General features: G+C 44.0%; 2 protein-coding genes and 1 pseudogene across 2 annotated transcripts; all 3 read right to left on the bottom strand.

The window, feature by feature from the left end:
- Positions 1-19,138: 19,138 nt before the first annotated feature.
- Positions 19,139-20,847, bottom strand: LOC113009882 (uncharacterized; annotated as a pseudogene).
- Positions 20,759-51,156, bottom strand: LOC113011032 (kinesin-like protein KIF1C). The gene is given in 29 exon segments (XM_026150406.1): positions 20,759-20,862; positions 20,937-21,022; positions 21,102-21,300; positions 21,302-21,396; positions 22,488-22,649; positions 22,817-22,917; positions 22,986-23,062; positions 23,868-24,048; positions 24,280-24,339; positions 25,600-25,614; positions 26,289-26,383; positions 26,934-27,013; positions 28,055-28,130; positions 28,705-28,784; positions 29,156-29,283; positions 29,416-29,532; positions 30,331-30,479; positions 30,610-30,688; positions 35,249-35,327; positions 35,434-35,499; positions 35,607-35,684; positions 35,774-35,894; positions 36,247-36,425; positions 36,492-36,557; positions 36,665-36,765; positions 37,131-37,209; positions 37,332-37,408; positions 38,318-38,443; positions 51,107-51,156. Coding segments are annotated over 28 exon segments (2,745 nt in total). The 5' UTR covers positions 38,424-38,443; positions 51,107-51,156; the 3' UTR covers positions 20,759-20,849.
- Positions 51,157-52,416: 1,260 nt separating this feature from the next.
- On the bottom strand, positions 52,417-63,310 carry LOC113009881 (rab3 GTPase-activating protein catalytic subunit-like). Its single transcript, XM_026148453.1, has 8 exons — positions 63,293-63,310; positions 63,137-63,204; positions 62,311-62,384; positions 60,522-60,610; positions 60,172-60,344; positions 55,225-55,279; positions 54,587-54,915; positions 52,417-52,555 (listed from the first exon to the last, which is right to left on the bottom strand). The coding sequence occupies exons 1-8, from the start codon at positions 63,308-63,310 to the stop codon at positions 52,492-52,494; spliced, it is 870 nt and encodes a 289-aa protein (XP_026004238.1). The 3' UTR covers positions 52,417-52,491.
- Between the last annotated feature and the right edge of the window lie 8,779 nt (positions 63,311-72,089).

Raw genomic sequence — 72,089 nt, 5'->3', positions numbered from 1 at the left:
GTATTAGCAGATTCTGGAGACCAATGTCCAAGAATCAGTGACAAAGCTGAAGCTGCGCCTGGGCTGGATCTTTCACCAAGACAATGACCTGAAACACTGCTCAAAATCCACTAAGGCATTCATGCAGAGGAACAAGTACAATGTTCTGGAATGGTCATCTCAGTCCCCAGACCTGAATATTGTTGAAAATCTGTGGTGTGAGTTAAAGAGAGCTATCCATGCTCGGAAGCCATCAAACCTGAATGAACTAGAGATGTTTTGTAAAGAGGAATGGTCCAAAATACCTTCAACCACAATCCAGACTCTCATTGGAACCTACAGGAAGTGTTTAGAGGCTATAATTAAACGGTGGATCTACTAAATACACACACACACACACACACACACACACACACACACACATACATATCTATTAGGGCTGTCAGTCGATTAAAAATATTTAGTCGCGATTAATCGCATATTTATCAATAGTTAACTCAAGAGTAATCACAAATTAATCACAGATTTTCTTAAGATCTGTTCGAAAGAAACTAACAGGATACTCTTCGTGTTTCTAATACCCTTAACAGTATGGGAGTGAACAAATACACTTGCTTTATGCAAATATGTTTATTTTTATTGAAACAATTCAAAACAATGAAAAATCACGATGTAACTATTTAATTTACCATTAGACACTTAAGGCTTACAAAACATATTCTCATCTAAGTGGGATGAAAACAGGGAGACGCGATACACATTAAAAATAAAAATACAATAAATAAAATGCATATGTAACTGTGGGGAATGTAATACATAACCCTATAAAGTGCAGTTAGGCTATACCTTAATACTTCCAGTGTCTTTGAAAAAAAGAGTTTGGCTATACAGTGGGGCAAAAAAGTATTTAGTCAGCCACCGATTGTGCAAGTTCCCCCACTTAAAATGATGACAGAGGTCAGTAATTTGCACCAGAGGTACACTTCAACTGTGAGAGACAGAATGTGAAAAAAAAATCCATGAATTCACATGGTAGGATTTGTAAAGAATTTATCCGTAAATCAGGGTGGAAAATAAGTATTTGGTCACCTCAAACATGGAAGATCTCTGGCTCTCACAGACCTGTAACGTCTTCTGTAAGAAGCTTTTCTGTCCCCCACTCGTTACCTGTATGAATGGCACCTGTTTGAACTCATCATCTGTATAAAAGACACCTGTCCACAGCCTCAAACAGTCAGACTCCAAACTCTGCCATGGCCAAGACCAAAGAGCTCTCGAAGGACACCAGGAAAAGTATTGTAGACCTGCACCAGACTGGGAAGAGTGAATCTACAATAGGCAAGCAGCTTGGTGTGAAAAAATCAACTGTGGGAGCAATCATCAGAAAATGGAAGACATACAAGACCACTGATAATCTCCCTCGATCTGGGGCTCCACGCAAGATCTCATCCCGTGGGGTCAAAATGATCATGAGAACGGTGAGCAAAGATCCCAGAACCACACGGGGGGACCTGGTGAATGACCTGCAGAGAGCTGGGACCAAAGTAACAAAGGTCACCATCAGTAACACACTACAACGGCAGGGAATCAAATCCCGCAGTGCCAGACGTGTTCCGCTGCTGAAGCCAGTGCATGTCCAGGCCCGTCTGAAGTTTGCCAGAGAGCACATGGATGATACAGCAGAGGATTGGGAGAATGTCATGTGGTCAGATGAAACCAAAGTAGAACTTTTTGGTATAAACTCAACTCGTCGTGTTTGGAGGAAGAAGAATACTGAGTTGCATCCCAAGAACACCATACCTACTGTGAAGCATGGGGGTGGAAACATCATGCTATGGGACTGTTTTTCTGCCAAGGGGACAGGACGACTGATCCGTGTTAAGGACAGAATGAATGGGGCCATGTATCGTGAGATTTTGAGCCAAAACCTCCTTCCATCAGTGAGAACTTTGAAGATGAAACGAGGCTGGGTCTTCCAACATGACAATGATCCAAAACACACCGCCCGGGCAACAAAGGAGTGGCTCCGTAAGAAGCATTTGAAAGTCCTGGAGTGGCCTAGCCAGTCTCCAGACCTCAACCCCATAGAAAATCTGTGGCGGGAGTTGAAAGTCCGTGTTGCTCGGCGACAGCCCCAAAACATCACTGCTCTCGAGAAGATCTGCATGGAGGAATGGGCCAAAATACCAGCTACTGTGTGTGCAAACCTGGTAAAGACCTATAGTAAACGTTTGACCTCTGTTATTGCCAACAAAGGTTATGTTACAAAGTATTCTTTACAAATCCTACCATGTGAATTCATGGATTTTTTTTTCACATTCTGTCTCTCACATTTGACGTGTACCTCTGGTGCAAATTACTGACCTCTGTCATCATTTTAGGTGTGGGCACTTGCACAATCGGTGGCTGACTAAATACTTTTTTGCCCCACTGTACTTCTTGTTGCTCTCCAGTTGTATTTAGCAGAGGCTGAGCAACGCAACCTCCTTCCTTTGTCTGTTTTCTTAACAAAACATGAACATGGAAACACCACAAAGGAGAAAGGGGGAAAAAAAGAACTAAAAACATACAGAGCATGGGTTGTCCCTATTACTTTTGTTTCTTTGCACTGAACCAGTTGCTCAAACAGACAAGCATTTTGACATTTTCAGATTACAGGGCAGCTCGCTCCTTCTGAACAACATGCCCAGAAAGTGAAAATAACCTCTCACATGGTATGGATGTGTCAGGTGCTGCCAAGTACTTGCATGCAAGGTAGGCCATCTCAGTTTGTGCCTCTTATTGCTTGGACCACCATTTCTGGGGACAGTCCTCAATGTCAATAGTCGGCTCTGCCCTGTATCGCTCCACACATTTCTCATTACAGTCCTCCTCTTCATCAGATGACGAGTCTGAGGCAAGCATGAGAGCTGATCTTTTCTTAGATGGCTCATATGTTGCTAGTTGTTCAGGCTGTGAAGGCCTCTCCCTCTCCCTCAGCAACGCACTGATCAAGCGCCACACCTCAGCCCTGTCAGGTCTGCTCAGACACTTAAGATCCTTAAACCTAGGATCCAGTGCTGTTGCAACCCTGAGCCACACGATTTTAGTTTTTTCCTTTTGCTTCTCCATTTCTGCTTTCAAGGTCTCCTTGAACTTAACCATGTAAGCTGGGTCATCCTCGGAGACCTCCATCACTCGCGACTGGTGACACAAAGCTGGCAGCACCACTGAGCAGGAAACAAACTTCTCCCCTCAGAGAAATACACTTTATTAAGAATTTGTTACATTCACTCACATAAGGTTGAAATCCAGGGTACTGTTCCATCTTGTTGATACGTCCTGCATAAGTGACTCTTTCCTATGAAAATGTGCAATTTGCTGTTGTTCGCGCTCCAGTGCGTTTGGTGAGCTATGCTTGAAATGGCCTATGACCTTTCTGCATTTTGCCAATGCGCTGTTAAATGGACTGTTCTGTACAGAAACAGTGATGGCTCGATGGAGGCTGTATGGAGGCTGCAAGGCATGTGCTAAAATGGCAGCTGCCTGGCTGCTGCAACCATGTTGCGTGCACTGTCAGTGGTCAGCGTGCTGACTTTATGTTCAATTCCCCACTGTCTTACCTGCATAAAGTGCTCGGCGCACATGTCAGCGATCTGCCTCTCCTCCGTCTTCATAACTGTCAAAGCATGCGACTGAAGTTCCCACTCTGGTGAAAAATAATGCGCTTGTAACAGTCACAATGGTGTGGTGTCTCTTTAAGACAACTCAAGTCGAGGGTTAATGTTGTCATCAGTATGCGCCACTGCCCTCTCTCTGCTAAGCACTTCTGGATGGATGCAAACTGCATTTCGTTGCCCTGTACCTGTGCATGTGCAATGACAATAAAGTTGAATTCTAATTCTAATTCTAATTCTAATTCTGATTGTGTGGACATGTGCTTGCACGCTAGAGCATGAGGAGGGACGGATTTTATGTTTTACCTCCCCAGACACCTTTCCTTTGCAACGTTATGGGTTGTACAAACACTCTGCGCTATGTTTGTTAAGCTGCAGTCGTTCAACCGGGCTTATATGGTTGACAAAGAGAACGTGTATTAAAGAACACACTGTGGAATTTCCGATGCCAGCGTGAGTGTGTATTCTTTTGACTAGCCTGCTAAGTGTTTTGCCGCCTCCTCTCAACCACTAAACGCAACCCGACGTTACATGCTGTTACCCCAAGGTAACTGTGATTACTTAGAGAAGTCCAATAGTCTCCGGTGAGTGCAACTGTGTTGGTCTGCTCCAAAGCCTCGACTTTGGATTTCTCATATTCATACAAGTTGTGTATGTTGGTTACAGTGGTGACTCTCGAAGGCAATTCATATGTGCAGTTATTGGATGCTATGCGAATTATTTCAAGTAGCCCCTCATCCTCCACAATGTTAATTGCCATGCAAGCTGCAGCCACCCATTTTGCTATGGCTGTTGAAAGTTTGTTGGTTGTAGAATTGTCCAGACGTCTCTGTCACTACCCGATCCGTACCGGAAACCCGATCGGTACCCCACATGCGCGAACGGTGTCTACTTCCGGTCGAAGCGTTTTACGATAGTTACGGGTCAGAGTATCTGTTAAGATGTTAAGTATAATAAGTGTCTCTTAAAACGTTTCCGATAATGAAACATTTAATATAATGTAGAGAAAAATAAAAATAATAAAAAGATAGTTACGGATCAGGACTCCCCGATCCTTACTGCGCATGTGCAAAGTCAGACCGTACAAATCGGGTCTACCCGATCCGTACCGCGCATGTGCAGGGGTTTTCTTCTTCTTCTGTTCGTTTAATGGCAGTTTACTCCCCAGTGTACGAGGATACCGCCCCCTGCTGACCGAGCGAACGAACCGTATTGTAAACTGAATTAGCATCATTACAAACGTGTGTTAATTTTGATTTAGTGGTAGTCGAGTGTCTTTATGCTTGTCTGTGTGGAGAGGATTGATTGGAATAGTGATGATGATGTCCACTATCACTGTCAATTGTCAGTAAACACTTAATCTGGCTGATGAATCTTCACTTGACACATTGCTAAGTCAATATTATTAAGTCTGTAATTAGGCGCCATTCTTATTATTTTACGGAGCTTTTGTTCAATCGGGGGACGCTCTCTGTTGAGGAGAAAAGCATGAATTTGTTTGTATACGGATTATCCATTGTTTAAATGTCCCGGGCAGTCGAAAAGGAGGCAGAGCTGTTGAGAAATGCTAGGAGCTAACTGGGCGCTAACCGTATCATTCAAATATATTGAATGTCGCAATGTTGGCAAAGAGAGGAAGTGACGTAAGATTTGCACATGCGGGGTACCTATCGAGTTTCCGGTACGGATCGGGTAGTGACAGTCTCCTTTGAAAACTATCCAGCGTGAACTCCCTTTAGCGAGAGGGATGAGGGCTCTCTGCGTTAGCTGTGTGCTTGGCTAGCAAGTGGTATTTGAGACTGGACGTACTACAGTGATAACTCAGTTCACATTGACAGTAAATACAAATTACTTTGGCCTTGTCAAGAGAACCATCTGGCATTGCTTGGAACTTAAAACTTGCCGTTCAAAAGAACCTTTTTTTATCCATTTCTGCTCACATCTATAACTGCCGCGTTGCTTCCTATTTTCTGAAAAAACGGTGCGGGCCTAAGGTCACAGGCCGGTGTGTGTGAGTGCGTTAATTCTGCGTTAAAATATTTTTGTTGCATTAACGCATTATTGCGTTAACTTTGACAGCCCTAATATATATATGTACTACGGGTGCAACAATACACAAAATTCACCGTTCGGTTCGGTTCGATAGTTTGGTGTCACGGTTCGATATTTTTTCGATGCAAAAAAATGTTCGTGCCTTCTTAATTTGTCATTTATTAAGATTATAAATATATACAGTATTTTAACTCAAAAGTACAGTTTTTAAATTTAATGTTGCTGAAACAAGAAAATAATTTAAAAAAAAAAAATCTATCTGATCGAGAAATCACTCATCTTTGGAAAAGAGAGTTTATTACAGAGAAATGTCTCTTTCCAAAATAAAAGCTATACTATACGCTTCTTCTGGGCTGACTCGGGTAAGGAGAATCATGTGCTAACAGCTGTCTAAATGACTCGGGTAAAGTTTGCAGCATGCGTGCTTGTTGTTTTTGTCTGCTTCCACTTGTCTTTGCACTAGGATGATGTCGGCGTAAATGTGCAGTCATAATCGTTGTGTTCCCACTAGTGCTCTCAGCATTAATCTCGTTAAAATTACGTTAACGCCATAATGCGGTAAATCTCCCTTAACAAGTTACCGCGGATCGCCCCGTGCGTGGGGCTGGACGGCATCAACACGTTAACAAGCTAACTGCGCTAACGCACTAGTTCCCACAAATTGAGCATTGCGTGGCACATCCGACATACTGTTTTACTTTTGTCCATGATGCGCTTAATATCAGGGTCATGCTTCACATGAAAACCAAGATAGTTCCAAACGCCAGATCTGAATGAGGGTGGGGGAGGTTAAATTTTGTGTCACGTTGAGGCAGTTGCCATGTTGCAACGAGCTTAGCTTCTGTCTCGCTAGCCCCCCCCACACACACACACACACACACACACACAAGAGATAGCATCGTCAGAAGAAAAGTTGATAAAATAAATTAAAAATTTTGTAATGTTCGATACATATGCGTACCGAACCGAAAGCACTGTATCGAACGGTTCAATATCGATACGAATATTGTTGCACCCCTAATATATACATATACATACATACATACACACACACACACACACACGTATGTATGTATGTATGTATGTATGTATGTATGTATGTATGTATGTATGTATGTATGTATGTATGTATGTATGTATGTATGTAGGGTGAGGGAGGGCCTTCTCTCATCCCAACTGGCCAAAGAAGGAAAAACAAAAAGAACAAAAGACATGCTGTTGAAGAAAGCCAGAGATTAACAATAGCTAATGATTTTAAATGCAGAGAGCTGTATAAACACATAGACGAATACGATGACCTAGAAATAGTTTAGTTTTCCACATGACACTGATGAGAGAAACAAACTGAAAATATAAAAAGAGGTTTAAACTGATTACATATTTAGAAGTTTCTAATTGATGATAAGTTTGTAACAAAATAATAAACAGAAATTAAATCAAAACCTTCAAATGACAGAAACACTGGAAAACCTTGAGCAGGTATAAATGTAAATCTTTATTAACATAGATGAAGAAATTTGGATTTACAAAGATTCACTGGAGGAAATGTTAAATGAAAGGGGTTAGAAAGGTTCAGGATCAGAGAAGAAATATGAGTCTGTAACTACACAAATTTTTACTTTTACACAATTTTGCTCCGTAAGCTGTAAAATTCAACATTTTATACAAAAAGAGAATAATAAGTAATGTCAACCAAAGTGGTTGTAGCTGAACAATGAGCCAGATTATTAATAGTCTATAATTCACAGAACAACAATTATACTGTAACAGCTGATCTTTAGTTTTTCTTACAACCAGCCGCTGAACATGAAGCTAAAAAACAAAACATGCATATATTCTGAGATAATATCATATAAATTCATTTATGTTTGTAACACAGTTTGACTTTGTGTCAGTAAATCTCATGAACAACATGAAGATGAATAAACTGTAGTTCAGGTTCACTGACAGACAGCACAGACACACACTGTTGGTCTGAGTCTGAACATGATGATCATCAGAGAAATGAGAAAGAAATCCAAACTCTGAGTGTTTGACGTCTATGATGTTTATTGGTTGATGATCTTAAGTCTGAAGAGGTTGTCCGCTCTGTTGTTCAGCAGAACGCTCATTTGAACCTTGAGACTGTTTTCTTCTTGTTGCTGCTGTTGTTGGTGTTTCTTTTCAAAAACCAACAACAGTAGCAGCAACAAGAAGCACAGCAGGAACTACCAGACCAGCTTTCAGTCCACCAGATCCTCCTTTCTGAGCTGCAGGTGAGAAACAGGTGTGAGGTGTCAGGTAGGTGATGAGTGAAGAACAGAACAGAATCCATTTCCTCTTCAAACTGCTGTCAGACATTATCTACTGCACTCTGATCACATCACTCAGACCAGCTGCTTTCTACAAAGTCTCATCAACAACATCTTTAGAAACAAACATCAACAACCAGGAAGCAGCTTCACCTCTGATCACACACTCAACTCTACTCACTCACCTGGAGGAACAACACGTGGAGGGTCAATTTTAACAGGTTTATTGTCTTTGTGTGCTCCTGATGAGAAAAAGGCATGAAAAAAAATTATTTTCAATGATCCCAAGTAAGCCATCACAAGATTGGTTCAGATCTCTAGACTCGTATATTTCTAAATTCCTTTGGAAAGATAAACCCCCGCATATCAGCTTAAAAACCAAAAGGACCAAGGATAAAGGAGGACTAGATCGGACTAACTTTAATCACTACTTTTTAGCCAACAGGCTTCAGTTCATCTCTAGATGGTTAAAACACACCTACTTAGATGAACCCCGGATAGATGTACACGGTGGGCCATTTATATGGATACACCGTAATAACATGGGAATGGTTGGTGATATTAAAGTCCTGTTTGTGGCACATTAGTATATGTAAGGGGGCAAACTCCTCAAGATGGGTGGTGACCATGGTAGCCATTACGGTGTTTCCATATAAATAGCCCAGCCTGTAGAACAGGCACTATGTAATAATCTAGAAATTTCAGACCTAACATTTATCAGCTCAAACATCAAACGACATGAATGCTTTAAAAGCATCAACATCAGCTCTTCTCTAACAGCATGGTGGGAGTTTTTAAAAATAACAGTCTTGGCCCTTGCCCTGGTGGGTTCCAGAGTGTGGGGATGCCTACTGGGGTCAGCTGAGTCCCTCTTCCTGCTCCACCACACCCACACATACGCAGGGCTTGGGGTGCAGGTGTGTCACCAGGGTGCAGGGGAGGCACTCCCCCTCTGTCCCCTTCTGGCTGCCTGTGCCTCAATTTTATTCCGTAACCTAGACATCCACATTACTCATACTCTCATAACACATACAAATAGGGCCTTGGGGCATGGGTACGTTACACAGTGTCCAGAGGATGGTCTGTGTATTCAAACCCACCTCTGGTGCTGGTGCCCTACCCTCAATTTTAAATGCATATAGACACTGATGGAGGAGCCGTGCTGCTCTCTGGCAAGAAGCACCATGCCCTCCTGTGTTTTAAATGCACTTTAGAACAGCACGCAGCAACACTACATATGAACGGGCGGAGGAAGGTTTGGGGTCTTCACTCACCCCCGTTTTGTTCACCGTTGGGGCTGGGAGGAGGTGCTGGCCGTCAGATTGGGGTCTGGGATGCGGGGCCTCCCTGCTACTGCCGATAAGGAGGCGGTCTGCTTTCCTCCACCCCAGACAGAAGGGTTACATCTCCTGGGTCTGGGTACAGTTTGCCCCCCTGGGGCAAACTGTACCCGGACCTGGGATATAGGGTATGTTTGCGGAGTGTGAATGTGTGTAAAGTGTCTATTTGTGTCTGTCTCCATTGGGTGAGTGCCGAGTATTTGGTTTTGTATATTCGGGTGGGAATGCATGTTTGTGTCTCCGTGCACCTGTTCGTCTATGTCAGCTTGGGTCTTAGACTTCACTGGGAACATCTCAGGCTCTCCGAGGTATGGAGGCCTATCTTCCCTCACCACACTCCCTGCCAGTGGCTGATGCCCTCAGACGTTGGTGTGTTGGTGGTTCTTGGTGTCTGGGGCTGGGCACTCATGTATGTACCGACTCACTCCAGGTGACCGATTGGCTGTCCCTGGCGCCTGTGGCCCGTCTGAGCCCCTTCAGGGGGGTGGGGTGCCCTCAGGCCTCTGGGCCTGAGGCCCGGTCCTCTGGTAGAGCTGGCTGCTGGCAGAGCCCGCGGACACGTCACTGCAACCCCCTCTCGCCTCCTCTCCTTTGCATGCTGGGTGACGTCTCGTTTGGGGCTCTCCGCAGCTCTTCCCAGGAGGGTGGCACGGTTGCCACCCTGGTGGTCCTCCTTGGGTCCTCGTATTCTGGGGTCTCTGGATGTCCATGGCCTGGATCTCCTCCATAAGTGCTTCATGCCCTCAGGGGACGGGGCTATGGCTCCCCACACTCCCTAGCAGATCGGGGTGGCTGTAGCTCAGGTGGCAGAGCCACTAACCAGAGGGTCAGTGGTTCAATCCCAGGCTGCTCTAGTCTGCATGCCAAGATACTAACCCCATGTTGCTCTCCGATGCATCCATTGGAGTGTGAATGTGTATGGATGGTAGACTACTTAGCACTTAAAAACTCAGAAAAAAGTGCTTGTGTGATTGGGTGAATGAATTAGATGTATAAAGTGCTTTGAGTGCTCAGACAGAGTAGAAAAGCACTATATAAGAGCCAGTCATGGACATGGAGAAACCTTTTGAATACAAGCGTGCTGATCCACACAGGTGTGCACACGGGTGTTCACAGACACAAGCTACACCGTTTTTGGCTGCTACCTCAAAGCACATTGTGCGCTGTCGACCTCTGTCTATTGTGTACTGCATAATAACATGTAATATTTAGTATCTACTGTTATCTACTGTTAGGTAGTATATTGTGATGGTGTTGTATTTATTATCTTGCTCTTTTCTCTTCTTTTTTTTCTTATCCCCATACAGGTGATCTAAGTGTTTTGGGGGTTTTCTTTTTCTTTCTCTCCCTCTCTTTCTTTCATTCTTTCTCCCTGTTCTATCCCCCAGTCATGTCTGTCCCGTCTGTAACAACCGAAAATAAAATAAAATAAATACATAATTATAATAAAGGTCAATCAAATGGACCAATATGGCAAGGCCATGATGATCCACTTGGCAAAGTAAATCCGCTTGGCATCTTTCTTGGCCTTCAGACAACAATTCTGATGGCTATAGATCCAAACGGGACAAGCAAAAAAAAAAACAAACCCAAAAATCCAACAACAACAACAGGTGTGAGGTGTCAGCTGTCAGGTAGGTGATGAGTGAAGAACAGAACAGAATCCATTTCCTCTTCAAACTGCTGTCAGACATTATCTACTGCACTCTGATCACATCACTCAGACCAGCTGCTTTCTACAAAGTCTCATCAACAACATCTTTAGAAACAAACATCAACAACCAGGAAGCAGCTTCACCTCTGATCACACACACACTCAACTCTACTCACTCACCTGGAGGAACAACATGGAGGTAGAAGACACTGACGGGTTTAGCGTCCTTGCGGTTTTTTCCTTCCATGTTGACACGACACTCGTATGTTCCAGTGTCACCAATTGTCACATCCTTCAGAATCAAAGACGCGTCTCCATCCATCATCTGTCTGTTCTGCAGATCCGCCCGGTTCCTAACAGATGGATGCTGGTGATCTGGTTTGAATTGGCCATTCTGGTACAAATAGACATTCTTATCTCCCAGGTCAGGTTTGCTCCATTCTAAAGTATTGATGTTGTTGTCTGGAGCTCGACATGTCAGAGTGACGTCCTGTCCAGATTCAGCTGTGATCAATTTCAGGTCTGAAAGAGGAAACAACACAGAGCAGAGAGGTTAAAGGTTAAAGGTCAAAGTGTCGCGGTCAGTGGGGGCAGACTGTGTGGAGGGTGTTTGAAGTACCCAGGTGCGGACACAGACGAAGGAGGCAAAACTTTAACTAAACTCAAAGTGAGCCAAACATAAACTAAGGCAATGACCTAAACAAAGAGCCTAAACTGGGAAACAACTAAAGACTAAGACAAACTAAGACTCGGACTATAACTGTAACTATGAGCTATGAACATGACATGAAAAAGCTATGAAAACATGAAAGGATCTGATTATTATGAACATGACCAGTAAAAGAATCTGAAATCATGACGTGTAGCTAGAGTGACAGGAATGGTAACAGATGATGCAACACAGACTGAATGAAACACAGAGACTAAATACCCACAGGGATGAGCAGGGGAAGTGGAAACACATGAGCAAGAACAGCTGACACACATGAACCTAATGACAGGACAGGGGCAGTGAAACTAAATACAATGAACAAAGAACACCAGACTCTTTCGAAATAAAACAGGAAACATGGAGACATAGACATGACACAAACTTGACAATAAGGACCACACAGACATAGACGCATGGACCAGGGAGACAGTACAGGGGGAGATGACAGAAACAACTAAGAAAAAAAGGACTAAACTGCAACCTAGAAATTAACTAGATGAGCTAAACTAGAACACAAATGAATACAAAAGATACATAAAAACTCAAACACTGGGTCGCACGACCCAGTACCGTGACACAAAGTACAATTATGATCAGAATGATTTAGTTTAAATATTTTGTTTATTTCCTTTAACATTTGAGTTTTTAGTCATGTTGGATTTAATGAACCTCTGAACATCCACCAAGTTACCTGTGACCGACTGAGGGGGAATTTTAGCCTCATGATAAACATGCAAAGTGTCAGAAACTACAAGATGTTAGCTTCCACACAACAAAAACATGTGCTGATAATAAGTGAACATAATGTGTGAGAGAAAGAAGCCTCACGTCATGTTTACACACACTGAAACAATGTACAAGAAATTAATAATAATATTAATAATAATATTTTGGTTAGTAACATGTAAACCACCTTTTGTTTATTCGTCTTTATCTCAGAGACAGACAGATTTGTGCCTTACAATTAAAGCTTACAGCAAACACGAAGATGCTGACAAACATCAAAGTGGAGCAGAGTGACGCAGTTAGCAGAGATGCTGCTGATCTGACTCTTAAGCTATAGAAACCTCTTTTTTTTTTCATTTAAACTCGACTCAATTCATGGTTTAACTTGAGGTTTAAATAAAGGTGAAAATCACAGATTACGGTAACAGATATATCAACTGGCTCTGATCCCCCGACTTTGTCCTAAGGGACAGCAGGCTGATTAAAAAAAAGGGCGCAGCACCATAAAGAGACGATTAAAAGTGTTTCTACACGCTGCTGTTCTTTAACCAGCTGCACAGAATAAAATCACGTTCTGACAACTGAATGTAATATTCAGAAAATACAAGAGAAAGTCTCATTAGACTCTTAATGACTCCACCCAGTCTCTGCACACACGGACAAACTGAACCAGTATGAAAATAACTCTACTGAACACTGTTTATCTCACAGGAAAATATCGTTTAATTTATAACAATTTAAATTATAAAACCTCACCTGCAGATACAAACACAAAGACGCTGAAACACAGCAGAGTCCCGCAGAGTGTCGCAGAGTGTCGCAGTTACAGGAGACATGTCTGTGTTCTCGAGTTCTGCTGATCTGACTCTTTGTTTTTTCTAGATGTGTGAGTCTTCTGGAATTTTCACTGTATAAACGTGCTCATAAAAAAATTCAGTGAAAAATGATACTGATCTGAGAACCGTCATAAAGGCGGTCTCAACTACACTTTGAGCAGTGTTTCAAAATCACTGCACTTTAGAAGTGTTGAAACATCCTAACCCAGATCGCAAAATCACATTAAATTAATGTTGATTCTTTAACAGGATTATCATTATGGTCAAGATTTAAATCTCAGTCTTCAAATAAATGTTGATTCATTGTTAAAATACTTATTAAAGCTGACAGTGTAATGGTAATGACATTGTTAACATTAATTTAAAGTTATCCTGTTGTGAGTGAAGTAGCGGTTTTTGATACGGACGACACGGACGGGGGCGGCATCACGGGCATCAGCAAAAGATTTTTTTTTTTTTTACTGGTACTCATATTGGGAATGGCACAGGCGCCGATCGGTTTTCTATCGCCCAATTGCTGGGAGTAAGGGCGCCCTCCGTTTGCGAGGTGCGCAAGGGCTGGGCGGCGGAGGATTCACTGGCTGGCTGAAGCGGCATCTAATAACCAACTCGCTAAATTAAAAAACTTAAAACAAACCAACAAACACGAAAACAACAGACATTATGATACGGACTTATAATTTGCACCGATGCAAGGGCGTAGATTTGGTTTTGGCATTGGTGGGGACGGATGATTCAACCACTGAACCCTGCCCTGTTTCTTTTTTTTTCCCTTTTTGTCTTTGCTTCTTGATAAAAAAAAAAAAAGGGGGGGAGAAATATACTTGCTTACATAGCTGGACTGGCATACTGGGCTTTTTCCCGGTATGCCCGATACCGGCCCGATGGGCCGCTCGTGATTTTTCGTTTTTATGGGCCGATGGGGTTTTATTTCTTTTATTTTTTCAACGGTAAATGTCATTTGGCATTTTGTACAAATGTAGGCTGATAATAAATACATGATATCATTTCATTCATTTCAAAGGTTTATTTGCATGACGCACAAACAGACACAATTGAAAGGTACAAATGTGCATGACACGAATTCAAACGTGGTGCAGATGTGTCACAGGTTGATCTGGCTGTAGGCTGTGGCACTTGGCCAGAGGTGGCGCTGGTTGACTCGACTCCATGTTAGTGCACAAAGTAAACAGCACGCTGTAGTTGTGAAGCAAAAACGCTGAATTCGGAGAAATAAACCGTGCGAGGGGAACGATGACGACGACAAGAGTCTCCCGATCGTTTACTCTTGCTGTCCTGTGAACAACATCGGCGTGGTGTTACTTGTTTGCTGTTTTCGCGATCGCGTCGCGCATGAGGATATCACCAGGTGAACTCGCCACATTTGTAAACATTTTGTTGTTCAACAGCATCAAGACTGACTGAGTGTGTTTGAGATAACCTCACAAGTGTCACAGGTGACACATTTGGCGTTTTTTTGCTGGTTTGTCGGTAGCAGCTCCTGAAACGCAAGTCTGCCACACATCTGTTCGACCAACGCCAGTTGATCTAAACGCCAGTAGATCTGGAACACCGGCTCAGATATTTGAAGTTTACACAGCTACATTCTCGCCTGAAAATATGTTAAACGTCTATTTTGCGACCCAGAAACAGTAATGAGAGTAATATTAAAACTAAGTAGCTGCAGTAGTAGCAGCTATTGTTGGAAACTGGAATTGGCTGCGCCAATCTGAGATATGGGTTTTCAATTTTGTTGTCCGGGTGGAAAAACGGGGGAAATTGGGGAGAATGGTGGCTCCGGGAGATTTTCGGGAGCGGCACTGAAATTCGGGATTCTCCTGGAAAAATCGGGAGGGTTGGCATGTACGGCCTAGCATAGCCTGTAACGTTATTATGACGGACACATTTTATGAGTGAACTTGGCTTTAAGTGAGTTACAGGTTTCTTTGAAAAATACTTTGTTATATCCAGGTTCTTCCTTTGTGCTGCCATCCTCCTCTCCTCCTCACAGCGCAGGCTTGCCGCTGCTACAACTAAACAGAGCTCCCTGATAGGCACAGCCAATCACATTGGCCATATTTGTCACATGACGTAGGACTTCAGTAGAGAACGTAATTTAACTCTTTCTGCACCGCTGGGCGAATGAGACGTTGACAGATAGATTTTTTTTCTTTCTATTGGTTTTGTTTTTCTTTACTCGAAGAGATCAAATTATTGGTGGGGACATGTGCCTTCCGTCCATGCCAAATCTACGCCCTTGGCCAGCAGTTTATCTCAGCTAATGAGAGGAGAAGGCATGTGTTTGGCTCCTTCACATAGTGGACATTGAGTTGTTGTGTGGGGCACCAGTAGTCCATGTCTGTTGCTGTAACAGTAGTTCATGTTTAGAATAAAAAATCCCAGCTCACTGATTTGATCGGGGCTATAGTGCCTAAAATGTTGCATAGTTTTGCTGAGAGATCTTTTACTTTGTGGTGATCTTAGATGAGTAGTTTTATGGAAAAAAACCAGCAGGTCATTCAGTGTTCCCTTAGTGCTAATGTATCAGATATGTTGGTGTACTATAACTGAAGTAATGTTGTTAAGTCCTTAAAGTCATATTCTTTTATTCTCATGACTGTATTTGAAGCGGTTTTTATTTTTGTATGATACCTGATTTATATGGAATATGGCTGAAGTAAACTAAAGCCTAAAATACTTCGTCATTTGTTTAATAGTAATTTAACATTATATAATTCACATATAAAACTATGAATTGTAATTTTAAATGGTTTAAAAGCATGTAGAATAACATATGTAAGCAAGTATATTTCTCCCTTTTTTTTTTTTTATCAAGAAGCAAAGACAAAAAGGGGAAAAAAAGAAACAGGGCAGGGTTCAGTGGTTGAATCATCCGTCCCCACCAATGCCAAAACCAAATCTACGCCCTTGCGCACACACACACACACACACAAAATGCATAAATGAACAGCTCTTTTTGCTTGTGATCTTTGCAACGAAAAATACTTTCTGTTTTGTCCTTTCTATTCTATCTCAGTTATCATTATTCTATTCTTCTATTCTAGGACTCATTTAAAGCAACTCTTATATGGGGAAACTTGTTTGCACCCTGGAAAAACACATTGTTTTTAAATTAGACTTCTGGGTTATTACTTCACAATTTTCCGTTACTACCACAAACTAATACGAAAAGTTATTTTCTCAAACAGGCAGTGGATCTGGACCAGTAAACAGCAGGCTCATTTTAGTCATGGAAATCATTTAACAACCAGGAGATGCCCCCTGCTGGCCACTAGAAATTATGCAGTTTTAAGACAATGTTTGAGTGCCCTGACACCTCTCAGCTTCCATAGCCATCCTTTGTGGATGAAGACCCAATAAAAACACAAGAAGTGAGCCTTATTTTGAATCTTGGAGACAGTTTATTGCCATCATGTTGTCTGCAGGTAGAGCCTGAGATTGGTTCCTGATACAAACAAAACAACAACAAAAGACAACCCAACACATACAGAGAGAAAAAACAACAATAACAAAAAAGCAACTGAGGGGGTCTGGGCCAACAGGAAGAGGGCTACACTATGATGTCATCATATCCATATCCGTGTTTCGAGTTCTGAAGCGACACTGCGCCGTAATGTCACAGATTCTGAGGTCATGATTAGAGCAGAGGTGCAGGGAATGGGCACAGCCTGTCAGTGAGGGGAGTTCTACAATGTTCTGGAATTCTGCCGAGTCATGGCTGCCATGGCAACACCCCACCCCCTCTAAGTCCCTCCCCCATTCCACCTCAAAAAACAACAAAACTAACCAAAGAAAAAGAATAATGACTAAAATCAGCTTTATGAAGTAAAACAAACTTTACTGTTTGATTCTAAATTAACCCACAAACACACACAAACAGACGCTCAACACACACACACACACACACACACACACACACACACACACACACACCAACTCAACGGTTTGTGTGAGGGCAAAGAAACTCCCTTTAGCAGCATCCACAATAACCAAATATTAATGACACGTATAACTTTAGGATAATTATATTAATAAGTGAAGATGACTGATGACATCATAAACCAAAGGTCAAACATGGAGGTTGGTTAAAATACGCAGTACATGATGTAATACACAAAGGAAAAACAAACAGCCAATCAGAGGCCCAAGCTGGAAATGAAAAAAACAAATCTAAAAAAAAACAAAAAAAAAAACATATTTTCCCATCAGGCCCGGCAGTGGCAGCAGGATTAGCGATTGTCCTGTGATTGACCAATTCCAGAGATTCTGCTGACATCATGCTTCTCAGGCCAATTGCAATCACTTCTTTTGTTTTCATCACAATTATTGTCATCGTCATGGCGCTGACTCCCTCCTGCAGCGGGAAGGAGCACTGCCATTGGTTGGATCTAACCTTTTTATGAAAAAGCCTTAAAAGTCACAGAGCTCATAGTTGCTCCACTTGTTAACTCCCACAATCCTCTGCTTTGAGTGGGTGGAGTGTGCGCAGTATCGCCAACTCTCCCAGCTCCTCCTGGCAGTAAACTTGTCTTCATTAATTCAGTGCGAATAAAACGCACATAGGGTGCTGCGTTCGCTGGGACGCAGGAAGCTGGAAATTTGTTTCCTGTCTTACACATGTGAAGTGAACACAACACCAGCAAAAGTATGTGTGTGCAAATGTCATGTTTGAAAAACGAGAAGAAATTAAAAGCAACCTGAAACAGGTGGAGGCCACAATTTCCAGGATCCTGACGTGCCAGGAAGGCAGCAGTGAATTTTCCCATCCTTTTTGAATTGGACATAAAGTAAAAAGTGTCGCGTCCTTACAGCACGAATCTCGTATCACACCCGACATGCTGTAGTGTCTGTTACTTCTTCAAAAAAAAAAAAAAAAAAAAAGCTTACTGTATATCAGCTTCTTCTTCTCTTCCTCAAAACCTTCTGCTTCTCAATACATCTCCCAGAATTCCTTCCTTATCCAGCCCTACATAAACTAATCCATCCCTTCAGGATTCTGTCTCAAAGCTCCCACATTTCCCACCTTGGGGCATCATCATGTGTTACGCATCACTTGCATTTCCCACGATTGCCAGAGACGGTGAACTTACCGTCAGCACGTTTCATGTGTTTAAAATCAGATTTAACACTTCAAATATACACACACAGCTCTTAAAAACAAACATCTGACAGATAAGACAAGCGCACCACCTACTCCTCTTCCTCTCTGCACCTCCTCTTCCTCAGGGGGGCATCTGCACTCGCCTTTCTCACCTGCTTCTCCATTTTTGGAACTCTGCGTGTTTTAGCGTTTTTACAAAAGCCACATTGGCACTTATTGTTCCTGCACTGATGCTTTTACCCTGACTAGGAGGCGCCACACAGCCGCTTTCTTTGGTTTGTAGCACTCAGCGATGCTGCATTCAAATCACATGGGAGAAGATGTAAATACAAGTTTCAAGCTTCAATCAAAAACAGATCACAGGTGGTAAATATGACAGGAAAAAAAGGCAACATTATCAGTGTGTTTTTCAAAGAATTAAATATTGAGAAAATGTACTCACATGTAATATATATGTTTCTGCATATTTTTTTCTCAAATTTAAATCAATATTTAAGTTGTTGAACTGTATACATTTTTTTTTGGTTTGCAGCAGATGCTAAATACAAGCACAGTGGGCTCTATTGTATTTATGATTAAATAAACGAGTAAAAATAAACTTCATTTTAATATTAATCACCATTTGGGAACTGCTCCAGATTAAACTCTTAATCATCAGTTTGAGGGTTGAAGTGAGTTAAACAAGCTGTACAATCTGTAATTCCCATGGAACTTGAATGCAGCGTAGGCTAGGCTAAGCTCACAATTTCACCTACTCTTCACTTGCTAACACTAAAAAAAAAAAAAAACTCTTCTAACCCAGAAACACCACCCTACTAACAAACATACTTGATCTTTAAAAAGAAAATTAGCTTCACCAGCAGACACTTTGGCTTTAAGGCACCTTGTTAACACGATGATCGACACCCGAACACCAGCCATCGGTGAAATTTAAAAAATAAAAAAAGGCTAAATTACTACGTGATCAAAGTCTGACAGAACAACATAACAGATAAAATAAAATAAAACAAATTCAAAATCACTTTTTGCACGTCAGTGTCGCTAACAGCTCACCTTTGCTAATTCAAGCTTCACACACACACACACACAAGCACAAACACACGCAGCAGGACAGAGGATACAGGGTGTGTAAAAGTGCTCAATTGCACACACGCGCGCACACTCTCAGCCGATTCTCTACAGCATCAGGATCGCCCTGTGTCCCGCAGCCAATCAGGAGTCTCCGTATTCAGGAGGACAGAGGTCAGATCGGCGTCTCCTTGTTGTTGTTTTTGAGGTCCGGTGCGCTGAACTGCCGCCTCATCCTGGGCGGAGTGTTGAAGCTCCACGCCCCCGGCGGTGGCATAATGCCAAGTAGCATGTCAGCAGGAAGGGGTGGAGCCCCTGAGCGCGGCAGGCTGTGGTAATGGGGGTGAGGGTGAGGTCCAGGCTGGAATGGTGCATTGTAGGGGGGTTGTAGTAGGGATGGTGGTGGTGGAACTGATGGTGCTGGCGTTGATTATAATGGAAGCCTCCATCTCTGTCTCTGTCCCTGTCTCTGCTTCCTCCTCTGCCTCCTCCTCCTCTCTCCCCACCTGGCCCAGGTCGAAATCCCCTCCTCTGTCTTGGTCACCCCTGGTGGCCACCATTGCCACCACTGCTGAAGTGCTGGTCATTGTCGTAGCTCCCGTTCCCCTGTGGCGAGCTGTCCAGGGAGTTGCGGCGGTAACGACGCTGCTGGTTTTGGTTGTTGCCCTGGTTGTTGTAGTGATAGCCACCCTGGTTGCCCTGGTTACGCTGCTGCCAGGCGCGATGAGGACTTGGGGTGCGCATGCGAGGGGGCTGAGCTGGGAAGGGGAGGGGCAAGAGACCAGGCAGTTGACCTTGTGGGGGAGGTGGAGGTGAGGGAGAACCTTTAGCTTCTCCTCCTCCATTCTCCTTCTGCTCAACACCATCACCTCCTCCTCCCTCCCCCAGACCGAGAGCTTGCAGAGCGGCACTGGCGGGTCCCCATGACAGCCGATGGGCAGGGTTACTCTTAAAGGGAAACTTGAGCTTGCATTCCTGCGGAGGGATGAAGCGTTCTGACCTGGAGCTGGGGGAGGAGTAAAGTTAGGGACAGAGCACAGACTGTAAATTAAAGATGGTCACAGCATAAGCAACCGACTCGACTAAGTACAGATAAACAATCATTTGAAGGGTTTATTGATGACGATCGTTTGCAGTGACTTCTATTGGAACCCTCGCCATCACGGTATGGCCACACCCCCGAGCTCACCTTGGCTTTGGTTCTGTCCTCGCAGCTTCTTGGTGATGTTCTGCTGCTGCAGGTTCAGGAGGCGCTGCTGCTCCTTTTTCATCCAGCGGAGGCGTCCTCTCCTGAACGCCGGGTCCTCCTCCATCAGCCGCTGAACTCTGACCTCTGGGTGGCTAGGGCATTCATCATCCCCGTCCCTATCTCCATCTCTCTCTCTCTCTGAGGGGACTCGCCTCCCTCGCCGTTCAAGTCGTCGTCCTGGAAACAAGACAAACAACGGTTAACTCTGGTGGTGATGGGTTGAAGGGGCGGGACAGGAGGTGCGAACATACCTGAAGAGGTATGACGCTCTCTTGATCATTCTGTCTCTCAGAGCTTTGATCTCCTCGTCCTTCATGTTGTTCTGCAGCTTCACCCCCTGCAGGAGTCGCACACATTTGGCTCTGCTCCTCTAGCGCCTCTCAGGTCGTGAAGAAAACAAGATTAGCATAACTCACCTCCAAAATATCTGTCAGCTTATCGATGTGAGCCTTCAAGTCGTACACGCCTGCCTTTTCTCCACCTTCCCCTGTCTCTCCTCCTCCATTACCACCACTTCCTCCTCCTCCTCCCCCCTCTTCAGCGGGAGGGCTCCTCTCCTCTCCGATGCCCACAGTGTCGCAGACGTCCTGGGCCACAGCCCTCCCTCTCGTTGGTGTCCTTCTTGGCGTACATGCGGCACAGCTCCTTCATCTTGACAATGGAGAGCGCCTCGATCTCCTGACGGGAGTGACGGAAGTCTCCCAGAGCCACCTGAGGGGGGCGCCACATACAGAGGAACAGGTTTAAAAAAAGAAAAAAAAGCTCCTCCTCTAATGTCCTCTGGACTGTTTGTGCTGGTTAATTTTACTGTTCTCCAAATCTCTCCACAGACTGCTAAACAATCAGGAGTGGAGCAACCAAACTTGGCACGCAGGTACATATTAGGGTCCCGAGGTTCTTATCTACATCAGACACTATGACATAATCATGTGGCCTAGGAACCTCATATCGACTGGTTACAATAACCCATTTTTAGCATCTATGCACCTGTCCACTGTAAGGTTGCGTGACCACAACCTAGCAATGGACTTCAGTGGCATCTACACCGTAGAGCAGGGCCTGAGTGCACAGAACCCACAAAAATGGGCAAATCTGAACCCACTCAGGTTTATAATTTGCCTCTGTATGTTCTGGTGCGATATCTTAAGACGATCACATATTTTACCTCACACAGGCTGAACAGACCAATCAACACTGTGCCATGGGTACTAGCTCTACTACCAACCCTCCGAGAACTCTGTGCTCCAGTTTTAGTGAGTGGACTTATTTCTTTACACTTAATCGCAGGCACCAGTGTCAGTGTGACACTCCCGTACAGTCCACGGATGCATGTTTTTAACTCTTAAATGCTACAGTCCAGGCTTCAAAATTTGGAAAGGAAAAGGTAATGTGGCTTTACTATGACTACCTTTTTTAAAGAGTTTATGGTTACACAGCAAGGTCTGTAACAATCTAGTGATCCTGGTTTTATTGGAAAATGCATCATGTATGATTTTCACAATTTACCACTTATTTGTTGCGTTTGACTGGAGCTATGGAGTCTAACTAACAGAGTCTGTCTGACTTAGTCATGGACCAAATTGGTCCAACACTACAGACCAGTGTAAAGTGTCCACCTGGAGCCATCTCCAGGAGGGTTTGGGTTTTGAAAGGTCCAGTGTATTTTTCGAGGTAAAGTTTTAACCCTTTGCCCCTGAATGTAGAGATATAAGAGTATTTATGAGAATAACTTCTAAAATGTTTATCTGTCCCTCTGAAACCAGTCAGAGAACACTCTGATATCACGTGTGTGTTTGTGAGACCTCGTAGCAGATCTCTTTGACGGCCTGCATGCGGAGGTCCTCCATGGTCACCCGTTTGGGGTCTTTGCTGATCCTCCTCCTCTGAGGGATCTGATACACTCGCAGAGGCTCCCTCCTCTTCCCGCTGCTGGGCAGACCACAGCGTTTCACTATGGACTGCACCTGGACACAGACATACAGGTGAGACAGGTCAGCTCACAGGTACATTAATCTGCTCCAATGACTGTTCCTGTCAGCAGAAAAGCTTGCTTCACGATCCTATCAGGTCTCTATGGGATGTCACAGCTACATGAGGAGCTATGAACGAGGAGATTATGAGGAGCTGATACCTTGTTGGCTGGCAGCTTCTCTCTCAGGGAGGAGATGAGCCTCCAGCTCTCCTCACAGGATCGTTTGTCCGAGTCGTCCCCGCTGTCGCTGTCTGCGTAGGCTACTGCACACACAGAGAAGGTAAAACACCTGAAGCAGTCACCACACGAGCTCACCTGAAGGAGAAACTCACCAGTCTGTGCTGCTCCAGCAGCAGGTCAGCCTCCTCCTTCTCTTTACGGTACTGAGTCTCCACGTCCTGCAGTCTGCAGCACACACACGCACACACCAACCAACCAATCAGACGATCAATAATCAGGAAACAGCTCTGATATCTGACGTGGTTTCAAATCAAATCAAATCAAATCAAATCACTTTTATTGTCACATCACATGTGCAGGCACACTGGCACAGCACATGCGAGTGAAATTCTTGTGTGCGAGCCCCACAAGCAACAGAGATGTGCAAACACAACAACACAAACGAGCAAAATACAAGAATGGCCAACCTGAAACTAATAAATATATGTACAATATATAATAGTGTATGCATTTCTGGATGTGTATACTAAATATTTTCCTACGTGTGTGTGTGTGTGTGTATACACATTTTTACAAATTAAATAGTAAAAAAATAAAAAAGTAATAATAATAATAATAATAATAATAATAATAAAATATATAAAATATACAGAGTTGAATATGTGCAAAACAGTGGCATTACTGTACAGTGTGGAGTGCATAATGTTGAAGTTCCAGTAGTGAAGCTGAGGTGTCTATGACGTGTTCAGCAGTCTGATGGCCTGATGGAAAAAGCTGTCTCTCAGTCTGCTGGTACGGGACCGGATGCTGCAGAACCTCCTTCCTGATGGAAGCAGTCTGAACAGTTTATGGCTGGGGTGACTGGAGTCCTTGATGATCCTCCCCGCTTTCCTCAGGCACCGCTTCCTGTAGATGTCTTGGAGGGAGGGAAGCTCACCTCCAATTATCCAATTATCCAATTATGGTTTACAGTGTGTCTACAGATGCTATCTGAAAACCACACTTCAGGGTCTAGTAAAGGTGCATCTACCTCTTCTCCATCTCCAGCTTGATGTCGATGCCTTGTTTCTCCAGCAGCTCTTTCTGCGCGTAGTTCCAGTCCTCCGGCTCCCCCTGCTGCTCCATCGTGGCGCTGCGCTCCCTGTCCAGCCTCGCCTGCTCCGGGTGGTTGAACCGAAACACGTGGTTCTTCCCCATCACAATGCGGTTACCTAGAGACGGAAACAGACAGGAAACGGAGTCTGAGGTCTCCTGCAGGTTTTGGGTGGTGTGTTTACTCCATCGATCAAACCTGCTTTGTTTTTCATGTTCGTGTGTAATAAGCTGTAAACTAAAGTGAAACCTGATGTAACAGCTGCAGGAGCAGTGTAATGGCAGGTGCTTCCTGTTTGTTTAAAGCCGCAGTGAACTCGTAAGAAAAGCTGCCGGGTGTGTTTCTGTACCTTGTTTTAATACGACAGCATCGGTGATCTGCTTCCCGTTAACGTAGGTCTCTGCTCCAACTAACTAATGACACATGAGCATGAAACAGTCTGATGGGAGGACTCGCAGCAGTGACGGAGGCTTTATCATGGACCTTAATATCTGGGCTTGTATCCTGTAACATTACTAGAAAGGTTGATCCACAATCCAGAGACAGAGACCTGGATCTGAAAGGGGTATGTCCACAACTACAGAGGCCTCTCGGTCTCACATACAGACATGCACTGAAACCAGGGATCGTGCTACAGCGCACAGGGTAACAGCAGCAGACACACACACACAGATATACAGACAGAGGGTGAGGAAGGGGTGTCTGGGACAGGAGGAGGGAGGCGGGGAAGGCACAGGAAACATGGGTGTGAACATGAGGATGATGTCACCATGACGAGTAGCAATGACTAATACCTGACAGATTTCCTGGCAGCTTTCACAGAAAGAGAAGAAGAAAGAGTCACTCACTGAGCGCGCGCGCACACACACACACACACACACACACACACACACACACACACACACACACACACACACACACACACACACACACACACACCTGTTTATAACTTTTAATGAAAACAGGAAGAGAGCTGCAGCTTCAGACTCTACACACAGTCCGAGAACAAAGAACTACAGCCTGGACACAGACCAGACCTCTAAGGTGAGACGCTCATGGAAAAAAACAAAAAAAACAAAACAGGAATTTTTGCCCCATAATCTAGTGTACATTTATGCAAATTAGCACAGGTTTCATGACATATGTATATATAATACCACATTTGTATATTTAAAATGAAATTGCAATAGCAATCAAAACAATATTTTTAGTGTTAGTAACTAATTGAATCTATATATACATATATAAGTGCTCAAACTTTTCTTATCAGCATGTTCTGGCTGCAAAGTTTCGAATCCACACATCATGCGGAGCCATCATGTGGTACATAAAAGCACTGCAGGACCTTCTTTGTCCTTCTGGTCTCAAACTCTTCAGAAACCTTCTCAGAGAGGCTCGAGTGTGCTTTCAATATTTAAAGATGATTATAAGCCAGTGGAATCAGGAGGTGTAATGTGACAGAAGTCAAGAGCACATTTGTCTGCCACTGTGACTCATTCCAGACTTACACATGTTAATGATCAACTCAGCTGCCTGCAGGTCTGACTTTAACCCCGGCTGCTGCTGAAACATGTCAGAAACGTTACTTTGAGGAGTGATGCAAATCAAATCTGATTAAAAATGCATTTCCAGATCCATGTTTTTATTTCTGTTAGTCTCACACTGCCACAGCAGCTCAGCATGACTCCCAGTTTAAAATAATTTTTATTTATGTCACACTGGCCCCTCTGTCTGAAACAAGCTGCTGTAGCTCCTTTCTTTGACGGCAGACTCCCCCAAACAGACCGCAGGTGTGCTCACAGGTATACTATTGATATGACCTCTTTATGACATCATATAGATCCTATAATAGAAACAAAAAGTGTGCGCTGTGCTTTGTGTGTAGGGCAGACTGCTCACAAGGATTACTGACAGCTATGCTCACTACATCATTAGAAACTCACACCACGTTTAATAAAAAGAAAAACTTCCAGCACTGGAACAGGAGATCTATGGCAGCAGATTGTAGAAGAGGCCAACTATGATGCAGCAGGTGGTAACGATGATAAGTAAGTAATTTGTACAAATGTAGTTTGTATTTTTATTCTTTTATAACTTCAGATGTTAAACAGCTTCAGGTAACGTGTAGAACATGTTTCTCTGGTGTGTATAAAGTACTGAAGGACCCATGGTTCATAATGAGGTTATTGCACAGTGAACTACAGGAGCTGATCAAACCACAGGACTGAGGCTGCTTAAACTCCGCACAATGAAGCTGTGTGACCACAAAACAGCAGTGCAGCAGAGCAGAGACAGCCAATCAGGCATCAGAGTGTCAGACATGTGAGCAAAGGTTTATGCAAGGAGTAAAAATCTCACCTTCTCCCTGCTCGTTGGTCTCACTGACAAAAACGCAGTGAATCTCCTTTATGAACTGACCCGACAGTTTAATGTCCACGTCCTGCTGCCCGACCCTGGCGCGCGCACGCACACACACACACACACACACACACACAGACAGATGAAAAAACTAATGTAAACACCTGCCAAGCTAGTTATACAACTCCACCAGGAATAAAGATGAAGGTGCAACTTCTCCTGCAATAAAACTAACGGAGGAGCTTCTGATGTCCAAGATCATGAAGTAGTTGTTAGATAACAGCGAGTGTCGTGTCTGATAAGATACGTAATGAAACTCATTGTTCTCCACGATGACTCTGTGGATCATTATCGGTGTGGTAACCTCTGCACGAGCAGATTTCTGCATGCACTACATGTAAACAGTGTCATTACTTTTTCTACTAATGAAGTAAAGCAGCTAAACTAGTGATGGACTTGTGTCTGTGTGTAATTTGTTGCTTTCACATGGAGATGAGCTGAGACGTCTCTGACGTTTGGTCTCTGCACAGGATGGCTAAAACGTTTCACACTTTAGACTCAATTTATCAGATTTTCTGAGCAAAGACCAACAAAATGATCAAATAACTGATGAACTAAATGACCGATGATGAAATCACTGCTGACCTGGTCACTCCCTCCTTGATGTAATAGAGGAGGCACTCGGACATCAGAGGGTCTTCATTCAGGTTGACCAGGTGAGGCGTCTGTAACACACACAGACATTACATTAACTTTAGTTTTACATGATGGGGTCATCTTTTTCCCCCTTTAAAAGTGAGGCGGATCCACACAGTGAGAGTGGAAGATAGAAAACACTAAACACGATTGGATGCTGTTAACTTTTAACTAGTACTAAACATGTGACTGGAGCCAGGACTGCATTCAGTCAGATCCTTTTATAAGCACTTTTATAAACAGCATCATTTACCAAAGTGAACAACACACCATGAATGAAGACAACACTACTAAAGTGAATGTTGACACTGAGTCGAAGTTCACCTGAAGTCATTAAAGGTTGTCAGATGTCGTCTTTATGAGGGAAAGAGTTAAAGATGTTCGGTGTTGGTGAGGTGGTGGTACGGAGAGAAAAGCTGCTGCACGATTTATCGTCTCTGACTTTTAATCTGGATTTCAAACATCTGCTCAGCAGACTGCAGCGATTTTACTGCAAAGACCAGAGAGACTTAAAATCAAACAGTGACATCATCACTTCTAAAGCTGAGTGCGTGTCGACACAGGTGCTTATGAGCAGCAGACACTCGGCTCTGACTGGACGAACACTCCCAGGCATGAAGTAAATTACATCTGGCTCTGTATTTAGATTATGTAATCATCTTATATTTTATATATTTGTAATTTATATTTTATTGTGATTTTACTGGAAAGCACTTTGGTGTACTTCGGTCTTAAAAATGTGCTATATGATTGATTGATTGTAAAATCAATTTATCGGCTGTTCTAACAAAACACACCAACTCAAAGAGTAGCTTTAACCTGACATAAAGGTGAATCCAAAAATTAAATACACTGTTTTAAAATACCAGCAGGAGTTACAGCTCCTAACAAATACCTGCATATCGTGTGTCAGCAGCCAGGGATCACACAATCCTAAAGTTAAAGTATTACTAAACCAGTCCCACAGACTGTCAGAGCTTACATAATAACATTTTCTGCAAAGATGTCTGCAGACACAGAACAGACTGACAACAGTATATATAGAGAGAAAGGGTTAAATATACACTCACTCCTTTAGGAGAGAAGACGCCCAGCGTTCCTCCATCTTCCTTTATGGACACGCCCATCTCTGCCAGCAGGGGCTCTCTGAGGGAGCGAGCGAGAGACAGAGACATCAATCATCATCCATTTTTTTTCTCCCTCTGTGTTCGTGTTTCCAAATGTTTTCATCTGTGAGTTAGTGAACAAACACACTCAGCTTTTCCACCTGTGCTGTAAACACTACAGTTCCCATGAGCCTCGTCTGCCACAGTGGATAAAGGGTCGTTAAACCTTTTTTTGCCTTCATGAACAGTGGGAAACGCCAAAAGATGTGTCACTCTGCTGACACAAAACCTCGCATGGTAGCTGTTGCCGGGTCACAGACATGAGTTGTTGTTTTTTATCAGTGTCAGTGCAGAAGCGCCAAGATTTCAAGCTAATACAGAGGACGATCCAGCAGCTTGAAAAGATGAGACTTTTTCCACTTCTACACCTGCCCTGAGGTTTTGTCTGAGTGGCTCAGGAGAAAAAGAGCTGCCCTCAGCAGCGGTATAAATGCTGATGTTCATGATATCGTCGTTACGTTTAAGAAAGTAACAGGTGACACCAAAACATGTTCACTATATTAACTACGGACAGAGGCAAACATGTAAAAAGCTCAGATTCAAATAAAACTAACCTCTCCAAACGAATAGATTCTGTTTTTCTCAGTTTCTCCTCCCACGTCTCGTTCAGCTCAGCGATGATTTTCTCTGTTTCCTACATGCAAAAACACACACACATGTATTGTAAACATATACCAATAAAACTTCTTCATTCTCATTCAAAGAAGGTGAAATAGTGCTCAGCAACTCCTGTTTGCAGTGTAATCACAGATGTACAGAAAACTTTTGCTGAATTTCTCTTAAACTGAGAAAAACTAAAAATATGAGGATTCCCAGACACGTTCTGAAGTTTTAAGTCTGTTTTTTCTCATTCTTTTCAATCGATTTCCAGAAAACTATCAAAGAAGTAATAGATTTCTCTGACAGTGGAAGTCACACTGGATCTAAGAGTATATGTTTCTCAAATTTAGATATGATGGAATTATGACCCGGAAAAGTGCGAGGTGATAAAACGTCTCGCCCTACCATCAGTCTCTCAGCTGCTTCCTCTTTGCTGATGTTCTCTGTGGACTCTCCCTCCACCCTTTCCTCTCCATCCTCAATCAGCTGATCACGGTCAGCAGGCGTGTCACCTTCAGATGCCGGCTCAGCGCCTGCACAGGAAATAAAACATTTAATTATGAAAACATGATGAACCACTTCTGTATTTTTTAAATTTAAACTAGTAAAGACAAAGGCACAGTCTTTTTGGATTCCCAATAATCCACATAAACATATAGAGTGACCTGGAGGGGCGGAGCCATTCTCAGGCGTGATCCCATTGGATGTGAGAGCCAGCTGGAGAGGGGAGGGGGACGCACCTGCGACACCACCGGCGCCGTTGATGTTGTTGTTGTTGTTGACTTTAAGAGACACAGAAAGAGAGCAGAGAAGAAGAAGTGAAGAGGAGGAGATTTAATTTCTAACATGCTGGAATCTCAGCAATCCTGGTTATGTAACGACAGCTTGTAAATATCTTCTCACACACACACAGTTGCTGTTGTCTGTAAATAACCGTCTCTACAGCATACTGCACATAGACGTGCTGTTCATACCAGGTCCAAATGAAAGAACAACAGCATGTGATGTGTACAGTTTATTAGGCCGTAAACAGACTGCATTCCATGTTTATATGAAGCACAGTCTGAGTATCACATCCACAGCGTTTGCGTGTTTAGCAATGCATAAGGTTCACAATAGAAATGAACTCTGCTGTCTGAGAGGAGCTTCTCTGCTTCTCCAGCTTTTTATGAGCAGTGTTGATGCGCAGCACATTTCTAAGCTTTTTCTTATAAATAATCATGATGGATTCACAGCATCGCAGACACCAGATATTTAAATGCTTCAGAAAAGAATCAATGTGCATGTGACACTTAGGAACGGGACTTTTTCATACCAAGAAATCAAAACCACACAGCAGCAAGTTAATGATTAACCTCATGTTGTGGATGTATTTAGAGTATTTAGAAATACTTCAGTCAGAGCATCATCTCATTAATTGTTTTTTTCATGTTTGTTTTGACGTTAAACTTTATTGTAAGACCTGCAAGAACAGACGCACTGATCCTGTTTTTGAAGCTGAAAGAATCTGAAAGAGAATTTGAACCCGAACGTCAGACTGAACAAGCAGATAAGGTTCATTATTCTGTATGTGTGCATACCAGCATTGTCCAGCAGCTCCTGCAGGCCCTGAGAGAACAGCAGGTTTCTCAGTCGCTCCACTTCGGCCTTCAGCTCTCTGATCAGTTTGGCATTTGGATCTTCATTGATCACAGCGTTACAGCGAATCTGTTTGGCACGGTCAGCATATCTGGAACCGAACCGGACCGAATTAGATTATATTAATCTGACTATGCCAGCTTTGCAACATACCCGCTGCCTGAAAACACATTAACTGATCCATAAAAAGCCTCATAGACAGATTACACCAAATAACTGACCTCAGAGTGCTCAGTGTTTCTTCGTAGTTGATGTCAGCAGGACTTAGCGCAGCAATCATTGCTGTGCGAGAGTTTCCTCCTGAAAGAAGCACACATCAAACCTTTAAGGTACTTGAACTTTGCCTGATATTAACTCTGCAACTCTATACATGTCTGTGGGGTTAAAGTGTACTATTGGTCCTGACAGGTTAAAGTGTACTATTGGTCCTGATAGGTTAAAGTGTACTATTGGTCCTGATAGGTTAAGGTGTACTATTGGTCCTGATAGGTTAAGGTGTACTATTGGTCCTGATAGGTTAAAGTGTACTATTGGTCCTGATAGGTTAAGGTGTACTATTGGTCCTGATAGGTTAAGGTGTAGTTTTAGTCCTGACAGGTTAAAGTGTACTATTGGTCCTGACAGGTTAAAGTGTACTATTAGTCCTGACAGGTTAAAGTGTACTATTGGTCCTGACAGGTTAAAGTGTACTATTGGTCCTGATAGGTTAAAGTGTACTATTGGTCCTGATAGGTTAAGGTGTAGTTTTAGTCCTGACAGGTTAAAGTGTACTATTGGTCCTGATAGGTTAAGGTGTACTATTGGTCCTGATAGGTTAAGGTGTACTATTGGTCCTGATAGGTTAATGTGTACTATTGGTCCTGATAGGTTAAAGTGTACTATTGGTCCTGATAGGTTAATGTGTAGTTTTAGTTCTGATAGGTTAAAGTGTACTATTGGTCCTGATAGGTTAATGTGTAGTTTTAGTTCTGATAGGTTAAAGTGTACTATTGGTCCTGATAGGTTAATGTGTAGTTTTGGTCCTGATAGGTTAAAGTGTACTATTGGTCCTGATAGGTTAAAGTGTACTATTGGTCCTGATAGGTTAAGGTGTACTATTGGTCCTGATAGGTTAAGGTGTACTATTGGTCCTGATAGGTTAAGGTGTAGTTTTAGTTCTGACAGGTTAAAGTGTACTATTGGTCCTGATAGGTTAAAGTGTACTATTGGTCCTGATAGGTTAAGGTGTAGTTTTAGTTCTGACAGGTTAAAGTGTACTATTGGTCCTGATAGGTTAATGTGTACTATTGGTCCTGATAGGTTAAGGTGTAGTTTTGGTCCTGACAGGTTAAAGTGTAGTTTTAGTCCTGACAGGTTAAAGTGTACTATTGGTCCTGATAGGTTAAAGTGTACTATTGGTCCTGATAGGTTAAGGTGTAGTTTTGGTCCTGACAGGTTAAAGTGTAGTTTTAGTCCTGACAGGTTAAAGTGTACTATTGGTCCTGACAGGTTAAAGTGTACTATTGGTCCTGATAGGTTAAAGTGTAGTTTTAGTCCTGACAGGTTAAAGTGTAGTTTTAGTTCTGACAGGTTAAAGTGTACTATTGGTCCTGATAGGTTAAAGTGTAGTTTTGGTCCTGACAGGTTAAAGTGTAGTTTTAGTCCTGACAGGTTAAAGTGTAGTTTTGGTCCTGACAGGTTAAAGTGTAGTTTTAGTCCTGACAGGTTAAAGTGTAGTTTTAGTCCTGACAGGTTAAAGTGTACTATTGGTCCTGACAGGTTAAAGTGTACTATTGGTCCTGATAGGTTAAAGTGTAGTTTTGGTCCTGACAGGTTAAAGTGTAGTTTTAGTCCTGACAGGTTAAAGTGTACTATTGGTCCTGATAGGTTAAAGTGTAGTTTTGGTCCTGACAGGTTAAAGTGTAGTTTTAGTCCTGACAGGTTAAAGTGTAGTTTTGGTCCTGACAGGTTAAAGTGTAGTTTTAGTCCTGACAGGTTAAAGTGTAGTTTTGGTCCTGACAGGTTAAAGTGTAGTTTTAGTTCTGACAGGTTAAAGTGTACTATTGGTCCTGATAGGTTAAGGTGTAGTTTTAGTTCTGATAGGTTAAAGTGTACTATTGGTCCTGATAGGTTAATGTGTAGTTTTGGTCCTGACAGGTTAAAGTGTAGTTTTAGTCCTGACAGGTTAAAGTGTAGTTTTGGTCCTGACAGGTTAAAGTGTAGTTTTAGTCCTGACAGGTTAAAGTGTACTATTGGTCCTGATAGGTTAAGGTGTAGTTTTAGTTCTGACAGGTTAAAGTGTACTATTGGTCCTGATAGGTTAATGTGTAGTTTTAGTCCTGACAGGTTAAGGTGTACTATTGGTCCTGATAGGTTAAAGTGTACTATTGGTCCTGATAGGTTAAAGTGTACTATTGGTCCTAACAGGTTAAAGTGTACTATTGGTCCTGATAGGTTAAGGTGTACTATTGGTCCTGACAGGTTAAAGTGTACTATTGGTCCTGATAGGTTAAAGTGTACTATTAGTCCTGACAGGTTAAAGTGTACTATTGGTCCTGACAGGTTAAAGTGTACTATTGGTCCTGACAGGTTAAAGTGTAGTTTTAGTCCTGACAGGTTAAAGTGTACTATTGGTCCTGACAGGTTAAAGTGTACTATTGGTCCTGATAGGTTAAAGTGTAGTTTTGGTCCTGACAGGTTAAGGTGTAGTTTTAGTCCTGACAGGTTAAAGTGTACTATTAGTCCTGATAGGTTAAGGTGTAGTTTTGGTCCTGACAGGTTAAAGTGTAGTTTTAGTCCTGACAGGTTAAAGTGTACTATTAGTCCTGACAGGTTAAAGTGTACTATTGGTCCTGATAGGTTAAAGTGTAGTTTTAGTCCTGACAGGTTAAAGTGTACTATTAGTCCTGACAGGTTAAAGTGTACTATTAGTCCTGATAGGTTAAGGTGTAGTTTTGGTCCTGATAGGTTAAGGTGTAGTTTTGGTCCTGACAGGTTAAAGTGTAGTTTTAGTCCTGACAGGTTAAAGTGTACTATTAGTCCTGACAGGTTAAAGTGTACTATTGGTCCTGATAGGTTAAAGTGTAGTTTTAGTCCTGACAGGTTAAAGTGTACTATTAGTCCTGACAGGTTAAAGTGTACTATTGGTCCTGATAGGTTAAAGTGTACTATTAGTCCTGACAGGTTAAGGTGTACTATTAGTCCTGACAGGTTAAGGTGTAGTTTTAGTCCTGACAGGTTAAAGTGTACTATTAGTCCTGACAGGTTAAAGTGTACTATTGGTCCTGATAGGTTAAGGTGTAGTTTTAGTTCTGATAGGTTAAAGTGTACTATTGGTCCTGATAGGTTAATGTGTAGTTTTAGTTCTGATAGGTTAAAGTGTACTATTGGTCCTGATAGGTTAAGGTGTAGTTTTAGTTCTGATAGGTTAAAGTGTACTATTAGTCCTGACAGGTTAAAGTGTACTATTGGTCCTGATAGGTTAAAGTGTAGTTTTAGTCCTGACAGGTTAAAGTGTACTATTAGTCCTGACAGGTTAAAGTGTACTATTGGTCCTGATAGGTTAAAGTGTAGTTTTAGTCCTGACAGGTTAAAGTGTAGTTTTAGTCCTGACAGGTTAAGGTGTAGTTTTAGTCCTGACAGGTTAAAGTGTACTATTGGTCCTGACAGGTTAAAGTGTAGTTTTAGTCCTGACAGGTTAAGGTGTAGTTTTAGTCCTGACAGGTTAAGGTGTAGTTTTAGTCCTGACAGGTTAAAGTGTAGTTTTAGTCCTGACAGGTTAAGGTGTAGTTTTAGTCCTGACAGGTTAAAGTGTACTATTAGTCCTGACAGGTTAAGGTGTAGTTTTAGTCCTGACAGGTTAAAGTGTAGTTTTAGTCCTGACAGGTTAAGGTGTAGTTTTAGTCCTGACAGGTTAAAGTGTACTATTGGTCCTGACAGGTTAAAGTGTACTATTGGTCCTGATAGGTTAAGGTGTAGTTTTGGTCCTGACAGGTTAAGGTGTAGTTTTAGTCCTGACAGGTTAAAGTGTACTATTGGTCCTGATAGGTTAATGTGTAGTTTTAGTCCTGACAGGTTAAAGTGTACTATTGGTCCTGATAGGTTAAGGTGTAGTTTTAGTCCTGACAGGTTAAAGTGTACTATTGGTCCTGATAGGTTAAGGTGTACTATTAGTCCTGACAGGTTAAAGTGTACTATTAGTCCTGACAGGTTAAAGTGTACTATTGGTCCTGACAGGTTAAAGTGTACTATTGGTCCTGACAGGTTAAGGTGTAGTTTTAGTCCTGACAGGTTAAAGTGTAGTTTTAGTCCTGACAGGTTAAGGTGTAGTTTTAGTCCTGACAGGTTAAAGTGTAGTTTTAGTCCTGACAGGTTAAAGTGTACTATTGGTCCTGACAGGTTAAGGTGTACTATTGGTCCTGACAGGTTAAAGTGTACTATTGGTCCTGACAGGTTAAAGTGTACTATTAGTCCTGACAGGTTAAAGTGTACTATTGGTCCTGACAGGTTAAAGTGTAGTTTTAGTCCTGACAGGTTAAGGTGTACTATTAGTCCTGACAGGTTAAAGTGTACTATTGGTCCTGACAGGTTAAAGTGTACTATTAGTCCTGACAGGTTAAGGTGTACTATTGGTCCTGACAGGTTAAAGTGTACTATTAGTCCTGACAGGTTAAGGTGTACTATTGGTCCTGACAGGTTAAGGTGTATTGTAAGTGCAGACACAACAAGTCTTGTTAATTGTTTGATCAAAGAAACATGCTGTTAGTCCTAGTATTGACGTTATTACTAATAGCTGTTAGCCTTAAATGACTCCTTGTACTGTTTATTTATGCTCAATCTGACATTGTGAATACTCCTTTAACCTACCAATGCTCTACTTACCCAGGTTCTCCTTCAGTAGCCAGGTGAGAACAGAGTCTCTGTAGGGAATAAAATCACTTTTCCTCTTTTTACTGCTCTGCTGCAGATCAGAGACAAGAAGCAGTCAGTTTTCCCATGTACCAGAACCATCTCCCACATTGCACATGACTGTATTTGACTTGTAAATATGAAGAGTGTAGAATTACCATTTCAGCCAAAGCTGAAATCACTTTTCCTAATGTGGTCAGAGATTTGTTGATGTTTGCTCCTTCCTGCATGCAAACATACAATGAATACATGATGAATGTGGCAGTGGATGCATGACAATGAGCAGCACATGAGTAGATACATAATCTGATTGCGCCACATTATCTCTGACCTTGAGCCGTGTGCCCTTTGCCCCAGAGGAGTCTGATTGTTCACTTCCAGCCAGGTCGACCAGACTGATCTTACTGACCTGAAGAGAAAAGTGCGAGAATCAAAATAAAAACCTGACATTTGGGAAAAAAAAAAGTCCTTTGGGACAAAAAAGAGAAGCAGACACACTTTCTGGTTTCTGCTTTTGTCCAGGCTGGTCATCTGATCTCGTCGTTTTTGGGTGAAGACGATGGTGAAGACAGCGTGGGACCTGGACGACGTCTCATTCATGTTTGTAGCTGCGACCGTCCTGCAATCAGAAATAAACTTGATTAGTTTAATGTTACTGCAATTCATTCTTTACAATAATACAGATGTTACACATTTATAGCACAAGTGTAGAATAAGTAACATTGGCTAATGGGCGATTAATGAACTGATTGGGTATCAATCTGATCATGGCTCAAAAGATAGACAAGTCCATCTACTGTGCCGATCTACATAATTCTGCTGTATTATATGATGGATTGGTTACCAGTAGAATAAGATTTATGTTTTTCAAAAATTTAGATCATTTGCCTTCCAAACTTCCTCAGACAGCTGCAGCCTTTTACACTTTGTTTTAAACTTCAACCTCTGAAATTATCCGGAAGAAAACTGACCGAGCTTTGTTGCCGGCGTCCATCAGGTCCCGGATGTCCGTGAATCCAGTCACAGCCAGTTTGGACAGATCCTCCACGTAGGGCCCCAGGATGGGATGCTCCCGGACCCGCAGCGTGCCCTGGGATTTTGGGTTCAACAGGTCCCGAACCCGCTCACAGTAGATCTCCATGTAGGACACCTGTGATGGATGTTTAATCGGGTAAATCAGTTTAAATAAAACTGATCAGGTTAGATGAGGGCTCACCTCTACAGAGTAGGTCAGGTCAGGATCTGTGTTTTCTCCTGTTCTCTGAAACAAGTCTTCACATAGCTGAACACACAGACAGACAGACATTTATATAATTCTTCATCAGTTATGCCTTTGAATCAGTAAACATTAATGCAACAGCAGTAATGACGTGACATGACTGCGTTTACCTGTGGTATGATCCCTTCCTGTCCAGGCTCCTGTTTGCCCATCATAGTGTAGCTCTTTCCTGCACCCGTCTGTCCATACGCAAAAATACACACATTGTATCCTGGAAAACAACAACAACAACAACAATATTACAAGTTATTCTAAAATTATAAATAAAGTCCTCTTTAGCTTATTCCTGTATTAGACATTAAGACTATCAGCCTGCCTATGTAGAATATAATTGTGCTGTCATGATCAGCATCATCATCACCATCAACAGTCTCATTTTACACATCAGTATCACTATAGTAACAAGTATCAGCATTGTTACCGGTCACCATTAGTCTCATTAGCTACATAGTCGGAGTTGGACTATGGAGGACCGATACTGCCAAATTTAATTAGAGTTAAAAAAAATTTAAAATTGTATTTTAGCAGACAGAGGTCGGGCTATTCTTTGACATCTGAGAGGACGTTCAGACTCACCTTCGAAGGCGTGCAGCAGCATCTCCTCTCCGATGTCCTTATACACCTGCGTCTGAGAGGTGAAGCCGGGGTCATCGGGCTGCAGGGACACAAACACATGGCACTGTTATCACTGATTCTGGGTTATAATATTGATGTTTTCTGTGTGTGTGTGTGTGTGAGAGAGAGAGAGAGAGAGAGAGAGAGAGAGAGTGTTTTCACCGTTGTGTGTGACCAGTAGGAGTAGTCAAAGGTGAAGTTCTTGGCTCCATCTTTGGGCTGTTTGGGATTGGAGATGCCTGGAAAGAATCATAAAGAAACAACCTTCAGTGCATGACCAGAAGTGTGTGGACACACTCCAGTTTTATTTCTTTTCTCCTCACTTTCAAATATGGAGGCAACAAAATGTGACTGTTGAAGTGGGGACATCTGCATGTGACCACTCCCAGCATTCACAGCATATATGACGGGCTCTGCATATAAATATTAGTCAGATGGACACACAGCTGCCAATAACAGCCCTGCTGCAGTGAAGTCTATTAATAACCAGGCTGTGTGTGCCTGTCAGTTTATGCAGCAGTAGGATCAGACGTCACATGACAGCCCAGGAGGACGTTGGGATCGCTGAAGCCATAAAAACCCCTAACCCGCACAGGGACAGGAGAGTGTTAGCATTCTTTGTTAATTAAAATCAATAGTGACTGTTAGCCTAAAGCTAAATGCTGTTACAGTCCAGGGACTGTTATATTCTTCAGCCACATTAAAGTGATGCCACAGCTGCTTTCATGGCTAACTCTGCGACGAGCAGGTTCACAGCGTTTAAGCTGAAGGTCAGTTTTAACTTTATTAATGCTCGTGACAGAGGATTAACCTCCAAAACACCAACATGGCCGCAGCCACAATGCTACACCTGAGGCTTTAATATGCATAGAGGCTATATCCATGTTATACCCACAGTTTATGATTCAAGGTCACAATAAAAATCCTCCTTACATCATAATGAGATGGTGATCATAAAACTCTGTCATTATCTCATTATCTAAAAACCTTTGTAATCTGTTTCCATGGTTTCTCATTTATTTGTTCTCCTTTCTTTATCTTTGTCAGGACATCTGAATGTTTCAGATCCTGTGAGGACATCTTCAGGTTAGTGTCTCAGTAAGGGGCCCCATAAAGCCTAAAGGACAGAACATGTGTGTTGTTCTCACAGGTGGTGTTTCCCTGCATCTGGATCACACACTTGGCGTTGTGTCCGATCTCTCTGGAGTTGAATGGGCGGACTCGCACCGCCACCTTCACTGATGCACCCGCCATTTTTCAGCTCCGCCCACCACCTGAGCACAGCAAATGAGAAAGCACGGTTAAAAAAAGCAGTCATAAACATACAGAAAAAAATCCAAATCACACAGCACACAGAGGGTTTCTTCACTACTTTGGTCAATTTTAGTGTCTTTCTGTTGATCCTTTAGTCGTGTTTTTTTAATATCCATTTTTCCCTGTGCTTCCAGGCTGCTCAGACCACTTTTCCTCCTCTTTCCCAGCACTCCTCCCTTCATTTTACGAGCCGGGTTTTTCTCATTCCCGCTCTTTTCTTTCTCTCCTCCTCTTTTTCCAGTCCTCAGTTTTCCATCCCCCTATCATCCTTTTTTCCTTCACACATTTTCCTTTCCTCTTCTTCTCTCCTCTGTCCTCTTCCATAGTCTTCCTATAATCCTCAACTCTTATTTTTCCCCTCATCCTTAAGTTTTCCTCGACTCTCTAAACTGCCTTCTCCTTTCTTTCTTCATTTTTCCATCTTACCGTTTCTGCCTTTCGTTCTTATCCTCTCCCATTCATCTCATCTTTCCTTTTCTTCCTCCTCTTCTTGTTAATGCTTTTTCTTACTTCCTCTATTCATCTTTCTGCTTTCCTCCTCTTCCCTTTCTCATCATCTACATTTCTTATGCTTTTGTTTCCCAGCTTCTCTCGTGCTTTTATTCTCCTTTCTTACCTCCAACTCATCTGAAGCATTCAAACAATGTTTCCTCCTCTCTCCCCCTTTCATTAGCGTCTCCTGAGTTCCTCCCTTCATTCTTTCCTCCCTCTTGACATTCCCGTTCTTCCTCGTCTCAACGAGGCTCTTTTTCACCCCAGTTTCCCTACTTTTTTCCCTTTTATTGTTCCTCTCGTTCCCAAACCTTTCTCTCTTTGTGTGTCAGTCTATGCCGATCGCCCTCGCCTCGGGCCCATCTACACTCCAGTCGGTTCTCATGGGAAGGAACCTCGTCAGATACTGTTGCAGTCAGCGAGTGTGTGTGTGTGAGGTCTGTTAAACAGTGAGCAGGTTATTGATCTGACAGTCAATCATCTATCAGAGTGGGATGATCATCGGCCTGCTTGCGATCAGCTCAGTGGTGTTGATGTGTTAGCATGTCAGAATCAGAATCAGAATCAGAAAGGGGTTTATTGCCAAATGTTGAGCAGGTTTACAACATTAGGAAATTGCTGCGGTGCTTCAGTGCAAACATACTGTCATAGAAAATAAAAATAAGAATAAGAATTAAAAGTGCTAAGTAGATAGATATATACATGATATATACATGAGTGCAGGTGGTGATCAGTGCCAAACATGGAATGATGCAGTGAACACAGCGTAGGGTCATGTGTTAGTGGTGGGAACAGTCGTACGTTTATTGTTCATGTGTCCGACAGCAGAGGGGAAGAAACTGTTCTTATGGCGAGAGGTTCTGGTGCGAATGGACCGGAGCCTCCTGCCTGAGGGGAGCAGGTCAAACAGACTGTGTCCAGGGTGAGAAGGGTCAGCTGAGATCCGAGCTGCACGCCGCAGTGTCCTGGAGGTGTACAGGTCCTGCAGAGATGGGAGTCTGCAGCCAATCACCTTCTCAGCAGAGCGCACAACACGCTGCAGTCTCTGTTTGTCCCTGATAGTGGCTCCAGCGTACCACACGGTGATGGAGGAGGTGAGGATGGACTCGATGATTGCAGTGTAGAACTGCATCATCGTCCGTGTTGGCAGGTTGAATTTCTTCAGCTGCCTCAGGAAGTACATCCTCTGCTGGGCTTTCTTAATGACGGAGGTGATGGTGGGCTCCCACTTCAAGTCCTGGGTGATGGTGGTACCCAGGAAGCGGAATGAGTCCTCAGAGGTGATGGGGGTGTCAGACAGGATGATGGGGGGGGGGGGGGGGGGGAGTGGGGCTGTGTGCTTCCTGAAGTCCACAATAATCTCCACTGTCTTCTGGGCATTCAGCACCAGGTTGTTGTGGCTGCACCAGGACACCAGACGTTCAACCTCCCTCCTGTAGGCAGACTCATCCCCGTCCGAGATGAGTCCAATAATGGTGGTGTCATCTGCAAACTTGATTAGCTTGACAGACTGGTGGGTGGAGGTGCAGCAGTTGGTGTACAGGGAGAAGAGCAGAGGAGAAAGAACACAGCCCTGAGGGGAGCCGGTGCTGATGGTCCGGGAGTCCGAGACATTCTTTCCCAGCCTCACATGCTGCTTCCTGTCCGACAGGAAGTCAGTGATCCACCGGCAGATGGGATCAGGCATCATGTGTGTGCGGCTGCTCCATAATTTCGTCCTCGGCGGTCTGTAATCATCACATGACTGACATTCCAACAAAAGCTCACTAAGCGGTGGCTCGGGGAAGTCCTGAGTACTCCGTTTCCATCACTTCACTGTTTTATAGATAAAATGATCTGACGTGGATGAAAAGTATGCGATCCTCTGGTGGAGTCGTTGTCTCGCTCTGATTAACCACAGAAATGCGACAGGACTACACCGTGATGCTACAGCGTGGGCATCTCGCAAAAAACGACCTTGGATTCAGGTCAGAGTTCACACGAATCCACAGTGAGCACAGAGTTTGTTCTGAGGTTTAAGGAGAGTGTCAAAAGAAAAATGTTCGGTTTCTCTGAGTAAATGTTTTCTATAGTGCTTTCCAATCCAGCTAAGGATCTTGTAGTAACAAAGAACCTCGAGTGCTTATATGTAGTTGAAAAGCGCTCTATATAAACATCAGTCCATTTATTCCCCGTTTGGAGATTCTTGTGTGTAAACAAATCCCTGATTTCACTGAACAATTTATTCAAATAAAAAAACTAAACCACCTGCAGAGGCACACATAACTACAACTGAGTACAATCCTGACCTTATTAGTTAGTAAACCAAGCTGTGTTTGTATCTTCTTCCCTTTTTAATTCAATAAAATAATAAAACGTAACAATACGGCCTCTTTTACAGGTTTAAAAACCACAATTAATCCGCCACTAAAACTAGTCCCTGATTAATGCACCTTTCCCCTGCTCGTGCGTAAACTGCTCAACGTTAAATAATAAAACTATAAGACAGACATTAATGATAGTAAGATTCTGTGGGAGTGTGAATGTGTAGCGCAGGAAGAATCAGATGATAGATTAGCTTCCTGTAAGGTCTTTGTGACGTCCTGTCTCAGACCAGATTGGTTTGTTTCCTCTGTGATTGAGCTGGACAACAAGAAGAGAGACAGACATCACTATGGGACGCTCATGCAAAGAGAAACAAATGACGATGACAAATGATCTTGGGGGTGGGCACAATCACGGAGTCCAAGTTACCATCAGGGTGTACACCTCACCCCTGGCGTCGTTGCCCACCTCTCAATTTTAAATACACTTAGACATTGAGGGCTAACAGGAGGGACTATGCGCTTACCTGCTGCTCTCTGGCAGGTAGCTCCATGCCCTCCTGGGTTTTAAATGCACCTTAGAACACACATGCATCAACACTACAATGAGCGGGTGGAGGGAGGTTTGGAGTCTTCTCTCACCCCCGTTCTCTGCGGCCTGCTGGAGCGGGGGGGCTAGGAGGAGTTGGCCGTCCGACTGTGGTCTGGAGTGTGGGGCCTCCCTGCTGCTGCGGAGTCGGGGCGGTCTGCCTCCCCCCACCGCAGGGAAAAGGGTAACACCACCTGGGTCTGGGTGCAGTTCCCCCCTCCAGGGGCAATGGTACCTAGACCCGGTTTGTAGAGTACGCTTGGGGAGTGTGATCGTGTGTACAACGTCTCTTTATGTCTGTCTCCACGTTGGTTGAGTGTGGAGTGAGTGCATATGAGAGCATGAGGGTGGGAATGGATGTTTGTATCTGTGTGTGCCTGTATGTCTGTGTCTATATGTCAGGTTGGGTATCAGACACCACCTCTCTGGGGACATCTCAGGCCCTCCAAGGTTTGGAGGCCTATCTCCCCCCACCACCACTTCCCCTGCCAGTGGCGGACTCCCTCAGACAACGGTGCGTTGGTGGTTCTTTGTGTCTGGGGATGGGCGTCCAGGTACACACCGGCTCACTCCTTGGCGGCCGCTTATCGGGGCCTGGAGCCTGGGGCTCGCTCGGGCCACTTCGGAGGTGGGGTGTCCCCGGCCTCTCGGCCTGGGGCTCGGTCACTCAGGCACAGCGGGCTGCCGGCGGAGCTGACGGGCGCGTCACTGCAACTCCCCCTGGCTTCTGCTCCGCGGCTGCTGAGTGAGCCCTCATCTGGGACTCTCCTCAGCTCTTACTGGGACAGTGGCGCGGCTGCCCCTCTGTTGGTCTTCCTTGGTCTCTTGTGTTCTGGGGGCCTCTGGATGTCTGGAGTTTTGATCTCCTCCATACCTGCTTCATACCCTGGAGGACGGGGCTGTGGCCCCCCACACTCCCTAGCAGATCGTTACATGGAGAAACCTTTGGAATACAAGCGCGCTGATCCACACAGGTATGCACACAGGTGTTCACTGCTCGTAGACTTAAATTACACCTTTCTTGGCTGCTACTTGGAAGCACATCTGTCCTGCGTGCTGCACAACAACATTGAATATTTAGTATTTACTGCTGTTTACACTAAACTAGACTAATGCGATGGTGTTGTGTTTAGTATGTTGCTTTGTTTTTTTTGTTTTTTTGCTTGTCTTCTATTCTTCTCTCAACAGGTGATCCAGGAGATTTTTTTTTTCTCCCCCCCTTTCTCACTGTCCCTCTCCCCTTCTGTTTTTCCTTTCCTTCCTCTTCCTTTCTCCCTTTCCTACCCCTCACTCATGTCTGTCCCGTCTGTAACATCTGAAAATAAAATATAATAAATAATAAAAACAAAGATCGACCAAATGGACCAATACGGCAATGCCACGATGATCCATTTGGCTAAGTAAATCCATTGGGTATCCTTGTTGGTCTTCAGACAACAATTCTGATGGCTAAAGAACCAAATGGGACAGGCAGAAAAAAGAAAAAAAAGAAATACACCAGGTCATTATTTAAGCAAAGCGAAGCCAAACTGCTCCTGTGTGACAGATGAAGTCCACCTTTAAACAGCATTTAGATGCTGCTAATGAAACTCGATTAGTGGCAGCACTGGTCTGTGGGCTGGGGACACTGGTGCCACCAGTACAGCGTGCACTTTTCACAGCGCCACCATGTGGATCAAACTGTATTCTGGGTCAAACCTGATGTTTTATCGTTTACACTGAACAAAAATATAAACGCAACACTTTTGTTTTTGCTCCTGTTTTCCATGAGCTGAACTCAAAGATATGAAACATTTTCTACAAACACAAAAGACCCGACACTCGCAAGCAATGTTCCCTCTAAGCTGCGCGCGTGCACAATTGTGCACTGCTGGCACGGTCTCTGCACAGAAAATCTGCGTTGTGCACAAAAAAAAAGAAAAAAAAATCACCTGAATTGAAATTAAAATGAAAACTTTAACAATTGTTCTGCAGTGTTAGTCAGTGACTGGCTGCTCCCGTATGGGATCAGAACGAGGCCACCTTATCCCGTAGTCCAGCCAATCACGCGATTCACATTCGTATATACGCAGCTAATCAACGTGGTTGACAGGCTATGACAGCGTCCTTATGTGCCCACACCGGTGTTTTAGCAAAGCGGCTGATGTGGCGTGAAGCCACGTTAATGACAACGTGTACAACCATTGGAGATGTGAGCAGGACAGACGGAACAACTGACGGACAAAGTGTGGACTTTATACCAGTTTTTAAATTGTGTTGATCGGCCGTGTAAAACCAGAGTTATGATAAAATATCTGCAATGTTTTGTTTTCTTCCTGAATACTGTCGTTGTTTATATTTACTGCGGGAAGAAACGGTAAAAACGCCGTTTTATAAGGAAAACGCTCGAAAGCCTGTGAGCAAAAACAACACCAAAACAAACCCCCACCAGCCTTTCCTATTGGTGGAAAAATGCACCATGTCGACCAATCAAAAAATGATATGGCAACATGACATTTAGTTGTTTAGGAAGGGGGAAGTTTTAGGAGTGACGGCGGTGTTTGAGATGCGATTGCCAAGTTTAGCACAAATCTTGTGTAGTTAGTGTGTAGTCAGTGTGTAGTCAGTGTGTAGTCAGTGTGTAGTCAGTGTGTAGTGTAGTCAATAGTTTTGTTGTGTGTGTCAGAACAATGGTTTACAGGTGTTACAGCAGTGACACATCTGCTGCTGTCAGGCCTGCAGGTATCAGGCTGTTGTTCGCCTTCATCTCATAGTGGACAGAAATTATTTTTTGGAGCGACACAAATAATTTGTGTGGCATCAGATTTGATGCTGAACAGCTGATTGTTCTGTAAATAGTTTGAAATGTTTGTTTAAAAAACACCTTGGCTGCATTTTTAGGTAAACAGCTGCAAAAAACTTTGTTTGCAAAACTCAGTTACTTTTTTGAAGAAGTAACTATATAATTAACTGCCCAACATTGGTCATTATTTACTGTACTTTGCAGACAGAGTTACAGACTCTCTCCCAGACCACAGACTCATAATACAAGTCAGAGCTTTACAAAAAAAAAAGAAAGAAAGTTGTGTTTTCAAAATTGAAGTTCAAGTTATTTTTACTTCCAATACTGTTAACATGCTGCACAGGTCATGAACAAGATTGTTTTAATTTTCATTGTAAGTGGGCTAAAGCAGTTAATTAAAAGTAATCTAACATAAATGTAAATGCTGTAATTTGATTATTTTAATAAACATGTAACTTGGGTGCTGGCGTGACCACAGTGCACACGTCTGCTGTTGCTCACAGTGGTCCAAGGGACGCTCAGGGAGTTTGTGTGTTCGCTCAGACACGTGAAACATTAGAGGGAACATTGCTCGCAAACACTGTTCACAAATCTGTCTAAATGTGTGTTAGTGAGAACTTCTCGTTAGCTGAGATAATCCATCCCACCTCACAGGTGTGGCATGTCAAGGTGCTGATTAGACAGCATGAATATTGCACAGGTGTGTCTGAGACTGCCCACAATAAAAGGCCACTCTGAAATATGCCGTACATGTGTAGCACAATGACACACATGTCGCAAAACCAGTCAGGATCCGGTTCAGCTCATGGAAACAAAAGTGTTGTGTTTATATTTGTGTTCAGTGCAACAAATACTGAGACGTGTAATAATGTCGTGTGTCGTTCATCTGAGGACGCTGCAAAGAACCAGATTATTTTTATTATCCTGTTTGTCTGTTATGTGAACCTTTAGAGCAGGGGTGCTCACACTTTTTCCGCATGTGAGCTACTTATAAAATGACCAAGTCAAAATGATCTACCCACTACAAAAATCCAAAACATATACTTATTTATAAATATATTGAGGATTCTTTATATCTACAATGTATATACATGCATAACCGCAATATCCAATATTTCACAACACAATTAACTATGTAAATTTTTTGTCATTACCTGAGTTTACTCTGATGACTTGCACTGAATTGAATCAGCCAGGGATGCATAGTCTGGACAGTAGCTGCTGACGGCCAGGTTTAAGAGAAAAAACCGAGAGCTAAAAATTTGAGTTAACTCGCTGACTAGCTTGTCAGTTTTACTACACTTCGCGCCGCTGTTTGCGCATGCGCAGCGACCTAAGCGTCAGAAAAAATCTGATGTCATCTGACTGGCTTCCCTGTATCAATCAAGTGACGGGATGGATGATAGGCTGGCATCTATTTTTTTAATGCCATGCGATCTACCAATACTACCTTTGCGATCGACTGGTCGATCGCGATCGACGTATTGAGCACCCCTGCTTTAGAGGATGTACCTTATAATGACTGAGTGTGTTTATCGCACTATGTTAAATGTAACTGTGAGCGACACGAGGCTTACTGCTCATGGTTACCTCATCAGTGGTGAAGTCAGCCAGCTTGATGCAAGAAACAGGAAGAAGAAAAGGATGAAAGAGCAACACACAGATGAAAAACAAAAACAGACTTTCTAACCGACAGAGCTGAAATCTGAACATGTCACCAGCTGCAGGAGGCAACGCTCTGAACCACGTCGTTCCTCCTCCAGATGGAGCTTTCACTGTCTATAGTCTCTTGACATACAATGGTTGGATTCTCCTATGATACTGTATCAGCTGAGCCTCAAATTCTTATGATCTCGAGCTTCTTCAGTCTCAGTGAATCCTTAGTTGGCTCAGATGCATCATCTGGTGTTTGAGTGTAACAAGGTGGTTGTAACACAAAAGGAGTGTAAACAGGTGAGTGTGGTTTGTAGTGTAAACTAAAGCAGCGTGTCTAACCAACCACATCTCCATCGCTCCACAGCTGCTGAGGGAGCTACAACCCTCATTCAGCCTTTCACAGACATACGGCAATGAACTGTATGAACAATAAACTTTATTCATACACACAAATCCCTTTAAGGTTGTGTCAGCGAGGGCAAACGTGCCACATCAAATACATGGAGCTACAAGCTGTGGTGACCCACTGTCAGTAAGGGAGCTTTATTACACACACACAGCATCACAACAACAGTTACCTAAAGCTGCTTCTATGTTATAAGGCAAAGACCCTGCAGTTACACAGGAAACATTAGGTGACCGTCTGTGAGCGACAGTGGGAACCAAAGCCTCTAACAAACATCCATCGATAGATGAGGGGCAGACGGACTGAATGCAGAGAGGTCTACTAACACATGTTGAGTGAAGAAGAAACATCCAGTGCATTATGGGGAACTTAGACCTATAACTTAGACCTGTGCGCCTTAGCATATGCTACTTCCGGCGCATAGCGCTTAGTTTCCGGTGTGATATTCGCTCCTTGTTCACGGTCGGGTTTTTCAACCAAATTGCTTTCAACATGGCGGCGCGTGCACACGCAGCGGCTTCTCTCTCTCCCAAACAAACTACTTTTTCGTGTTTTTCGTCCTGTAAGTTGCAGTGTTTTTGTAAGTCTTTGTCGCGTCTATCTGTGTGCAAGCGAGGATATGCCCGAACACTTCTTCTCGACATCGGCAGAAACAAACTTTTTAAGTTAAACTCTGTGGACACCGAGAACCTGAAAGATCTGGGTCTGCTCCGAAGGCCTACTCAATCACCGACCCCCACTCCCGCACTTCGCCCACAATGGATGCGCCTCAAGCGGTGTGAGAGGAAGCAGAAGAGGGGTAAGCGCGGTGGCATCCGAGCTAGGCTAGCGGCTAGCCCACACAAACCCGCCATCCCCTCTATCGTTCTGGCCAACGTACGCTCGCTAGAAAATAAACTGGACGACATCCGACTGCTACGTTCATCTCAAAGGAATGTAAAGGACTGCTGTGCTTTTGTGTTCACGGAAACATGGCTCAGCGACAGTGTCCCGGACCGCGCCATTCAGCTCGACCAGCTAACATGCTACCGTGCTGACAGTCATCGTCGCGGGAGGTAAGACCCGCGGGGGAGGACTTTGTGTTTACATCAATGATGCCTGGTGTCGCGATGCTGTTGCGGTCTGCAAACACTGCTCACCAGTGCTGGAGTTAATGGTTATTAAGTGCCGGCCATTCTATCTACCGAGGGAATATACAGCCATACTCCTGTGCGCTGTGTACATCCCTCCCTCCTCCAATGTCAACAACAGGAATGAGGCACTGAATGAACTGTACCAGCACATCAGTGAGCAGCAGACAGCCCATCCTGATGCTTTTCTCATCCTGGCTGGGGATTTCAATCATGCAGACTTAAAGTGCGTGTTTCCAAAAATACAACAACACATAGACTTTCCAACAAGGGGAAATAACACACTGGACTTTGTTTACACCACCCAGAGAGGAGCTTACAAAGCTTTTCCCCTCTCCCACCTCGGCGCCTCAGACCATATCACTGTCATGCTAATGCCTGCTTACAGACCGCTCGTTAAAGTGACCAAACCGGTTCGTAAGCGGATACAAGTGTGGCCAGAGGGGTCTTCAGAGGCGCTACAGGACTGCTTTAATACTACAGACTGGAACATGTTTAAGCAGGCTGCCACCTATAACAACACCACTGACCTCCAGGAGTACGCAGAGACTGTTACTGCCTACATCAACAAGTGTATTGAGGATGTAACAGTCACGAAAACCATAACTGTCCGGGCCAATCAAAAACCATGGATGACAGGAGAGGTCTACAAGCTGCTGCCGTCGGGGAGGAGACTGCGGAGTCTCCAGGCCAGGACCAGCAGGCTGAAGGACAGCTTCATCCATCAGGCTGTCAGGAAGCTTAACTCCCTCCCGATTCTGCCCCCTCTCCCCTCTCTCCTCCACGGTCTCACTGAACTCTGTCACACACACACAAACACACACACTCTCTGACTCACTCACTGGCCTGCACCAGTTACCAGTCACTTTGTGGAGCATTGGACTGCCATTACCTCACAAGACTTTGTTGTTACACTTTCTCTTACCGTACACTACTAAATCTCCATTTGCACTATTTGCCTATTTGCACTACTCTGCCTGGTTTACACTCAATGTCACTTACCCATTATATTGTATATTGTATAGCTTTCTTGTTATATGTAAAATTGTATTTATTTAAATTTTTACTTTTTAATTATTTTTACTTGCATTTTTAATCACTTTTATATTTAAATATATTTAAATGTTCATTTGCTATTTATCTAGGGATTGAGAGTAACGCAATTTCTATTCTCTGTATGTCCTGTACATGTGGCAGAATCGACAAATAAAGTTGACTTTGACTTTTGACGAATCAAGTGGCGATTTACATTTCTCGAGATGTCGAATGTATCTGTAGATGATGTTGATCGACTTGTCGATATTTTTCCCCCCGCGCCTCAGAGAGAGAAAGGATTCAAATTTTATACTTCTCAGTATCTGTATACAGCGCTCCCTCGTTTATCGCGGGAGTTACGTTCTAAAAATAACCTGCGATTGGTGAAATCTGAAGTAGCCAACTTTATTTTTTACAATTATTATAGATGTTTTAAGGTAAAACCCGTCACTACACACTTTATACACTCAGACCGACATGAACATTTTCACACGTTTCTCTCCTGTTTAAGCTCTCAAAGCTCAAACCTTCGTAGACAAATAAGTCCAGTATTACAGAAACCAAAGATCAAACCGTGTTTTCAGGTCCAGCACATGAGAACAGAGCAGCTGAGAGATAATTCAACATCAATGAATCATTAATGAATCAATGAATCAGCGATTCTGTACTGTACAGGAGAGACGGCACGGAGGAGATCAACAATAGTCTGCAGCCAATCAGGACGCAGAACACAAAGCGCTGTGCGCATGAAAACTTGCACAAAAAAAATGTGCGAAACAGCGAGGCCGCGTTATAGCGAGGGACCGCTGTATATAATTATTGTGTGTAGAATAAAATAAAGAGTGGGTTTTATCTGATTTCTGATCATTACTGGAGAAAACTTGACTGAAAGAAATTCATGCTGGGGAAACTTTCCAAGCTCCTTTCACAGTGAGGGTTGGGTAGCTAGTTAGAGTAAACAAACTAAATCACATTTACCTGCATTTTAACACCAGGGTCATGTTCTACCCATCATGCCTACGCAGCCCTGAAAATATCACGTGTCCATCTCTGATACTTATAAGAGCTCAAAACTGGCCCAAACCCTGATGGAGTCCAAGGGCCTGCAGTGCAGAACACATCTTGAGCCCAAATCTTGGGGGGCTCAGGATTTGGGCTTTTTCTGCAGCTCATGGGCTGCATTCACTGAACCGACCACAAACTCATCTGTGCACCAAAGTACACAGTGAGACGTCCTTTACCCTCACATCACTGGACACTTCCAGGTTCTGGGTTTCAGTCACTCTATACCAGTGGTGCCCAAATCTTTTTGCATCACAGCTGTGATACAGAACGGCTGTGTGGGCAGAGCCTGTTTCGTTTCAGTGCCGAAAAAAAGGGGTTGTATTTTGATGTAATGACTGTGTCGATGCAATCAGTCATTACATCGCTCAGCTCAGGACTGAGCTGTCTAGACGCCAGCGTGTATCATACAGTGCGTCCACTTGCAGCCCTCCTCGTTTCCCAGCCGTCGCGCCCCCGTCTGCACATCCCCACACAGTCCTCACGTTTCACAGTCAGTGATTGTAAAGAGTTCCTCTGCAGTGGCTCTGCCAGGAGCCTGTCTGCAGAGAAGTCATTCCTTTGTCACTATCAGTGGCTTCATCCACCTGCAGAGGAAAGCAGCTACCATGCACCTTATCATTAAGCACTCGATAGGCAACTTGACAGGAGCAGAGCACAGATGCAGTTTTAGCAGAGACACTGTTGAGCACGACAGTTTAGAAGTGTGTGTCTGAAAAAGCCCTCTGACTTGTCTTTGTGCTCTGGATGTTTGGCGTCTTAGCTTGTTAAGCTTTAAACTGTCACAAACTTGCACTTTAAGACAGACTCGCTGCGGCCTCTCCTCATCACCCACCGCTGCGCAGGTATGCTTCATCTTATCTTCTTTGGTTTGGAAACATATTTGGTGATGCTTCATCCTCTGCTTTGTGTTTGTGTGCGAGCCCCGTCAAAAGCCTGTTCATTGTGCTGGCAGCGTCCAAGATTTCTACTTTTTTATTCATGCAGCTTCTGGGTTTTTTTCTCCATTAACAGCTCGGGTTGCATGTCATTTTCTTAGTACTTATTTTAATATCTTTAGTTTTTTGTATTTCGGTCTTACTGTAATTTACCTGCTGTGGGCTCAGAGTTATTTTCCCTGATTTTATTTCATATAAACGTGTTTCTCAACCAAACGGTGAGGACTTACCTTCTTCCTTCAACTTCAGAATAGTTGCATGAAGTATACAGGGCAGGAGGTGACGGGCCAGGTCTGCAGGTTTCTGCATCGCCATGTAGTGCAGAACCTAAAGACAAACCCCCAAAAAGTTTAGTTTGCCTGGCTTCTGTTTTCCTTTTGCTCTTTCAGATCAACAGAATATTTTTGCACAGCCAACAGGCTGCCTCTGAAGAAGACTCCAGATAAACGGTGACCTTTCTCTATGATGGTTATTCACAGAGGGACCAGTCATACCCAGATCTTTAAATCTGTCATAAGACTATCAGTGAGCATTATTTTTATCCATCCATCCACTGGCTTCCGCTTATCTTTTTCAGGGTCGCGGGGGGCGCTGGAGCCTATCCCAGCTGTCGAAAGGCGGGGTACACCCTGGACAGGTCGCCAGTCTGTCGCAGGGCTAACACATAGGGTCAGACAACCATTCACACTCACATTCACTCGCACATTCACACCTAGTGGCAATTTGGATTATCCAATTAACCTATCCCCACAAGCTGCATGTCTTTGGACGGTGGGAGGAAGCCGGAGTACCCGGAGAGAAACCACGCAGACACGGGGAGAACATGCAAACTCCACACAGAAAGACCTGATGGTGGAATTGAACTCAGGACCTTCTTGCTGTGCTGCAACAGCGCTAACCACCGTGCTGCATTATTTTTAACTTTCTCTTTTTGGATAAACAATGTCTTTAAAAGACAGGCAACATTTTCAGTGATGGTGCAAACTGGAGCGCCGAGCTCTGCTTTCATATGTGCAGGAAGAACATGCAAACGCTTGGCAGGGACCTGCCCGGGTCCAAATCCAGGACCCTCTTTGGGTGAGGAAACAACTAACCCCAGTTACTGTTTGTCCCTTTCCCATAAAGCCGACCGGATCATTAATAGAAGCTGGTTTAAAGTTGTTCTTCATTTAACACCATCACACCACAGAGAGCTGCTGTGTGTCAGTTAAACATCGTGTGTGACAGCATCAGATCCTTTTTCATCAACATGTGAAAATGCTTCAACATGTCTGTGAGCACAGATCTGTGTTAAACTGACTTCTCCAACATACATGAGCCAAAACGGCCCCATGGCACAAGCGGATCCTGAAAATCAGCAGAAACATTCATGAAAACACTTTGTGATCCACTTAGTAAACACGTTTGGCTTAAAAACACGCATGTGGCAAAACGAACGACCTGCTTCAGACCTTCTCGGCCTCCTTGGTGTCATCAAAAAGTCTTTTTTTGCGTCGTGCAGGTGTGACCCTGGCAGTCTCCCAAGCCTCCACCCACATGTTGCCTGGGATCTTCATCCTGGGACTGAGTGTCCCCGTCACCATCGTGTTGCCCTTCTCATCGACCACTTCCTCTTCTACGTAATCCCGAGGTGAATACCAGCGCACAAAATCCTCCAGGACACAGCCGGGGTTGACTGCCTGTGGACAGAGACACAAACTCGTACTTTAAATGAAGTAATGTGTAAATATATTCACTGACACCTCATGCTGGCACTGACGACTGTAACAGGGCCCACTCACGACACCACTGCATTCATGGACCCAAGCACACCAGGTTGTCACTGAACATAAAATGTCATTTAGGCATCAAAACGATTTCCTTCTGTTCAGGACTGGAAGTAAATACGTGTGATCTGGCAACAAATGTTTTACTTTTTTGTGTAAGAGTAAATCTGAAAATCTATGAATAACAAATCAATTGTATTTTAGTATTAAAACCAGTTCAGACTGAATAAAGAGCTCGTCCACACTGGATCAGAAACATGGTGGGAATAACCAACACTGTAGATTCAGGGCAGCTGCAGCATGACTTACACTGTGTGCTGGTCATTATCACTGCATTACTGCCTCAGGTCTGCAGGTCTCTGCAAAGACAAGGTTCAAATAACCTCTGAAGATGATTTATAAAACTGCAATGAGCTGTTTGAAAACTGATGACCACGTGATCGTCTGGTGATCAGAGGTTTCTGCACTCACGTAGCTTCTCCCAGCATGACTGCATCCATCATGCCACACGTGTCAGTGACAGAGTCACAGCTTTCCACAGCGTAGGCTGATCAACAGTCCTCTTATTTCACACTAGTTTACTTGTAAAAGCCTACATGACATTTATTATTAATTCATTAATATCCCATTCATTAACTGCACAGAGAAGACGTCTCTTCGAGGACTCTGGGAGGCAGCGAGGGAGTGTGGACCTTAAGGTGTGAAACAGCTGTGTACTGCCTTTTGTTCCTGAAGAAGGTTTTTAACTGAGAGCCATGCTAGGCTCAGGGAGACTCTGCTGACCGTCTGCCCCGCGGTCATGCAGGCTCTCCACCAAGCTTGGTTTTCTGTTCTTTGTTTTGATTAAAGAATGTTAGCTGCCGCTCGTCTGCAGGCTTTATTTAATGGAAAACTTCCACAACATGTGGCTAATGCTGAAGGCTAACGGGTGGCTGTAGCTCATTAGCAGGTCATCTACTGATCAGAAGGTCGTGGTTCAATCCCTGGTTCCTCCAGTCTGCAGGCCAAGTATCCTTAGCCAAGATACTAACCCCAAGCTGCTCTCCGATGTGTCCGCCTAAGTGTGGATGTTAGACAGGAAGCACTAAGAAACTTAGGAGACAGCTGACCCAGAGTGTGTCCGACTCACTTTGAAGGACTCCATGTCAGATATCCTGAAAATGAAACATGATGCACAGATATCAGACTCAGTCAGCTTCAGCTGAGGTTAATGACATTTCTGTGAACCACTTATATGAGATCTGCTTTCATGGTTTTGTCACACAAAGGTCGCCTCTGTACTGTTACAACCGCTTTCTTTTAGTTCTAATTATTAACTGCAGGTCTTTGAACATGGAGCGAGTGGGGTTGGGTTAACTCTGACTCTAAACTGCCCACAGGTGTGAATGAGAGCATAAATCAGAGGTGTCCAACTCCAGGCCTCGAGGGCCGGTGTCCTGCAGGTTTTAGATGCGTCCTTGATCCAACACAGCTGATTTAAATGGCTAAATTACCTCCTCAACGTGTCTTGGGTTAGGGCTATCCTTTGTTGCTAGTTAGCCTGACCTGTATCCCCAATGTTAAGTTTGTACATTGTATGTATGGTCGATTAGGTCATCTCAGTTGCAGGCAACCAACAAATAAAGCTTATCCTTATCGTGGAAGTTCTCCAGAGGCTGAACTAACCATCTGATTCAGGTGTGTTGACACAGGGTGAGATCTGCAGGACGCCGGCCCTCGAGGCCTGGAGTTGCCCACCCCTGGGTTAAATGTTTGTCTGTCTCTCTGTGTTCGCCCTGCGACTGGCGACCTGTCCAGGGTGAACCCCGCCTCTCGCCCTATGGTATGGGATAGGCTCCACCCCGTGTGACCCCGACTATTATTTTCAACATGCTGTATTTGGAATAAATAACAGCATATGATGTGTTTGCACAGTGAGGCAGTGACTCTGACCTGTGTGGTGACCTGTGAACATAGAGAGGCTCTGCAGAGTTGAGCTGAGTCATGTTGTTGTAGGGGTGCAGGCTGCCCTCAGCTCTGCCCTCAGCTTGTGTCGCCTCAGTCTCGCCCTGGTCACTCAGGCACTCGAAGAATTCCTCCTCGCTGTCACTCCACGAGTCCCAGGATTTTCCTTGAGACATCTCTCTTGTTGAACTGGAAGCACTGGTTGCACACTCTGGTCCTTGGCGGCTCTTCTGGCAGGCACCTGAGACCCTGTGTTCCTTTTCTTTCCCCTCGGGTACCTTGTGAGATTCATCTCTGGCCTTCTTCCTTTCGATACAACAATTCAGCATCTGTCCAGGAACAAAAACTCTTTTCACACATGGAAACATAACACTGCTACTTGTGTTCAACAGACAACACAACATAAACAGGTGTTTGGGAGTTTGAAGATGCTGTATCACACTGAGCATCAGCTCTCAGAATTCATTTTTCTCTTTATCACCTAAACATCGTTCCAATTATCAAAGTTAACACAACACTTTTGATAAACCACTGGAATTAAAGCTGCAAGTCTACAAATGTGCATGATGTTGTTTTTTGTCTTTTAAATCGTTCGATTAGTCCTTGCACTTTGTGCACTTTGTGCACTGTGTGGCTACCTGGAACTTCTGATGCAAAAGACAACAGCGAAGATCAGGAGCTCCACCTGCCAGCCTGCAGATTAGGAAGCACAGAGATGGATATGAGTGAACACCAGTGTGTTAACAGAGAAACAAATACTGCTTAAACAATTTCAAGCAAAGTTTTAGTTAGAGCACGGCACAAACACTGCAGGGGCTTTTGTGCCTGGTATTATGTACTTGGATTTTTACATTTTGGTCATTTGTCTGTTATTAGAGACGGACGGAGATCCAACATGACTGACAACAACACCAAAGCCTGATTCTAAAGTGTCGGCTCAGCTGGACAGCTGAAGCTGGACAAAGTACAGACATCCAGCATTTGACTTTATTTATATGGCACAGGATAAGAACCACAGAGTGCTTCACAATAATATAAAACAGCACAAATCTAGTTCAAAGCCAGGCTAAATAAATGAGTCTCAAGCTGCTGTTTATAAAAATAAATGCAATCAAGGCAACATAATGATGGAGGCAAAGCACTCCACAGCCTGGGGGCCCCCGCTCTGACAGATCCATCTCCTCTGGTCTCAAAATGTGTTTCTGTCTTCTGTCTGTGTCCAAGTCAACAGTCTAACGAGGTCCCACAAATGTCTGCAAATAGGTTCTGCTCTTCCACGAAGTCCTTTGAGATCCCGACTGAAATCGGCTGGTGCCAATATCTGCTGAGTGTTGGCCACGAATAAAGCAGCAATAACAGAGTTCAACGAGAACAACAACTTTTCATTATCACTTATTCTTCACTCTCTCCACAGCTGACGGACCAACAGCAGCACACAGAGGACAGTGGTACCAGATACTTTGTATGCCGTCACCATCTGACAGAGGAGCTGCAGGGCTGAAAATATATCCTCAACCTCAGGTTCAACTAACGAACTGACCCAGTCACAGACTTCCAGGGAGGCTTTGGAGTATCATTCCCAAGTTCAAGCACAGCCCCTAGTCCCACTTCTTAGAAAGGGAAACCGCTACTGTAGTCTGCTTATCCCGAGGTGGGAAACCAGGACAGTCCAACAACATCCACAGACTCAGTGGGACTCGCACCTCCAGCCCAGGAGTCCTGCCACCAAAGAGTCATGTAACTCGTCACAGACCTCGCCAATTAATATCAAATCAAATATCAGCTGGTTCAGTCCCAACTGATGGTCTCATTATTCAGGTTTCACACAAGAAACGTCTCATGACGGGTAAAAACAACGAGCTCTCTCAAGACTTTTGCAAAACATGCTGGTGGCAGTGGTCACAGTAGAACTACTGAAGGTTCCAGCGCACTTTTGGTAAAGTGGAAAGAATATTATTTCACCATAAATGGGCCACGACCAGGTGCTTCCCACAAGATTTCACACAGACCAGTGAAAAGAATTATCAGAAGAGTCAAGGCCCAGTTATGAAGAGCCACAGAAAGGCCTGGAATCAGCAGGTACGACTGTTTCAAAGAAAACAATATGTGCGCAAGAGCCACAGAAAAAAAGAGAAGCGTGAAGTGTGTTTAAAGTTTGCTGAACAAGTCTGTGAAACGCTGGCAGAATATTATCATCTGCATTCATAAAGTATCCACAGGCGTCTTTGCCTGCTCTCCTGTACACTCATGAGTTCACACCTACCTGCCCCTCTAACACCATCGTTACATTTGCTGATGATGCGACAATCATCAGTGGAGAAGACGGCGAACAGGCAGGAGGTTAAAAACCTGACAGGCTGCTGCAATGAACACAAGCGTCTGCTCAGCGCCATCAAAACTAAGGAGATGTGACCTCAGCAGAGGGAAACACGTTCCTCTCCACATCAAGCAGACTGTGTTCAGCGAGTGTCCTCGTTCCTGGGGACTCACGTAGCTGAGGACCTCTCATGGTCCAAAGTCAAAGACTCCACCTCAGGATGCTGAGGAGGAGGAGGAACCATCTGGAGAAGAAAGTCTTGGTGGCTTTTTTACCACAGCACCATAGTGTGTCCCCACCTACTGCTAACAGCTTGGTATGCTAACTGCTCAGTGGGTCATTAAGACAGCACAGAAGAATAGTGCCTGTCCCTTTCCTTCCCTGGAGGACATGGTCAGCACTCGCTGTCTCAGGAGAGCCAATCAAATCTCATCTCATCCTGGACAGCACCTGTTCAAGAAACAGGACAGCCAGGCTAAGAAAACAGCTTTTCCCCTGGACCATCGATCACTGAACACTAAGCTCAGTGAACGGACCAAGTGAGCCTCCCTCCTACCTGAGACACTCCTGTGTAACATTCAGTATAATGTTCACTAATGCTGCCAAATGTAAGCTTACATCTAATACAAAACACCAGCATAACACGGGACAATTACACCCTCCCTCCATGGCTGCTGCCATCCAACCAGTGCAATACTCCTCTGGTTAAATGGTAAATGGACTGGTTCTTATAAAGCGCTTTTCTACTCTTCTGAGCACTAAAAGCGCTTTACACAACTTGTGCATTCACCCATTCGCACAAGCACATTTTTCTAGGTGCTTTCTAAGTAACATTCTCTCTCTCTCACACACACACACACACACACACGCCGATGAACGCATCGGAGAGCAATTTGGGGTTAGTATCTTGCCCAAGGATATTTGGCATGCAGCCTGGGGGAAGCCAGGAATTGAACCACCAACCTTCCGATCAGTAGACGACCCGCTCTAACGCCTGAGCTGCAGCCACCCTATTTTATTGCTATTTTATTCAGTTTGACGAATGAATGATGAGTGTAAGCAGGTAAGAATGTATGTAAGCTCTGCTCCAGTGTAATGCATAGGTACAACAATACGCTTTAACTTTATAGTTTGGTCACTTAATTCAATTCAATAAAACTTTATTGATCCTGAAGGCTGACCCCGATGGAAATTGGGTTAAGGCTGCCGACCTTTGCCAGCGCCATCTTACCCTTCTGACCATACATACATGACACAAACATCACATGGGGAAGACAGGTCAGAGAGGCATAACAATGGAAAATGCACCACATGAGGAAAGATAAGGAGAAAAAAAATAACTCCCCCCAGACTGAGCTCCAACAGGGAGATCAGTTTGAGAACAGAAAAAAAACACCTCTGCACATGAAAAAACTGTTAATACACGAAAGAAACACATGACAAGCAACAGGGGTGGGTAAAGGGTGAGAGACAGCCAGTGTAGACAGCATATCCGGGCCTGCGTGCGCTGGTCTCCTTGATCGACCGTCAGCATCGGAGGGGAATAAGCGTCGAAGGCGTTTGGAGGGGGGAGGAGTGTACATCTGCATGTGTATATATGTCTGTGTCTGTATGTGTGTGTGTGTCCAGAGTTCAGCTGAGACAGTGTCCTCCTCCCTGCCAGGCTAAGTAAACAGTCTTCCAGCCAACCCAGGTGACCTTGCATGGAACGGGAAGAACAGTCTAAACACAGTCGTTATCAGGGAGTTGTTGTTCGGCCCCAGCCTTGAGCCCACGGCTGGGGCCGAAGGGGTATCCGCGTAAGTGATGGAGGTTTTTACTTTAGTGCGAACAGCTCATATGAATTTCAAAGCTGTTCTAACACTCCGACACTGGTCTCTCAATCTCCCATTGGAGAGCCGTGAGCTTCTCCATGATGTTATCAAACTTGCGCTCCGTGATGTTGTCATTCTTGTGCTCAGAGAGCCGATTCTGAGAACTCAAAGACACGACGTCGTAGTCTCACTCCAAGCGCTTTATTTGTTACGCCATTTTTCTCCACACCAACAACAACCCTTCGCGGGCAACAGTACTCTCGCAGTATAACAGAAAATAACAAGTTAACAACGACCGCAGTGAGCTTCTCCAAGATCTTATCCATGCTGCGTTCAATGAGCCCATTTTGAGAAACTCACGCCTCTTCCCATCGTTTGAATCCCAGCGGGCAGCCTTGTGGGGGTTTGAACAGCCGGTTCCGCTTTCTTAATTCTTCGATAAGTCAGGGCCAAGCCAGCTCCAATCAGCCAGAACCCTGTTATCATGGCTCCAAATAGGTAGATATCTTCAGCACTCAGGCTCACCCGAGCCCAGACTTCTCGTTGAGAAAGGGGTGTCAATTGCATTCAGGGAGCAGTTGATCCAACCCATAATTCCTCTTTTAGGTTTTAGAGAACAGACTGTGAGAGAGTGTTCCAGGGAAAAATAATACAAAAAACACGAGACAAGACAAGGACACAAGAGGCTAAGCAGGGAAGCTAAGGGGGAGGAGAAAAGTGCGACTGCCTTTGTTAAGAGCAAAACTCTCTGAATGCTGTAAACACACCGTGTTTGGGTGGCTGCATCCCAAAAACACCACAGCAACACTGAAGTCTGGAGGTGGGAGCATTATGATTTTGATGTTCCCAAAAAAATGTGTGATTGCTTAGAAAAGTTATGCATAAAAACTTTATAACAAGCTGCAAAAGGGACTGAGCCATTAAATCTAACTCCAGGAAGGATGAATGGAGACATTGTTGATTAAAATCTGCTGCCATCTACCAGGATGATGAAGATGAAACAAGGATGGATGTTTCAGCAAGACCATGATCTCAAACACAGCCAATGGAAACTGTTGGTTTCAGAGGAATCAAGTAAAGCTGCTGGAACGGCCCAGCCAATCACCTGAGCTGAATCTGTGGGAAGGATCCACGGAGCATTCGGGATTTATAGACTGTTTGTGTGGTGAGTGGGTCAAAGTCATGAGCAATGATGGGACTGGTTTCTCCATACAGACGCTGCCATGAACTGTCATCACCAACATTTGTATAAAGTAATAAATAAATGTCTGTGTGTTTAATGTCCCTGTGTTACCGACATCTGGTGATAATTTCACATCAAAGCACCTTTAGAAATATATTTGCTTAGAGAACTGCTGACGTGTTCAATACTTATTTTACCTGCTATAAAATGAAAATGTTAATATGTGTGACATCTTTAAAATCAAAGCAGCACGAGCCTGTGAGGTACCCACCCACAAATGAGATGGTTATTTTCCCACCTGTAACGCAACTCAAGGACAAACTCCTGCCAGAGGTGTCCAACAGCCCGCAGCCCACCGTAGTAATAGTTGACCAGACACACACACAGAGCCAGACGGTAGGTCAGACTGTCACTGGGGGCTGACTTCAGCTGGTGGAAAAGCTTCTACAACGAGGGAAAAGACCAGCATGAAATCAAACAGCAGGACACCAAATTTAATACATTCTAATAAAAATCCTGACAAAGTACTGACAGCACTGAGCCCGTCTTCACTCTGAAACTTATGTTGGACCTGACCTGAGTGTAACCTTGAGTGTGCGAGTGGTGAAGAGGCAAACATACATAATCAGAGGTTTCCTCTTGCTCCGATGTCCCACTGGAGTTGGACAGCTGAGTGTTATTCTTACAGTCAGACTTCTCCACAGCAGCATCTGGAAACAGAGACACAAACACAAATAAATAAGTCTGTCATTTAGAAACTCTGTTGTTTTATAGATGTTAGAAGAATTAAACAAGTGCAGCTCACGTAGTCAGCACTTCATGATAAAACACAGGATGCTGATCGCTCAGTGGCAAAAGCAGGATGTGACCAGAAGTAGACAATAAAAATAAGAACGCTGCCTGATATCCTGTTTAAGACGACGCTCTTGTGCTTTACTGAGCTGCTGTCAGATGGGATCAATATCTGTGGCAGCACTCTAAGACATAAATGCAATTACGGCTGTAGTTTTAAGATTCAAGGCTGTCTTAGCTCGAGCTGCTGAGTGTGACGGGCTCAACAGTGACCAGGAAGGAAAAACTGTTTGTGAAAAGAAGCAGAGGAGCCACATCAGTACGAGTCAAACTACCACACGCTGCGAGGTCTCTGCTGCTCTGAATATCACGCTCACCGTCTCCTAACACGGGATCCACACCTCTTCTGTCAGAATCTGTTTCCTCATAAAATGAGCTGAAACCATTAAAACTCAGTCAAGTATCAGTCAAGTCCGACTAGTTAATGCCTTTTAAACAGGTTACATGATTAACTCTTACCAGAAGGACAGAATTGAGTATCTCGGTGTTAAGGGGCGACTCATCGATGCGTCGATGGCGGCGAATGTGCTTCCGGGCACTGTGCACCATGTTGGAGACAGACAGTTTGGAAATGGGCACAGTTGCTGCTGGCTCGGTCAGCTTGGACAAAGCAGAGCTGATATCACTGTTTTCTACAGACGACAAAAACATCCAAGAGTTTCTGTTCAATTGCTGAGGCCCGGGTCAGCACAGATGCCCAGATCTCCCAGTAAGCTACGCACGTTTCCAGAATGCAGTATGGTCACTCAACAAGTAAAGCCAGGAACCTGACCTTTGCCCTCATCTTCAGCGTCTCCTCTTCAGGAATCTCCTCTGTAGACTCAGTCCTACAGCAGAGTTTAAAGAGCTCTGTCACAGCCTCACCTACAGGGAACAAAAACAGTTACTGACCTGATATTTTCTTATTCAAACTTTCCATGAAGCACACGCTTCAGCACAGCGAAGCAGGACAACATCTGTGTAACATTTTCTAAATCATGGACGTGGCAACAAAAGAAAAGTCCACTTTACATCACATGTAAAGTGCTTGGGGCTGTCATGAGAGGCGGGGCACACCCTGGACAGGTCGCCAGTCTGTCGCAGGGCAAACAGAGACAGACATTCACACCGTGGGAAATTTAGAGCCCCAATGAACCTGTCCCCACTAACTGCATGACTTTGGACTGTGGGAGGAAGTAGGAGGCCCACACAGAGAACAATGAGGAAAAAAGACACTTTATTTGTCCTTTACTATGTTCTTTCTATCGGAAGCTTGATTACATCCGTCTTATCTGCTGCGCATCATTTGATGCATGAATTTTAGCCTCTTGGCTTAGAAATAGTTTCCTCTGTGCTGTTTGGACAAAAAACAAAGCCATAAAAAGTCTTCACACATCACACAACAATGTGTATGTTTGTAATGGATCCAAGTGTATTAGCAACCAGAAAAATACAACTGACCTTAATGTAGTATGTAGCGGTGTGTTTGAAATCTGTACTGACTGGTAAAACCTCTGTGGTCTGCCCCAAAGCATCATGGTCTCTGTCCCTGAGTGTCCCACTGATCAGTTCAACTTACCCAGTAAACACTGAGGATTTTCAGCCGTCCTGACTCGAACTGAGCAGTGAGGAGCTTGAAGAGGGTCGAGGTCACTGTTGGGTGATAAACAGAGTAAACAGTAGAGGAGAGTTTCTGATACACTTTTAGTTAAAGGGTTTTTATAAGTAATGAGTCATGTTTGATTACATGTGACGTAGTCCTTCACCAGTAATCAAGATAATTACACATGTAAGCATTTCCTTATGTCACACTCAGTTTGTCCCTTCATGCTTGTTAGACCTGTGCCAGCTCTGTTTGGGCCGTACAATCAAACCCATGTACGTTTACCCTTTTAATAAACTGCTCCACCCATTTCCTACTTTACGAGTGAAATATGAAGCAATGCAGTGTGTACACGGATGCAACACTCAGTGCTCAGCGCAGCGTTTTGTGTGCTATAGTGCAAGTGAACAGCTCACTCCCATCAAAGCTTTTCCATTGGATCGTTAACACAAACACCAAATGTCAGGAGGACATGCGCCTCAAACTGGAGTTGTCGTTCTAGCCCGGGTACTGTGTTATCCTTGTCTGTATACCGAGCTTCTTATTAATAAGCAGCTCTGCACAGGAGCAGAAGCAGAGTCCAGCCTGTTGCTCTTACAGTATAATACTCATAATAAAAGCACAGTAACCGTGGTTAGTCACTGAGCAGCCCGGTGCGTTTCTCTTGATTTCTTTAGTCAGGGTAAATTCATTCACCTGCACGGGTTAGCTAAACGAACTTTACAAAACAAGTTTCCCCTACAGCCAAGTGCTCACCTAAGGACCTAAGTTACGGATTAGCTTACACACACATTTAACTTACCGAAAATAATACGCTGGGGCCTCAGGTCCTCCTGTCTGGTAGTCCAATTTACTGAAGAACACCTCAGGCTGTCACTTTGAAATAGTCGGTAATGTAAACGCTGGACCTCTCAGCATCTGCCATTCCCGAACAGACACATGCAAGTTTGTCCGTGACCGCAGCCGCGCTGTACATTTATTTCAGTTTCAATATTTTTTTCAGTTTCAATATTTTTTTCAGTTTCATTTCAAGGTGGCATCGTTCTGATCCCATACACACACACAAATCCTGATTTACAAGTACACAATATTTATGACCACAATTTGAGCCCATATCCTCTCTCTACCACAGCTGCCTTTGAACTTGCCTGGGCCAGGTCTGAGTCCAGCTTTGCTACTCCTGCCAGGTCACATGACACAGGGGTGTGCTGTGATGTCAGCAGGCAGGTCAGTGGAGCCCTCTGGTGGTGGATATATGGCAGTGAAACAGGAGGAGGCCTGAGAACAGACAGCAGGCTTAACTAGCAGGACAAAGTAGCATGTAGTACTTGAAGGAGTCGTCACAGCCAATCAGCTCTCAGGAAAATGGAACATCACATAAATATTTCTCTTCTTTGATTTTCATCAATGTATTTCCTTTGATAGATTTTCCGTCAACACTTCTGGTTGATTAGAAGCTCATAGGCAGTTCCTGTCACTCTACAATAACACAATGTAAAGGCTGCGCTCTCTGCCCTCCATAATTTGACATATTTTGTTGTTTTGTGTGTGTGTTTGTCTGTGTGAAGTTTTGATGTGTATGTGAAAAACACAATTTTGAAAACACTGGAAAAAGACCTCAAGACATGTTTTCCTTTACTTTCTATGAAACAACAATTCCCACCAAGGCTTTTCAGGGTGAAATTTTGTGTATAGAAAATACCTGTGCCAGGTTGTCTCCATCTAGTGGTGAACATGGCCTCACCACTACATCAGGTGAGCTTTTCACTGTGCACAGTGACACAAAAGTCATTTAACAATTTTAAAAAAAAGCAATGTTACAGATTCAGTAAGAACTGAAGTTTATCATAATCCTTCAAGTTTCACTCAGTAACAGCAGCTTTTTAATATTATTGGCTATATTTTAGAGTCACATTTATATGAAATGTCAAACAATCACAGAGTGACACTGAACTAAACAATCAATGCCATGTGAGTTGCTCTTGTTTGTTCTTTATCTCGGATTTATTGTAAGCAGCGGGAGTAGAAGCTAAAGAAAAATAGTAAAGATATGAATGAATCTCTGCTCTTACAGCTTTTATTGTGCCATAATGTCTGCTTTGAAACCGTCCTCTTGCTCGTCTCTTGGATGCTCACCTCTTCTTCACCTGTTCCTTTCACCAAACTGCTGCACTCTCGTTCTCTGCTCTCGCCTCCTCTTCTGATTATAATTAGAATGCAGTCAGCATGTGCCAAACAAACTCCCCCCAAATCGATCATGTTTGATATGATGATGATGTTTTTAACATCTTATTTATGCACTTGTTGGGTGGGAAAGAGTAAACAAAGATGGGGCATAGAAGCAGAACTGATACGTGTGGAGGGACAGTAACTGTGTGTGTGTGTGTATGTGTGTAAGCATTTAAACACTGCAGAGAGTCAAATTAACAGTAACACTATTTTGTCTAAGTCCGCCATTGTAGAAATTCATTTCACCGAAACAATAACATGGCGCACAATGTGACAATAAACGTATAAAACACAAATTCTTACCTAGCAGGAGAATAAATAATCAGTATTTTAAGGCTACTGCATGTATAGATGTCACTGCTGGCTCACATAAGCTAGCTCTGAGACCCGCCAGAGTTTACGCCACAGTTGACTGTCGCGAAAGAGTCGTAAATCACCGGCATTGTAAAACTTAAAATGATTCCAGGGCATGTTATAAAACACCCAATAGATGTACTGGATATTAAACGGTATCAAACGACTAAATGAACACAGGGTTACAATTACATGCTCACATCGTCACATCGAGAGTTTATTCATTAATCATCAGAGTTCAACAATGTTACATCCAGTTGAAAACAGCTTCACTAACGCCAGCAAAACAGGCTAACAGTATATAAGAGCACAAAACCAGCCGTGCTCATCAACAGCTCGACATATCCTCAACAACTCACCTCAGTATGTGTAACCCGTTCATGTGTTACGCCTGTTGTTCTTGCGTTGTGTTCTGGCGTGAAAGTAAGAGGCAGGAGACAGTACTGGGTCTTTGGCTCTTTACTGCACATCTGCAACACAGAAATATGTGTCTGATCTGTGTGTGTCACGCGACTGCCAGTACACCTCTCCTCCGGCCATGCTGAAAGCAGCTGTGTCTGCAGCTTCATTAACACTACAATAATATAATGAATCAAATACAACAAATTGTTTTAAAACATTAACTTAAGCTCTCAAAAACAAAAAGCACAAAATAAATAATATGTCACTGAAAAAACATCAAAAACAACTTATAAGAACAATAAACAAAATAATTCAAAAACAAATAAACAGTCAGATAAATACAATTCAATAACCAGGACCCAATATTCTGGTACTTATAGTTCAAACATTATACTTCAGTACAATTATATTAATAACCGCCATCTAACAGGCAGTACAACACTGTACTTATAAAAACAATGAATGAAAGACTGCATCTCCAAAACATAAGAACATCTCCATACCTGCAACACAGAAATATGTGTCTGATCTGTGTGTGTCACGCGACTGCCAGTACACCTCTCCTGACGAAGGAAAAAAGAGTGCATGCTGTTAAAAAAAGACTGCCGCGAGTAGCCGCTAGCAATCAGGCTAACTTAGCATGCTAGCATTTTAGCTGCGTTCTCGGCTAAAACTCATAAGCGTATATTAGTGAACTCCGCCCTCCACAAAACTTATCCCGAATGAGTCTCTTAATGACAAACAAAAACGCGGCGGTTTGGCTGTATTCACATTGCAGCTTGGGATCTGAACAAACTTTAATTAGCTGCGAGCAAAGTGGCAGTGAGTTACCTCCGGCCATGCTGAAAGGAGCTGTGACAGGGGCACACATGCACGCGCCTACGTTACCACGCAGCGCACACACACACATGAACGCAATATACACATATGCAGCATATTTATTTTACTTGGTTTTAGAGTTGGAGTATTTACATATTGATCTGAAATATTTTGCTGCTGAGCAGCAGAGCTCCAAAGCGTCCCCCTGTAACCATGGTTATGCAGATGCGTTCCGACTGTCACGTCACCGAGGAGAACCTGTTTCAAATGTATACCTGGATCAACCTGCAATCAGTTTGAAAAGTTTTCTGCTGAGATCCGCGGCTCGACTTCCTGGCACCCCGGGATAAGATGATTTGCTGTGTTTTTCACGGAGAAAAAATAATTAACATGGAATAACGTCAGTGTTAGATGAAAAAAAAAGATGCAAGCAGAAAAGGACAGCAGATTGAGGAGAGATTTCTTCAAACGGTATCCTTACCGTTTAAAGAAATCTCTTTTTTTTATGTTTATTTTATTCTATTTGATCTCAAAAAGCTCCTAAAACAGTCAGTGATCACTGTTGACCTCCCTCGGCTTTTATTACCGCTAATCATTTATTTAAGCTCAGTTTTTAAAACCTTAGGATGTAACTACAGCCCAGCCCATGCAGCAGTATATGAATGACTAACCTCGTATTGTGGATGGATTATCTCAGTTGTTCTCCTGGCTGAAGTTTGGTCCTTTTACAGCATCCTGCCATGCGATTACATTTGTTCCTGACCACCGAGAACACTCACATTAACTTGTATCTAGTGGGAAAAAAGTTAGCTTGTTTATATTATGCTAACATAGCTGTGACGCTAGCGGTCACGTAGCACATCATTATATACCAGCTAGCCCAACTTCAGTAACCCTACAAACGTCACTGCTGTTTAGTTTTCTGTCTTCATTTATGCTGGAAGTGATAGCAGAGCTGTACATTTGAATTTGTTTCCAAAACCCCGCAGTCAGGACATGCTATATTGTATTTAGATAGAAGCTAGCGAGCTAACTCCCTGCTAACTTCTAACTCCGTTAAATGTCATAAATTCCGTTTTCATGGATGCCTGGATGTTAAACTCAATTGTTACACCTGGTAGAGCAGAACGCTGATCATTTTATTAAAGATGAAAGACTTTAGACAGTTTTTCAACTCTCAATAATGCCATAGTGATCGTTTGATATATGGACCTGCAGCGGAGTTTAGACCCAGACACGGCTAGTGACGTCAGACTGAACAACCGGATAGTGATATGAATTAATTTAGAACTCACTGGAGAGAAAATGCCACGAGCAAATCAACAAAAAGCTGGGGATTGCACAGAACTCGATATCCGCTAGTCTCACCACTGCAATCCATGCCTGGCGTCTTTGTTTGGTGATATCGGATACATGGGATCCCTCACGTTGCCGCCAGGATGGAAAACGATGAAAAGATAGCCCATTATCCAGGTTCTTGCCTTCACGATCATGAGCTCTAACGTTGCAACCAACTACAAAACAAGTACGAACCATAGCTGAAGCTGTATCCTTTGTCTGGCCTACTGTCATGGCGGCGGGGGGCGTGGCCCGCCTCCTGTGACATCACGCTCCAAAGCCCTATTCGGCTTACAGAATGATGATGTCACATATATTTAGAATCTCACAACAAATTTGGTCCTATGATGCTTTAATCCGTTGATCCGCAAAAGTCTATAAATAGGGGTGAAGAGCACTGACTTTTAGTTCATTAATTGCAGCATTTATGTTAGCAGAATTGAAACGTTCACCAAAGAGGTATTTTGAAACACCTGGATCCTTTTTGGAGTAGCTGTTTACAGATTCGAACATGTCTCGGAGGAAACAACCCTACAGATTTCTAAGGTAAGTTTGGTGCCGGTGCCGGTGTTGTGCCAAAAAGTGATTGTCTGCCAAAAACTGATTTCCAGTGTTTCTGTGTATTTTTTATGTGTAATATCTTTACGTATGTTCGTAAATAGACTTCAGTGAACAGGGGATACAAAGGGGTTACATAAAGAATTAAAAAATTATCTGTTTTTTAAGTATCTTTACAACTTGTACTTACATTATAACCAATCCGGTCCTTTATCCCCGCTTAAAATATTTTTACAGAACTATTGTAATATTTGCTGCCGTTTCTGAGAGGATAATGCCTGAGTGGACACACACAACTCACAAGTTCATGGCTGAGTCAGCTCCTCTGCAGAGGGTTTCCCTAAGAAGGTGGACCTAGCAGGGTCACCGGGGGAACGGGGAGCTGTGCCTCATGGCCCTCACTTCGTCGGAGAAACCTCATCAGCAGAGTTCAGAAACTTGTGTGTTGAGTTGTCGCTGTGAGCCTCCACCATTTACTGGTGGGTGCAGCCTGAACTGTCTAGAGACAGACCAGACCAGCTGCACAACACAGACACTTCAAACCTGAGGACAAAAACTAGGAGAACAGAAAAAGGAAAGGAACTTAGCTTAGAACCATGCAGCGCTACAGGAGACGAGCACTGCAGAGGTGAGGACCGGCACCTGTTTGAAAGAGACAAATACACACAAAACACACACAACAACACGACGAGAAACAACACAGAGAGAGGAAAAAGTGGTTATACAAGAACTTGAGGACATTACTACATGTAATATATAATAATTATAAATTGTGTTGGGTTTCTTTAACAATGTCAGAAGGAGAGAGGCACTGAGGCACCGTCTTCCGCCCCCGACGCTCCTGCTGTGCCTCCTCCTTCTGACAGGAACTGCCTACAGAACAAGTATGAATGATGCCCGAGTGGACACACAGCAACTCACAAGTTCCTGGCTCTGTCAGCTCCTCTGCAGAGGGTTTCCCCTAAAGAAGGTGGACCTAGCAGGGTCACCGGGGGGACGGGGAGCTGTGCCTCACGGCCCTCACTTCGTCGGAGAAACCCCTCATGCAGAGTTCAGAACTTGTGTGTTGAGTATGTCGCTGTGAGCCTCCACCATTTACTGGTGGGTGAGCCTGAACTGTCTAGAGACAGACAGCACCAGCTGCAAACACCAGACACTTCAAACCTGAGGAAAACTCAGGAGAACACGAAAGGAGGAAACTTAGCTTGAACACCCAGCGCTACAGGGACGGCAGCACTGCAGAGGTGAGGACCGGCACTGTTTGAAAGAGACAAATACACACAAACACACACAACAGACGAGAAAACAACACAGAGAGAGGAAAAAGTGGTTATACAGAACTTGAGGACATTACCTACATGTAAATATATAAATACTGTAATTATACATTTGTTGGGTTTTCTTTAACAATGTCAGAAGGAGAGAGGCACTGAGGCACCGTCTTCCGCCCCCCGACGCTCCTGCTGTGCCTCCTCCTTCTGACAGGAACTGCCTACAGAACAAGTATGAATGATGCCTGAGTGGACACACACAACTCACAAGTTCCTGGCTGTGTCAGCTCCTCTGCAGAGGGTTTCCCTAAGAAGGTGGACCTAGCAGGGTCTCACGGCCCTCACTTCGTCGGAGAAACCCTCATGCAGAGTTCAGAAACTTGTGTGTTGAGTAGTTCGCTGTGAGCCTCCACCATTACTGGTGGGTGCAGCCTGAACTGTCTAGAGACAGACCAGACCAGCTGCACAACACAGACACTTCAAACCTGAGGACAAAACTAGGAGAACAGAAAAAGGAAAGGAAACTTAGCTTAGAACCACTGCAGCGCTACAGGAGACGGCAGCACTGCAGAGGTGAGGACCGGCACCCTGTTTGAAAGAGACAAATACACACAAACACACACAACAACAGACGAGAAACAAACACAGAGAGAGGAAAGAGTGGTTATACAGAACTTGAGGACATTACCTACATGTAAATATATAAATAATTATACATTTGTTGGGTTTTCTTTAACAATGTCAGAAGGAGAGAGGCACTGAGGCACCGTCTTCCGCCCCCCGACGCTCCTGCTGTGCCTCCTCCTTCTGACAGGAACTGCCTACAGAACAAGTATGAATGATGCCTGAGTGGACAAACACAACTCACAAGTTCCTGGCTCTGTCAGCTCCTCTGCAGAGGGTTTCCCTAAGAAGGTGGACCTAGCAGGGTCACCGGGGGACGGGGAGCTGTGCCTCACGGCCCTCACTTCGTCGGAGAAACCCTCATGCAGAGTTCAGAAACTTGTGTGTTGAGTATGTCGCTGTGAGCCTCCACCATTTACTGGTGGGTGCAGCCTGAACTGTCTAGAGACAGACCAGACCAGCTGCACAACACAGACACTTCAAACCTGAGGACAAAAACTAGGAGAACAGAAAAAGGAAAGGAAACTTAGCTAAGAACCATGCAGCGCTACAGGAGACGGCAGCACTGCAGAGGTGAGGACCGGCACCTGTTTGAAAGAGACAAATACACACAAACACACACAACAACAGACGAGAAACAAACACACAGAGAGGAAAGAGTGGTTATACAGAACTTGAGGACATTACCTACATGTAAATATATAAATAATTATACATTTGTTGGGTTTTCTTTAACAATGTCAGAAGGAGAGAGGCACTGAGGCACCGTCTTCCGCCCCCCGACGCTCCTGCTGTGCCTCCTCCTTCTGACAGGAACTGCCTACAGAACAAGTATGAATGATGCCTGAGTGGACACACACAACTCACAAGTTCCTGGCTCTGTCAGCTCCTCTGCAGAGGGTTTCCCTAAGAAGGTGGACCTAGCAGGGTCACCGGGGGACGGGGAGCTGTGCCTCACGGCCCTCACTTCGTCGGAGAAACCCTCATGCAGAGTTCAGAAACTTGTGTGTTGAGTATGTCTTTGTGAGCCTCCACCATTTACTGGTGGGTGCAGCCTGAACTGTCTAGAGACAGACCAGACCAGCTGCACAACACAGACACTTCAAACCTGAGGACAAAAACTAGGAGAACAGAAAAAGGAAAGGAAACTTAGCTTAGAACCATGCAGCGCTACAGGAGACGGCAGCACTGCAGAGGTGAGGACCGGCACCTGTTTGAAAGAGACAAATACACACAAACACACACAACAACAGACGAGAAACAAACACAGAGAGAGGAAAGAGTGGTTATACAGAACTTGAGGACATTACCTACATGTAAATATATAAATAATCATAAATTTGTTGGGTTTTCTTTAACAATGTCAGAAGGAGAGAGGCACTGAGGCACCGTCTTCCGCCCCCCGACGCTCCTGCTGTGCCTCCTCCTTCTGACAGGAACTGCCTACAGAACAAGTATGAATGATGCCTGAGTGGACACACACAACTCACAAGTTCCTGGCTCTGTCAGCTCCTCTGCAGAGGGTTTCCCTAAGAAGGTGGACCTAGCAGGGTCACCGGGGGACGGGGAGCTGTGCCTCACGGCCCTCACTTCGTCGGAGAAACCCTCATGCAGAGTTCAGAAACTTGTGTGTTGAGTATGTCGCTGTGAGCCTCCACCATTTACTGGTGGGTGCAGCCTGAACTGTCTAGAGACAGACCAGACCAGCTGCACAACACAGACACTTCAAACCTGAGGACAAAAACTAGGAGAACAGAAAAAGGAAAGGAAACTTAGCTTAGAACCATGCAGCGCTACAGGAGACGGCAGCACTGCAGAGGTGAGGACCGGCACCTGTTTGAAAGAGACAAATACACACAAACACACACAACAACAGACGAGAAACAAACACAGAGAGAGGAAAAGTGGTTATACAGAACTTGAGGACATTACCTACATGTAAATATATAAATAATCATAAATTTGTTGGGTTTTCTTTAACAATGTCAGAAGGAGAGAGGCACTGAGGCACCGTCTTCCGCCCCCCGACGCTCCTGCTGTGCCTCCTCCTTCTGACAGGAACTGCCTACAGAACAAGTATGAATGATGCCTGAGTGGACACACACAACTCACAAGTTCCTGGCTCTGTCAGCTCCTCTGCAGAGGGTTTCCCTAAGAAGG

The sequence above is a fragment of the Astatotilapia calliptera genome, chromosome 18, assembly GCF_900246225.1.
Source record: "Astatotilapia calliptera chromosome 18, fAstCal1.2, whole genome shotgun sequence".
Taxonomy (NCBI): Eukaryota; Metazoa; Chordata; class Actinopteri; order Cichliformes; family Cichlidae; genus Astatotilapia; species Astatotilapia calliptera.
The sequence above is the reverse complement of the archived record's forward strand: the minus strand, read 5'-3'. Positions and strand labels throughout refer to the sequence as shown.

Excerpts from the sequence above, each read along its gene's own strand:
- LOC113009881 (XM_026148453.1), bottom strand. Across the intron at positions 62,385-63,136 it reads GCCCCAGCGTATTATTTTCG|TGACCTCGACCCTCTTCAAG; the intron begins GTAAGTTAAATG and ends ATCACCCAACAG. Across the intron at positions 54,916-55,224 it reads TTTTGCATCAGAAGTTCCAG|ATGCTGAATTGTTGTATCGA; the intron begins GTAGCCACACAG and ends GTTCCTGGACAG.